This window comes from Eretmochelys imbricata, chromosome 1 (genome assembly GCF_965152235.1).
Source record: "Eretmochelys imbricata isolate rEreImb1 chromosome 1, rEreImb1.hap1, whole genome shotgun sequence".
In the NCBI taxonomy this organism is placed as follows: Eukaryota; Metazoa; Chordata; order Testudines; family Cheloniidae; genus Eretmochelys; species Eretmochelys imbricata.
Genome location: NC_135572.1, coordinates 9152967 through 9224844, shown reverse-complemented (window position 1 = coordinate 9224844; position 71878 = coordinate 9152967). Strand labels below are relative to the sequence as shown.

The 71878-nt window shown below is 46.2% G+C and overlaps 2 protein-coding genes and 3 pseudogenes across 2 annotated transcripts; 3 read left to right on the top strand and 2 right to left on the bottom strand.

Annotated features, from left to right (window-relative positions):
- The first annotated feature begins 6065 nt into the window (after positions 1-6065).
- Positions 6066-7113, top strand: LOC144259708 (olfactory receptor 52R1-like; annotated as a pseudogene).
- A 1210-nt stretch (positions 7114-8323) lies between these two features.
- Positions 8324-9322, top strand: LOC144279803 (olfactory receptor 52H1-like). The gene has a single exon (XM_077841466.1). It carries the CDS (start codon positions 8324-8326, stop codon positions 9320-9322), a length of 999 nt encoding a protein of 332 aa, XP_077697592.1.
- An 18202-nt stretch (positions 9323-27524) lies between these two features.
- LOC144279794 (olfactory receptor 52R1-like) lies at positions 27525-28523 on the top strand (annotated as a pseudogene).
- A 14527-nt stretch (positions 28524-43050) lies between these two features.
- On the bottom strand, positions 43051-44049 carry LOC144279786 (olfactory receptor 52D1-like). The gene has a single exon (XM_077841441.1). The coding sequence runs from the start codon at positions 44047-44049 to the stop codon at positions 43051-43053; it is 999 nt and encodes a 332-aa protein (XP_077697567.1).
- Positions 44050-61049: 17000 nt separating this feature from the next.
- LOC144259707 (olfactory receptor 52P1-like) lies at positions 61050-63050 on the bottom strand (annotated as a pseudogene).
- Between the last annotated feature and the right edge of the window lie 8828 nt (positions 63051-71878).

The window sequence follows — 71878 nt, the reverse complement described above, 5'->3', positions numbered from 1 at the left end:
GTTCTTACAGTGAGGGAGTTTTTCCTGAGATTTAATCTCAATCTGCTCTGCTGTACTTTGAACCCATTGCCTTTTGTCCTGCCCTCTGTCTCAAGAGAGAAACAAATTTTCCTCATCTTTTTATGGCAGCCTTTCAAATATTTGAAGATTGCTATCATGTCCATCCTTAATCTCCTTTTTTCCAAACTAAACATACCCAGTTCCTTCAGCCTTTGCTTGCACAGTTTGCATTCCATCCCTTGGATCATCTTTCTCGCTCACCTCTGGATCCTTTCCAGTTTCTTTACATCCTTTCTAGACTGGACCAAAATTACACACAGCACACCAACTGAGACCTAACCAGTGCTGAGTAGGGCGGTACTATCACCTACCATGACTTGCATGCTATGCCTCTGTTAATGCAACCCAAAATTGCATTTTACAGCAAAAGAATCCCCACCCCCGAGATCTATTGCTATATCAACCTAACCCCGATGTAGAGAGAATGAGGTCGGGAGAATTCTTCCATCGACTTAGCTACCATCTCTCGGGGAGGTGAATTACCTACCCTGATGGGAGAACCCCTGTCATCCATGTAAGTAGTGTCTACACTTCGGTGCTTTGCAGTGTTGCTGTAGTGTTTTAAGTGTAGACAAACCCTCACGCAGAGCTTCCAGAAAAGCATCCAGTCTGGATCTGCAGACATGGGGCGTTGGAGAATCCACCACTTACTTCCCTTTGCAGTGCAAATCATTTGGCCCATATTTCCGATTGGAATTTATCTGGTTTCAGCTTCCAGCCATTAGGTCTTTCTCTGCCTTTCTAAACTAGATTACAGAGCCCATTAGCACCCACTGTTTTCTCCCCAGGGAAGTCTCTGCTTGATTGTCTTTTTGATGAGATAAATAGATGAAGCTCTTTCAATCTTTCTCTGTCAGGCATCTTCTCCAGTCTCCAATCATTAATATATTTTTTTTCTGCACCCTCTCCAATTTTACAACATCCTTTTTGAAATGGGGACCCCAGAACTTGATGCAGTCAGTTTCATCAATGCCATGTACAGAGGTAAATCCTTCCCCTGCTCCAACTCACCACTCCCCTGATTATGCATCCAAGGATTGCATCAGTCATTTTGACCAGAGCATCACACCGGGAGCTCACGATGAGTTGGTTGTCCACAATCAACCCTAAATCCTTTTCAGGATCCCTGCGTTCCATAATACAGTGCCCTAGTCTGGGGGTCGGGCTGGTATTCCCTGTTTCGAGAGGATCACTTTGCATTTCACTGTATTAAAACATTTTATTTACATGGGCCCAGCTCAACAAATGCTCCAGATCAATCGGTATGCCTGCCCTGGCTTCCTCATTGTAACCACTCTGCCAATCTTTGGGTAGTCCGCAAATTTTACTTGCAACAATAATCTATTTGCTTCCAGATCATTGATGAAAATATTGAATAGCATCTAGCCTGGAACTGATCCCTGCAGAACCCCACTACAAACCCCCCCATTTGCGGACAATGGCCCATTGACAACTGCTTTCTCAGATCTCTCAGATAGCCAGCTTTTAGTCCATTTAACATTTCATAAAATCTACTGGTATTGTACAGTGTTCATTTTTTAAACTGAATGTTTTCCCCTACTAAATCCAATGCCTCAGAGAAGTCGAAGTCTGTTGCATCTCTTGGTTCCCTTGATCAACCAAACGTGTACTTTCACGCAAGGATGAAATCGGATTTATTTGACAAGACCTGTTTCCATAAACCATGTTGTTGACAGGAATTAATTAGACTCCTAGACTTCTTTTTAAACTTATCCCATATCAGCTTTTCCATTGTTTCCTGACTGCCTACTTCTGGTTCCGATTGAGATGTGTGGTTGATCGGTCAGTTTATAACTCTGGTGTTTCTATCTCTGAGGTTCTACTGTAGATGCTGTTTAACATCCTCTGTGACTGCTAATGGACTGGAAAGTGTTTCATCACCGTGTGTGATCTGAGTACCTGATACTGCTCCTTTCCAAACGCAGAACAAAAACATTTCTTGAACACATCTCCCTTTTCTCCAACATTAACAAGTTTCCTTTCTCCCTCTCGGAATTGGCCTTTACCTTCTCTAGGATTTCTTTTGTTCTTAACAACCTCCTTTTTGTTATCCTTAGCCCTGCAAAGCATGGATTTCCCCCTGATCTCTGTAATGTCCCGTATCAATTTTCATAACTTCCAATTTGTATTGCTTGCTATCTATTTTCCCTTTTTACAATTTGTTATATACTGCTTCCCACCCCGCCCCGCCCCCCTTGCTGCCTTCACTTTCCTACTGAACTGGGTTTTTAACCAAAGTTCTCCACTTTCTTGACTGTGGAATCAACGCTTTTTAGCTCTCTCATAAATTCTTGTTAAAGAACTTCCATTTTTCATTCCCATTTTTCTTTTTAAATTTTTCCTCCCACTCAGTTTTGCTGATCATTTGTCTCCTCTTTGGGGAATTGGCCCTTTTGAAGAGTATCTGTAGATAGCTATTACTGGCTGGGAGCTGTTCTCTGTTTGTCCATTCATTGTAATCCGTTCCATTCTTTTATTTTATTCTCCTCTATCCTATGCCTCATTATTTGTCTTCTTTAAACTAACCAGTCCCAGACTTTTCAGTCTCTCCACATATGGCAGCCTCCCCCTTTCTCACAGCCTGCCTGGGAAATCCCCTTTCTATCTGCTACATCCTTTATAGAGACTGGGTGACCAAAACTGAGTGCATCTCCAGACAGGATATTCTCCCTCCCATTCCTTAGGCATCTGAACATTGTCTTTGTTGTGGCCACTGCCGCAAATGAGCAGGTGTTTCTGTGGAGCTGCTATCAATGATGCCCCAGTCTTTTCCCTGAGGTGGGTTCTAGTTGGGATGTTTCCCCCGGCACATGTCTTGGCAAAGGTGTTTTTTTCCCCACTCTGAGATTTTCAGTAACTAGGTGAATGAGAAGCTTCCTACAGCTTGGCTCTGTAGCCTGGGTTTTATTGCATTAAGGCTATGTGAAAATTGGCAGACTTTTTTCACTGGAAGTTTGGTCAATGACTAAAAAGCCATTAAAGAAAATCGTTGTTGCATGTTCACACTGCCTCTCTCTTTCGGCATAGCATGTCCACACGTGGGGCGGTCGCAACGACAGTGAGAGCAATGCACTGTGGGTAGCTATCCCACAGTTCAGCTCTCCATCTTGTGCACATAGGTGTTGTGGGAAGGCAGAGCAGATCACAGCATATCATGGCTCCAGGCTCAATGTCCCATGATGCATTTATTTCCGTCCCAGCATTTTCCAACGTCCTGTGTGTCATTTTCCAATGTCCCGTGTTTTCTGCTCAGTCTGCCCCCTCTGTCTGTGGGAATGGATCCCGCACAGCTCTCCTAGTTGTCAGTAGCACATCGCGAATGGCAGTGGAGTCAATCTCGAAGCTGCGAAAGCAACAGGAGTCACAGTTGCCCGACACAATGTCTGACACGGATAAGAGCAGCATTAGATTGCTTTTGGCATTCACAGAACAGCTGTGCATGGTGGAACGACATTTTTGGGCTCGGGAAACTAGCAGTGAGTGGTGGAATTGCATCGTTCTGCAGGTCTGGTATGACGCGCAGTGGCTGCAGAACTTCTGGATGTGGAAAGCCACCTTCCTGGTATTGTGTACTGAACTCACCCCAGCCCTCCCGCGCAAGGACACCCAAATGAGAGCTGTGCTCTCGGTGGGAAAGCGCATGGCGATTGCATTGTGGAAGCGCAACTCCAGGCTGCTACTGATCGGTCTGAAAATGGTTTGGAGTTGGGAAGTCGACCGTTGGGGCTGCGTTAACGCAAGTGTGCAGGGCCATTAAGCACATCCCGCTGCATAAGACCGTAACTCTTGTGGACGTGCGTGACATTGTGGATGGCTTTGTAGAAATGCGTTTCCCCAACTGCAGAGGGGCAATAGATAGCACACATATTCCAATTTTGGCACTGGATGCCTTGTGATAGAATATATTAATTGGAAGGGGTACTTCTCCATGGTGTTATGGGTACTCGAGGATCACTGTGGGCATTTCATTGACACCAATGCAGGGTGGTCCTGAAAAGTGCATGACGCATGAATCTTTAGGAACACCGGCCTTTACAGAAAGCTGAAAGTGGGGACTTTCTTTCCAGACCAGAAGATCCCCACAGGGGATGTTGAAATGCCCATAATGCTCCCAGGAGACCTGCCATACCCTTCAACGCCAGGGCTCATGAAGTCGTACCTGGGAAACCTGGATAACAGTAAGGAGCATTTCAAGAATAGGCTGAGTAGGAGTAGAATGATGGTGGAATATGCATTTGGCTGATTAAAAGTGCGCCGGTGATGCCTTTTTGACAGGGTAGACCTCAATGAGGAAAATATTCTCCTGGTTCTAGCCATGTGTTGCATCTTGTATAATACTTGTATAGGTAAGGGCATAAAGTTTTCTCAGGGGTCCACTGCTGAAACAGAACACATGGCTGCTGATTTTAAGCAGTCCAATATCAAGGCTAGCAGATAGCACAATAGGGGGCAATTCAAATCAGGGAGGCTTTACGGCAACACTTTGAAAATGAGAACAAGTAATGTTTATTGCTATGCATGGGATTGTAATGCATAATGAAGTCCAGTTTTGGTAGGGTAGGAAGCAGTTGTGATTGTTCTGGTCCAGGTTTCAATGTAAGGAAATGACGAAACTGCTTGCTAGTTTGCTGCTGCCATCTGTTATCATAACTTCAACAGAAACAAACAAAGAGTACTTATTAGTCAAATAACTTTGCTTTTATTGCCAAAAAACCCACAACACCATACGCACACACACACTACTGAGCGTAAGTCCAGCTTTCATTTGAAAAGGAGTCTGCGGAGGTGGAATGAACAGTAAAGTGAGACTTCTCAGAAATCGGAAAGGAATGAGTGGGCGGAGTTTGGGGAAGACATGGGAAAGAGTTCTGAATGTGCTGAAGGGGAGGGCGGGCACCCATCTGCTCAGTCTGGAGCATCAGGAGGGACTCCAGCATGTTGGTTTGCTGCTCCAAAACTTTTATCAGTCTCTCCATTTCATCCCTAGTGTATGCTTCATTTTCTTTCCTTTCCTGCTTCTCGCTTTCCCTCCACTGCCTGCATTCCGTCTTGTCTGCATCAGAGTATTGCTGCACCTCCCGGAACATATCTTCCTTGCTCCATCTTTGGTGCTTTCTTATCCGGTGAAGACACTCGGCTGGAGTGGAGGGGGTGCCTCCTTTCAAGAACATATCCGGTGAAGCACACGTAACAATAAACAGAAGCATTATTGTTAACTATATGTACAGCATTGAAATGCTACATTAAAGTACACTGCTGGTAACACACCAGTCTCTTTCCCCATTACTCTTGACAAGCAAACATGCCAGTGAACAGTGCAAGCACGGTGAGTGTTCCCATTGGTGGGGACACTGGGCGTGGGAGAAAAGCAATGGGCCAATTACAGTGATAAAATTAAGCAGGGTGTCTACACTGGCACTTTGGTGACAAAAAGTTTGAGTAAAAACCTTGCAACTCTCGTCCAGGTGGCTTTATTATGTCACTGAAACTGAGGAGTTCCGTCACGGATAATGTCTTTGCGGTGTTAACACCTCCACTATTTCGTCACCAAACGCTGCCTTTTGGCGAAAAAGCTTGGCAGTGTAGACAAGGCCTCGGGACCAATAAGGGAAAACCAGTAACCACTCGTGCTTCCTGCTGGTGCCTATTAAGGTTTCCCACACCAGGATGTGTAGGAATTATTGACAAAAGGAGCACCATAAAATATGCAATTGGCATTATTAGGGTCAGTTGTTCATAATTAATTTATCTAAATAATGAAAATATCATTTTTCAGTGTGTGTGGAGCGACCAACCTGCTTCATCCATGAGAACAGCCTCCAGCAGTGCATGAAGTGTCTCATATTAGCACTGTCTCGCCATCCAGGTATTTGTCCTGTGACTATTGCCCTAGACCCTGGGTACATACAGGAAGTCAGGGGAATGTACGGTACATGCAGGAAACACCATTCTGCCTCAGTGTTGGACACCTTCTCCCCTAGACCATGTCTGATTTCAACTCAACTGACTTTACAAACCCATCCACCTTCATCCTGCTGGGCATTCCTGGCCTGGAGGCAGCCCATTTCTGGATCTCCATCTCCTTCTGCGCCATGTATGCCATAGCCATCTTGGGGAATTTCAGCATCCTGTTCATCGTGAAGAGGGAGCCGAGCCTCCATGGGCCTTTGTACTATTACCTCTGCATGCTGGTAGTCACCGACCTGGTCCCATCTACGGCCATCGTGCCCAAAATGCTGAGCATCTTCTGGTTCAATTCCAGGGAGATCAATTTCAGTGCCTGCCTCACCCAGATGTACTTCATTCTCAGCTGCTCTGCGATAGAATCTGGGATCTTTGTGGCCATGGCTTTTGATCGCTATGTGGCCATCTGCGATCCCCTGAGACATTCCACCACCCTGACAAACCCTGTGGTGGCCAAAATTGGCCTGGCTGTGGTGGTGCATGGCGTCTATGCTCATACTGCCCTATCCCTTCCTGGCAAGTAGGTGGCCATGTTGCAGAGCCAACATCATTCCAAACTCCTACTGTGAGCACTTCGCTGTGGTGAAGTTGGCCTGTGCCGTCATCCGCCTCAGTAGTTACTACAGCCTCTCTGTGGCATTCCAGGCAATCGGTCTGGATGTGCTTTTTATCACCATGTCCTATACCCAGATCCTCAGGGCCATCTTCAGCCTCCCAACAAAGGACGCCCCGCTCAAGACTTTTGGGACATGCAGCTCCCACCTTTATGTCATCTTAGCCTTTTACATCCCACATCTATTCGCCATCATCGCACAATGGTTTGGGCACAATGTGGCCCTTCATTTCCATGTTCTCATGTCCAACGTGTACCTCCTGGTGCCCCCAATGCTAAACCCCATCATCGAAGGGAAAGAAATGAGTGGGCAGAGTTTGGGGAGGACATGGGAAAGAGTTCTGAATATGCTGCAGGGGAAGGTCCCATCTGCTCAGTCTGAAGCATCAGGAGGAACTGCAGCATGTTGGTGTGCCGCTCCAAAACTTTTATCTCCCGTTCCATTGCATCCCTAGGGTATGCCCCGTTTTCTTTTCTTTCATGTTTGTCGCTGTCCCTCCAGTGCCTGCATTCCATCTTGTCTGCATCAGAGTACTACAGCATCTCCCAGGACGTATTTTCCCTGCTCCATCTTGGGTGCTTTCTTATCTGCTGGAGTCACTTAGGTGGAGTGGAAGGGTGCCTCCTTTCAAGGACATAACTGGTGAAGCACAAGTAACCATAAACAGAAGCATTATTGTGAAGTACACATACAACATTGAAACACTACATTAAAATACACTGCTGGTAACACACCAGTCACTTTCCCGCTGACCCTTGACCCTTGTCAAGTTGCAGTGGGGGAGGTTTAGGTTGGATATTAGGAAAAACTTTTTCACTAGGAGGGTGGTGAAACACTGGAATGCGTTACCTAGGGAGATGGTAGAATCTCCTTCCTTAGAAGTTTTTAAGGTCAAGCTTGACAAAGCCCTGGCTGGGATGATTTAATTGGGGATTGGTCCTTCTTTGAGCAGGGGGTTGGACTAGATGACCTCCTGAGGTCCCTTCCAACCCTGATATTCTATGGTTCTATGATTCTATGATTCTAAGCACATATGCCAGCAAACACTGCAAGCATGGTGAGTGTTCCCAGGGGTGGGAGACGTTGGGCATGGGAGAAAACCAATGGGGCAATTACAGTGATAAAATCAAGCAGGGTGTTTACACTGGTACTTTGGCAATAAAAATTTTGGGTAAAGACCTTGCAACTCTCGTCAAGGCGGCTTTATTATGTCACTGAAACTGAGGAGTTCTGTTGTCAAAAGCAGCTTTGTCGTACTTACACCTCCACTACTTTGTCACCAAATGCTGCCTTTTGTCAAAAAAATTTGGCAGTATAAACAAGGCCGAGGGCCAATGAGGGAAAACCAGTATCCACTCGTGTTTCCTGCTGGTGCCTATTAAGGTTTCCCACACCAGGATGTGTAGGAATTACTGACACAGGGAGCACAATCAAATATGGAATTAGCAGTAGTAGGATCAGTTGTTCATAATTCATTTATCTGAAAAATGAAAATATCATTTTTCAGTGTGTGAAGAGAGACCAACCTGCTTTATTCATGAGAACAGCCTCCAGTAGTGCATGAAGTGTCTCATATTAACATTGTCTCTAAATCCAGGTATTTGTCTTGCGATCATCACCCTAGATCCTGGGCACATACAGGAAGTCAGAGGAATGTACAGTAGATGCAGGAAACACTGTTCTGCCTCAGTGTTGGACAACTTCATTGCTACACCATGTCAGATTCCAACTCAACCGACTTCACCAACCCCTCCACCTTCATCCTGCTGGGCATTCCTGGCCTGGAGGCAGCCCATGTCTGGATCTCCATCCCCTTCTGCATGATCTATGCCATAGCCATCTTGGGGAACTTCATCATCATGTTCATCGTCAAGATGGAGCCGAGCCTCCATGCACCCATGTACTATTTCCTCTGCATGCTAGCCATCACAGACCTGGTACTGTCTACATCAGTGCTGCCCAAAATGCTGAGCATCTTCTGGTTCAATTCCAGGGAGATCAATTTCAGTGCATGCCTCACCCAGATGTACTTCCTTCTCAGCTTCTCTGTGACACAGTCTGGGATCCTCGTGGCCATGGCTTTTGATCGCTATGTGGCCATCTGCGATCCCCTGAGACATTCCACCACCCTGACAAACCCTGTGGTGGCCAAAATTTCCCTGGCCATGGTGCTGCGCGGCATCATGCTCATACTGCCCCATCCCTTCCTGGCGAGGAGATGGCCATATTGCAGAACCAACATCATTCCAAATACCTACTGTGAGCACATAGCTGTGGTGAAGCTGGCCTGCACCGACATCAGCGTCAGTAGTTACTACAGCCTCTCTGTGGCATTCTTGGTGATCGGTCTGGATGTGTTTTGTATCGCTGTGTCCTATATCCAGATCCTCAGGGCCATCTTCAGCCTCCCAACAAAGGACGCCCGACTCAAGACTTTTGGGACATGCGGCTCTCACCTCTGTGTCATCTTAGCCTTTTACATCCCACATCTCTTTGCCGCCCTCACGCAACGGTTTGGGCACAATGTGGCCCTGCATTTCCATGTTCTCATGTCCAACATGTACCTCCTGGTGCCCCCCATGCTAAACCCCATCATCTATGGGGCGAAGACTCAGGAGATCCGGGATAGGCTGCTCCAGCTCTTTCTTCAGAAAGGGACCTAAAATTTTCTGTTGGTGCTCTGGTTCTCAGACCGCGCTCCATGCAGAGCTGGCTGGTGACATGGTGCTGGGCCCTCTTCCCTGAATCACTGACTGGCCAGTCAAAGAGACATTAAATCCGTTCCTGACCTTACTGTGCTGTGTCAGCGTGACAAACTGGGGAGTCCATCTATGTAGAACTCATAGGGTTGCCACCCTTCTAATTGCTGGGAACTGGAACACTGAGGCCCCACCCCTCTGCCCTGCCTCTTCTCCCAGGTTCCACCCCTGCTCTGCCTCTTCCCTCAAGGCCCTTCCTGCAACTCTCTCCTCTCCTCCCCCTGTCACTCTCTGGATCATCCCTGTGACACTCTGCACTCTAAAGCACCCTATATTTACCATGGTGATGTAATTATGGTATGTTTTGTACAAAGCATGTCCTGTGAGGTATCATTCTAAAAATCTTAATCTGCAAGTTTGTTTAATTTCCTAAGTAACCTGCTTTGGTCTGTTTGCTATTACTTATAATTGCGTAACATCTACCGTTCTGTAGTTAATAAACCTGATTTATGTTTTGTCTGATCCAGTGTGGTTTTGAGTGAAGTGTTTGGGACTCTTAGCTCTGCTAACAAAGGTTGGTGAATATCTTCCCCCACTGAGGGGAGGGCAGACTTATGAGTTCACACTGTAGAGATCTCTGTGTAGTGCAAGATGGTATAATTTTGGGTTTATGGTCCAGTAGGGGTGCAAGGCTGGGGAGCTGGGAAATTCTCTGGTGCCTCCATTATTGGTCCATGAGTGACTTAGGTAAAGCACTCAAGTAACTTAGTTGGATGTGTGGCCACCACCTGCTGTCATTCTGGGTGATAACAGGGCCCAGAGGGGCTGGCTGTATGTCATCAGAAGAGTAAGGGGAGAGGCCAACCCAGCTGAATGGTTTGGGGCACAGAGGTTTCAATAGCTTCCAGGCTGTCCCCCAAAACAACAACCTGGCACCCCTATATTCACCACTGTTATATAATTGCCACAAATATGGCTTTTATATCATTGCCACAAATCTTGTACAAACTGTGTCATGTGAGGTGTCACTGGAAAGACTATGGTTTGCTGAATATGATGATCCTATTTGTATGCACGTCTCATATTTAAAATCTGAACATATGAATATTGATTATGTACCTGTATTTCAAATGTGTTTGCTCCTGTGGTAACTCCCACAAGGTAGTTTACATCCAGTCGAGCCAGCGCTTTGAGAACAATGGGCCATGGGAGAAGCTTCTCCCCACCGGATGGACTTTTCTGTAGATGTTGTAGCCAGAATATGGGTAATGGCCTCTGCTATGACTCACTGAAGCATGCAAGGAAATGTGACCAGCTCATGTGACACCAGACTCCATCTTCTGCCTGTACTTTCCCACTAATTGTGCTGGGGGCTTTGTTTGGGACAATGAAGTTCCCTGCACCTGGCAGAAGCTATAAAAAGGGGAAGTGATATCATCACTTGGCTTTACTCCCCTCCAACCCCCCCCCCCACACACACACACACAAATGCAACATGTCAAAGGATAAGATTTAGAGGGAAAAGATTTTGACTGGGGAGCTGGAAAAGAGAAATCCCGGCCAGTGTATGGAAGGCTGATGAACTGTTTGTACCATCAGGATGAGATACTGCTTGATTCAAACCCTGTCTAGTTTAGGGAACTCAGATGGTGATTTTGCTGTATCTCTTAGGTCATCTACTTTGGTCTCTACACCTTGTTATAATCACTAAAAATCTATCCTTCTGTAGTGAATAAATCGCTTTTATGTTTTTTACCTAAAACAGTGTGTTGTTTGAAATGCAAAATGGAAATCTGCTCAAGGAGAGGGGCTGGTGCATTGTTCCCTCCACATTGAGGGAGGGGCAGACTTGTGAATAAACCAGGCTTCTGACCAGGGCAAGATGGTACAGCTCTGGGGTTCTAAGCTGGTGAGCTGGGGGGAATTGACTGGAGCCTCACTATTGTTGGTTCATGAATGGCTGGCGAAAGCATTCATGTAACTCAGCCGGGTGTGTCCCTGCCTGTGAATGTTTGTGTGAATGCAGGACCTGGAGGGGTCTGCAGCTTGTCACATGATCACAGTGTGAGAGGGGACTCAGACTGGTGTGCCATAGGGCTCAGCGGTACCCCAATTCCAGGTTGCACCCCGGGGAAGTCCTTCACAGTGGCACAGCAAACAGGGTAAAATGCACATCTTGCTCTGAGTGAGATTTGCACTTCATACACTGGTGTAGAAATTTTAAGGAAGATTTTAAGTGTGGTGGCTGGAGATCAGTCAAAGAGGTTACCAGTATGTTGTTTTCTGTTTGCTTATTTCAGGAAAGGGAAGTAGGGACAGAAAAGTAACAAGATGAGTGCAAAGAGCTAAACAATTGTGAAATCGGAGCTATTCAAATTGTAGGCAGTAGAAAAATAAAAAGAGCAGAGGAGAATATTGCAGCTAAAGCTGGCAGAAGCTGCCAGAGATGAGGCTGAACACAGAAGGGCTATGGAACTAAAACAAAAAGAAAGTGAGGAGAAAGAGAGAGAGCGCGGAATCACCAGTTGGACTTCCTGGAAAAGCAGAACCACTCCACTGATTCCCACCTCTCCAAAAATCCTCAAATGGGAACAGCTGTGTCCTGCATACAACGAGGCAGGAGATATTGCTGAATACTTCACTACCTTTGAGAGACTGTGTGTGATTCATAAGATTCCTGATGACAAGATGACAAGAAGATTCCCACTTTAGTTGCTAATTTAACTGGTAAAGCTGTGGATATATTCAATAAAATGCCATCTGATGATGCTTTAGATTATTGTAAATTCAAAGAAATGGTTTTGAAACCATTTCAGATTACTCCTGAAATGTATAGAGTGACATTTAGGAATCTTAAGTGGGGTGCTGGTACGTAACGTGAAATACGTTAACAAAATGGAAGATTTGATGGGAAAGTGGGTAAGGGACCCAGGTGTTACAAGCTTTGAAGGAATGTTTGACCTAGTTGGTCAGGAGCACATCTGTCATAAATATAAAGGGAAGGGTAAACCCGTTTAAAATCCCTCCTGGCCAGAGGAAAACTCCTCTCACCTGTAAAGGGTTAAAAAGCTAAAGGTAACCTCGCTGGCACCTGACCAAAATGACCAATGAGGAGAAAAGATACTTTCAAAAGCTGGGAGGAGGGAGAGAAACAAAGGGTCTGTGTGTCGGTCTATATGCTGTTTTTGCCGGGGATAGACCAGGAATGGAGTCTTAAAACTTTTAGTAAGTAATCTAGCTAGGTATGTGTTAGATTATGATTTCTTTAAATGGCTGAGAAAAGAATTGTGCTGAATAGAATAACTATTTCTGTCTTTGTATCTTTTTTGTAACTTAAGGTTTTGCCTAGAGGGATTCTCTATGTTTTGAATCTAATTACCTTGTAAGGTATCTACCATCCTGATTTTACAGAGGCGATTTCTTTACTTCTATTTACTCCTATTTCAATTAAAAGTCTTCTTGTAAGAAAACTAAATGCTTTTTCCTTGTTCTCAGATCCAAGGGTTTGGGTCTGTGGTCACCTATGGAAATTGGTGAGGCTTTTTATCCAACATTTCCCAGGAAAGTGGGGGTGCAAGTGTTGGGAGGATTGTTCATTGTTCTTAAGATCCAAGGGTCTGGGTCTGTAGTCACCTGGGCAAATTGGTGAGGCTTTTTACCAAACCTTGTCCAGGAAGTGGGGTGCAAGGTTTTGGGAAGTATTTGGGGGGAAAGATGTTTCCAAACAGCTCTTCCCCAGTAACCAGTATTTGTTTGGTGGTGGTAGCAGCCAATCGAAGGAAAAAGGGTGGAATATTTTGTACCTTGGGGAAGTTTTGACCTAAGCTGGTAAAGATAAGCTTAGGAGGTTTTCATGCAGGTCCCCACATCTGTACCCTAGCGTTCAGAGTGGGGGAGGAACCTTGACAACATCTTAAAAACATGTAAAGATGATGTGAAACAGCGTCTATAGGATAAAAAGCTGAAAACCACAGACGGAGGGATTACACTTAGTGGGAAGTATGGTCCCATTTTACCCCTTTCTTCTAATCCCCAACCCTAATCTCCTGTAAAAACAGAAGAGTCCAGAATTATCATTGTAATTCCACTGATCACCTAAAAAATAAATGCTCTGTGCTCAGAGGAAGCAGGCAGCAGGTAGCTCATGCAAATGCTGCAATTATGAGCACAGAAACCCCTCAGGCACCTGTCACTTATCCTACTAGGTTTGTAAAATTAGCCTCTGCAGAACTAGGCATGAAGCACGTAGTTAGGATGAGTATACTGCAACAAGGTGAGAAAATTCTTGTGCCTTTGGCTAAAGTGCACATAGAAACCCAAGGTTTGGAAGCTGTATTATCAGTGAGGGTGGTAGACGATACCCCTATTGATATGCTAATTGGCAATGATTTCTTCCATGTAGCTCAGGCTGTTAAATTGTCTGCCTGCAGCAAGAAGGAGCATTCTGCTGGGACCTCAGAGGGAAAGGGGAAAGTCTCAGGAACTGGTGAAGGGAAGAGAGAGAGTCTCCTTGATTCCTCTACAGCAGTGGGAAACTGCATGCTTCCGGGGTAGGGGTGGTTCAGACCAGCTCTTGCCCTTCAGCTGAAGGCAGCTCTGACTCAAGGAGAAAAATGTCTATGTTGCAGCTAAACAAGGGACAAGTCCAGTGCTAGGCAGCATAGGGAGATGTGTTCCAGAGGGGAGCCTAGAGAAGGGTGATAGAATCACAGAAATCACTGAGGAGGTGCGTGTGAGTTCCTTTAACACTGCAGCAGGAGGCAACACCACCCCAGGAAGGGAGGGGCGTGTAGAGCCTGCCACAGAGACAACTGTCCAGGTTGTTAGCTGTGACTCCTTCATGGCTGACTGGGGGATAGATTCCACTCTAGAGAGCATAGGAGTAGGTGTCCTAGGTGAGGCCCAGAGGAGGAAACTGGGGGACGAATAGTGGGAGTACAGGAATGTCTCCTAACTGATTACATGGGGGAGGATGCCCAGGACAGAATGGACGATTCAGCATTTGTGCTCCCAGGCACCCAACCTGTTGCTCAGCCTTTCAGAAAGAACTGACCTCCGGAAGAGGAGCCGTCACACAACTGACCTCTCGGGGATAGAGAGGGGTGACGCAGGGTATTCCAATCCAGCTCCCGATTATTCAGGACTTTGTTCCTGATATGCTTGTGAAAAGTAACTCTGTCCCTCTCAGACAGGATGCAGGTCCAACTGAATCAATGGTTTTCTGTGGAAATGCTGATGACCCAACTGACAGAGGGGAGGAGGAAATTCCCTGGGTTGGGAAGACTTTGTATTTTAAAGAATCCTTATTGAGGTTACAGGGACAAACCATCCCGATGTGTAGAAAGAAGAGTAAATATGGCAGGCGACCAGCTTGGCTTAACAGTGAAATCCTTGCTGACCTTGAACACAAAAAAGAAGCTTACAAGAAGTGGAAGATGTTAAGAGTAACAAGAAGTTAGGTATGTTAGCAACAAGAAGAAAGTCAAGGAAAGAGTGGGCCCCTTACTGAATGAGGGAGGCAACCTAGTGACAGAGGATGTGGAAAAAGCTAATGTACTCAATGCTTTTTTTGCCTCTGTCTTCACGAACAAGGTCAGCTCCCAGACTACTGCACTGGACAGCACAGCATGGGAAGGAGGTGACCAGCCCTCTGTGAAGGAAGAAGTCGTTCAGGACTATTTAGAAAAGCTGGACGAGCACAAGTCCATGGGGCAGCATCCGAGAGTGCTAAAGGAGTTGGCGGATGTGATTGCAGAGCCTTTGGCCATTATCTTTGAAAACTCATAGTGATTGGGGGAAGCCCCGGAGGATAGGAAAAAGGCCAATGTAGTGCCCATCTTTAAAAACGGGAAGAAGGAGGATCCTGGGAACTACAGGCCAGTCAGCCTCACCTCAGTCCCTGGAAAAATCCTGGAGCAGGTCCTCAAGGAATCAATTCTGAAGCACTTCGAGGAGAGGAAAGTGATCAGGAACAGTCAGCATGGATTCACCAAGGGCAAGTCATGCCTGACTAACCTAATTGCCTTCTATGAGGAGATCACTGGCTCTGTGGATGAGGGGAAAGCAGTGCACGTGTTCTTCCTTGACTTTAGCAAAGCTTTTGAGACCATCTCCCACAGTATTCTTGCCAGCAAGTTAAAGAAGTATGGGTTGGATGAATGGACTATAAGGTGGATAGAAAGTTGGCTAGATTGTCGGGCTCAACGGGAATTGATCAATGGCTCCATGTCTAGTTGGCAGCCGGTATGAAGTGGAGTGCCCCAAGGGTCGGTCCTGGGGCCGGTTTTGTTCAATATCTTCATAAATGATCTGGAGGATGGTGTGGATTGCACCCTCAGAAAGTTTGCAGATGACACTAAACTGGGAGGAGAGGTAGATACGCTGGAGGGTAGAGATAGGATACAGAGGGACCTAGACAAATTGGAGGATTGGGCCAAAAGAAATCTGATGAGGTTCAACAAGGACAAGTGCAGAATCCTGCACTTAGGATGGAAGAATTGCATGCACCGCTACAGACTAGGGACTGAATGGCTCGGCGGCAGTTCTGCAGAAAAGGACCTAGGGGTTACAGTGGATGAGAAGCTGGATATGAGTCAACAGTGTGCCCTTGTTGCCAAGAAGGCTAATGGCATTTTGGGATGTATACGTAGGGGCATTGCCAGCAGATCGAGAGACGTGATCGTTCCCCTCTATTCGACACTGGTGAGGCCTCATCTGGAGTACAGTGTCCAGTTTTGGGCCCCACACTACAAGAAGGATGTGGAAAAATTGGAAAACGTCCAGCGGAGGGCAACAAAAATGATTAGGGGACTGGAACATATGACTTATGAGGAGAGACTGAGGGAACTGGGATTGTTTAGTCTGCGGAAGAGAAGAATGAGGGGGGATTTGATAGCTGCTTTCAAGTACCTGAAAGGGGGTTCCAAAGAGGATGGATCTAGACTGTTCTCAGTGGTAGCTGATGACAGAACAAGGAGTAATGGTCTCAAGTTGCAGTGGGGGAGGTTTAGGTTGGATATTAGGAAAAACTTTTTCACTAGGAGGGTGGTGAAACACTGGAATGCATTACCTAGGGAGGTGGTGGAATCTCCTTCCTTAGATATTTTTAAGGTCAGGCGTGACAAAGCCCTGGCTGGGATGATTTAGTTGGGGATTGGTCCTGCTTTGAGCAGGGGGTTGGACTAGATGACCTCCTGAGGTCCCTTCCAACCCTGATAGTCTACGATTCTGTGACACAGGAAGCAGGTGTGAAAAGACACAGCTTTTAGCCCAGACAGCACAGACCACAGCCCTCTTGGAAAGGGGAGGGGAAGGTCTCAGTGCTGGCAGTGGGGATCACAAGGAGAGTCCAAGAGGGAGGTGGATTATTTCCATGGCCATAACTCTAGGGTTGGGAAGCAGCTCTGCAGGGGGCTAGCCAACATGTAAAGCCCACTTACTTCCTTATCTCATCAGACCCTGGCATACCAAGACCCCAAAGATCGCCTTAGACTGAGATCGCTACTAAAGGGGTGTGATGTTATTGACATGAACTGTGACCATATAGATCATTGTTGCAAGCAAGGTCCTATAGCGGCACCAAATCTTGTACAAAGAAGGTCAAGTAAGGTGTCTATGAAAAGCTTGTAATTTGCTGGTTATGATTATGCTGTATGTATGTGTGTATCATGTTTATATTTGAAGTTATGGATATTAGCTATGTACTTGTATCTCAATATGTTTGATTCTAAGTAGCATCAGTGAAGCATTTGGTTAGCTTCTTGAGAAAGGACTATTCTAAGTGCCCAGTGAAGAAACACTTAACTGAGAAGGGACCTTCGGAGACTCCCATCCGCATCTGAGGAGCTTTCCTGGGAACGATCAAGATAGCACGTGAGCAATGGCTGCTGTCTGCAAACCGAGTCATGCATGGACATGTGACTTACCCATGTGACTCCCAACTCTATCTTGCTGCTGTGATTTTCCACAGTAAGAACAAAGAGGTGTCCTTCCACATGGCAGAGGATATAAAAGACCCTGGAATCCCCTCCATTTTGTCTTCAATCGTGACAGGGTTCCCTCCCCACTCTGAACTCTAGGGTACAGATGTGGGGACCCACATGAAAGACCCCCTAAGCTTATTTCTACAAGGTTAGGTTAAAAACTTCCCCAAGGCACAAATACTTCCTTGTCCTTGGATGGGTACTGCTACCACTACCAAGTGAGTTAGACAAAGATTCAAGAAAAGGACCACTTGGAGTTTCTGTTTCCCTAAAATATCCCCCCACACCCCTTCACCCCCTCTCCTGGGGAGGCTTGAGAATAATCTACCAACGAAATAGGTAAACCAGGTGAGCACAGACCAGACCCTTGGGTTTTAGGACACTTAAAACCCCAATCAGATTCTTAAAAACAGAACTTTATTATAAAGAAAAGAAGTAAAAGAAGCACCTCTGTAAAATCAGGATGGAAGGTAACTTTACAGGGTAATCAGATTCAAAACACAGAGGATTCCCCTTTAGGTAAAACTTTAAAGTTACAAAAAATAGGGATAAATCTCCCTCTAAGCACAGGGAAAATTCACAAGCTAAAACAAAAGAGAACCTAATGCGCCTTGCCTTGTTTACTTACACTTTTTGTAGTATCAGAGACTCATTTCAGGATTGTTTGGAGGAGATGGATTTCCCTGACCTGGTGCCCCTCTGCCTCCCAAGAAAACACAAAGAAAACACAAAACAAAAACCTTCCCCAAAGATGTGAAGGTATCTTCTCCCCTTATTGGTCCTTTTGGTCAGGTGCCAGCCAGGTTATCTGAGCTTCTTGACCCTTTACAGGTAAAGGAGGGATTTTATGCTATCTTTAGCTGTATGTTTATGATCCTGCTTCTGACTTCTGGAGGAACTGTGCTTGAAACTGAAGCTCTGAACAAAAGACTGAACAACCCATCCAGGAAGGGATGTTTGTACTCCAGAGACTTGATTGCTTTAAATCAGCAGTAATCCCATCAAGCCTGACACAAGCTTGAATGAAGAACTTTACAATTGTTGTATGTATTTGATTCCATTTAACCAATTTTAACACTCCTCTATATTTCTTTCATTTTATAAATAAACCTGTAGATTTGAGATTCTAAAGGATTGACAACAGCATGATTTGTGGGTAAGATCTAACTTGTATATTGACCTGGGTCTGGGGCTTGGTCCTTTGGGATCGGGAGAACCTTTTTCCTTGAACTGAGGAATTGGTTTTCATAACCATTCAGCCCCATAAGGAGTGGCACTGGTGGTGATACAAGGGAACTGGAGTATCTGAGGGCATTGCTTGTATGACTTCTGGTTAGCCAGTGGGGTAAAACCAAAGTCCTCTCTGTTTGGCTGGTTTGGCGTGCCTTAAAGGTAAAGGACCCCAGCCTTGGGCTATGACTGCCCTGCTCTAAGCAATTTGTCCAGAATTGATACTCTCATTAGTGTCCTGCCAAAGGCCATCTCTTTTCAAGGGGATATTGAGGGGAAAGGAAAACCAGTAACTAAACAACTGTTAAGGTTCAGGAAGGAGTTGAAAGACACAATGGGTATTGAACAAATCAAACTGTCCAAGCAGAAGGCATGGTATAATAAAAATATTTGAAAACACCTATCTCTGATAAAAGATTTGGTGGTGGTGTTAAATCTCATGATGCAATATTTGTTGCTAATGGTAAATTTTATAATAAAGAATTTGGTACTGATGGTAAATTGTATGAAAAGGTGCAACATGCATGATTTTGGAGAAAAGCTTTCGGACATGCTACAAATAGTAAACAAGAAGCCCTATGGGGATACTGCTTCTCAGCTAACACCTGTAAACAGGCTCAAACCTCCTTACAGCAGGGAAACCATAAAAAATCTGGTTGTCTTTGTGGAAGGGGAAACTGAGACACACCCCTGCATGACATTGATGAATATCTCTATTGAGTTATCACCAGCTGGAAAAGCACAATGGTGGACAATGCTGCACAGATACAAAGAGAGGTTTTCTAATGACCCAGAGAAGGCACACAGAACTTTGCAAAAACACATGTGGAGAACACTACAATGTTTGCAACACTTGGGAGTTGTATGTTCCAACACTTAAGAAGGCCTTGTGCACACTCCCTCCAAATAAGTCAGTGACTAAAACTCCTGCAGTAAACTATGGGGGGAGGTGTGACATTCTGTGCCCCAAAGCATCTCCCTGGCACTCCCATATTGACCACGGTGATATGACTGTGATATATTTTATATAAAGTATGTCATGTAAGGTATCAATGAAAAAGTTACGCTTTGCTGAATATGATTACCTTCTTTGTATGCATGTATCATTTTTTATTCTAAAGCTCTGAAAGCGTGCGAGGGCATGTGACCAGCTGATGTGACACTGGATTCCATTTGTGCCTGGACTTTTCCACTAACTGTACTGGGGGCTTTTGCTTGGAAAAATGAGGTTCCCTCCACAAGACAGAAGCCATAAAAGGTGGAAGTAACAAATCACTTGGCCTCGCTCCCCGCATAACTCAACACCTGGAAAAACCTTAGGAAGAAGGACCAAACTGGGGATTTGGTCCCAAGCTGAAGGCATTTCTAGCCTGTGTATGGAAGACAGGTGGACGGTTTGTACCATCAGGGTGACACACTGCGTGATTCAAATCCTGTCTAGTTTATAGAACTCAGATTGTCATTTTGCTTTATTTCTTAGGTCATCTCCTTTGATCTGTACACTTATTACCTGTCATCACTTATAATCTATCCTTCTGTAGTTAATAAAGAGGTTTTATATATTTTTACCGAATACAGTGTATTGTTTGAAATGTAAAAGGGAAATATGCTCAGGAACAGGGGCTGGTGCATTGTCCTCTCCACCCTGAGGGAGGGGCAGACTGAGTAATAAACTTACACTCGCCGGGCTTCTGACCAAGGTAAGACAGTACATCTCTGGGGTCCTAGGCTGGGGGGCAGGGTGGGGGGAATTGGCTGGACCCTCTCTGTTGGTGGTTCATGAGCGCCTAGTGAAAGCATTCATGTAACTGCAGCTGGGTGCGTCTCTGGCAGTGGAAGTGCAAAACCTGGAGCAGATTGCAGCTTGTCACAGCCTCACAGTGTGAGAGGGAGCCAGGCTGGTATGCCAGAGGGCTCAGTGGTACCGCAATTCCAGGTTGCATCCTGGGCAAGTCTCTCACAGCCATGGAACGAACAAGCAATGCTATACCATGAATCCATTTCCTTCTTGTCATGCGCTCAGTTACTAATGGAGAGACCGTGGTGACAGCAGGGAAGTCAGGACTCCTGGGTTCTGTCTGTCATTCTCTGTGTGACCTTCACCAAGTCACGTCTCCCTTTGCCTCAGTTTACCTATTAGTATAACGGGGATATGTTCCTAGTGACCTTCCTTTGCTAGGTGTTTTGAAGATCCTTCAATGACACTTTCTGCACAATATGATGATGGTTAATGATGAGAATTACTGATCTCTGACCCCTTAGCGATAGCTCCATGTGCCTGCAGAAAGTGTTTGTATCTCCCCTCAGTCACCTTTCTCCAGATCTCATTGGCGAGAGTGTCTCCAGTCTCCAGCCTGTTTCCGTTCACATGCTGCTTCTCCCCCGGAGGCTGATCAAACCCCCCTGGGATTGCGCACAGCTAGATTATAAATGTTGCAGACCCCTGTGTTGCTGCTGCAGATGCTGGGGTGAGAGAGGTGTGGGAAATGGCTGCCTGCGGGGGATTCCCTGGGAAGACACGTCTGGCTCAGAATGCACAGGTACCCATCTCTTGCTGAGGAGCTCACCTGCTCGACAAACCCAGTGCAACGTGGGCGAGATGGGCTAGAGAATAGGTCTGTGGTCCTTTCCACACTGCGCAGCCATTAAACATGCTGGGGCCCTTGCCACAGGGGAGGTGTTTGTGCCAATTTCACTGGCCAAAATGTCCCTCTTTCCTCTACCCCTGGCTGATGGCCTCCAGCAAGTGAGAAGGGACCTGCAAGGGTCAGCTAGTCTAACCCAAAACCAAAATGTAGGATTTGTTGTGTCGAAACCATCCAGGACAGATGCTATCCGGCCTCCTTTGGAAAACCTCCAGTGAAGGAGCTTCCACCACCTGCCTAGGTGACTGTTCCATTGTCCTGCTGTTCTTACAGTGAGGGAGTTTGTTGGAGACCCCAGGGCATGGCCACTAGTTAAGTTGAGGGGATGGAAGGCCATAAGGGTCGAGGAAGTCTCCCTGCTGAAGGCCTAAGGGCTTCTTCTTAACCCCCCTTAATAGAATGCAGGCCTGGCTGGTTTGAGTAAGCTCTTTGTTTTAAGAGCAAATGTTGCAGCAGCAGATAATGCCTTATAGTGTAAGGTTTGCTGACGCCAAGTTAAAGATAATAGGAGAGACAGTTACAAGGCCAGACAGAATGTGCTGGTTGTTTAAGTTGCTAGGAATGCTTGTTAGAGGTTGCAGGAAATAAACATTGTTGTAACCCATATAAGGAAGGCAGAGTATTTGTGTAAAGTTTTGATTGGCTGATGTGTAGTGCAGTAGCATTAAGGAATATAAAAGTGTGTGTAATGACCTGCTCTGGGGTGCAGGATTTGAGATTCTATTCTCCCTGTACCTTGTTTGCAGCTGCAAATAAACTTTTCTGCTTCTCCACCCCGTTGTGATTATTGAGTGAAACACACCGGGTAACGAACCCCTGCTGTTGTTTTGCCTCTCGGCACTGGGTGCCAGCAACAAGTTTCTTCTGACATTTAATCTCAATCTGCTCTGCTGTACTTTGAACCCATTGCCTTTTGTCCTGCCCTCTGTCTCAGGAGAGAAACAAACTTTCCTCATCTCTTTATGGCAGCCTTTCAAATATTTGAAGATCGCTATCATGTCCATCCTTAATCTCCTTTTTTCCAAACTAAACATACCCAGTTCCTTCAGCCTTTGCTCACACAGTTTGCATTCCATCCCTTGGATCATCTTTCTTGCTCACCTCTGTATCCTTTCCAGTTTCTTTATATCCTTTCTAGACAGCAGTGACCAAAATTGCACACAGCACTCCAATTGAGACCTAACCAGTGCTGAGTAGGATGGTACTATCACCTACCATGACTTGCGTGCTATGCCTCTGTTAATGCAACCCAAAATTGAATTTGGCTTTTTTTCCAACAGCAAAAGAATCCCCACTCCTGAGAGCTGTCGCTATATCTACCTAACCCCGATGTAGAGAGAATGAAGTCGGGAGAATTCTTCCATCGACTTAGCTACCATCTCTCGGGGAGGTGAATTACCTACCCTGATGGGAGAACCCCATCATCCATGTAAGTAGTGTCTACACTTCGGTGCTTTGCAGTGTTGCTGTAGTGTTTTAAGTGTAGACAAACCCTCACGCAGAGCTTCCAGAAAAGCATCCAGTCTGGATCTGCAGACATGGGGCGTTGGAGAATCCACCACTTATTTCCCTTTGCAGTGCAAATCATTTGGCCCATATTTCCGATTGGAATTTATCTGGTTTCAGCTTCTAGCCATTAGGTCTTTCTCTGCCTTTCTAAACTAGATTACAGAGCCCACTAGCACCCACTGTTTTCTCCCCAGGGAAGTCTCTGCTTGATTGTCTTTTTGATGAGATAAATAGATGAAGCTCTTTCAATCTTTCTCTGTCAGGCATCTTCTCCAGTCTCCAATCATTAATATATTTTTTTTCTGCACCCTCTCCAATTTTACAACATCCTTTTTGAAATGGGGACCCCAGAACTTGATGCAGTCAGTTTCATCAATGCCATGTACAGAGGTAAATCCTTCCCCTGCTCCAACTCACCACTCCCCTGATTATGCATCCAAGGATCGCATCAGTCATTTTGACCAGAGCATCACACCGGGAGCTCACGATGAGTTGGTTGTCCACAATCAACCCTAAATCCTTTTCAGGATCCCTGTGTTCCATAATACAGTGCCCTAGTCTGGGGGTCGGGCTGGTATTCCCTGTTTCGAGAGGATCACTTTGCATTTCACTGTATTAAAACATTTTATTTACATGGGCCCAGCTCAACAAATGCTCCAGATCAATCGATATGCCTGCCCTGGCTTCCTCATTGTAACCACTCTGCCAATATTTGGGTAGTCCGCAAATTTTACTTGCAACAATAATCTATTTGCTTCCAGATCATTGATGAAAATATGGAATAGCATCTAGCCTGGAACTGATCCCTGCAGAACCCCACTACAAACCCCCCCATTTGCGGACAATGGCCCATTGACAACTGCTTTCTCAGATCTCTCAGATAGCCAGCTTTTAGTCCATTTAACATTTCACAAAATCTACTGGTATTGTACAGTGTTCATTTTTTAAACTGAATGTTTTCCCCTACTAAATCCAATGCCTCAGAGAAGTCGAAGTCTGTTGCATCTCTTGGTTCCCTTGATCAACCAAACGTGTACTTTCACGAAAGGATGAAATCGGATTTATTTGACAAGACCTGTTTCCATAAACCATGTTGTTGACTGGAATTAATTAGACTCCTAGACTTCTTTTTAAACTTATCCCATATCAGCTTTTCCATTGTTTCCTGACTGCCTACTTCTGGTTCCGATTGAGATGTGTGGTTGATCGGTCAGTTTATAACTCTGGTGTTTCTATCTCTGAGGTTCTACTGTAGATGCTGTTTAACATCCTCTGTGACTGCTAATGGACTGGAAAGTGTTTCATCACCATGTGTGATCTGAGTACCTGATACTGCTCCTTTCCAAACGCAGAACAAAAACATTTCTTGAACACATCTCCCTTTTCTCCAACATTAACAAGTTTCCTTTCTCCCTCTCGGAATTGGCCTTTACCTTTTCTAGGATTTCTTTTGTTCTTAACAACCTCCTTTTTGTTATCCTTAGCCCTGCAAAGCATGTATTTCCCCCTGATCTCTGTAATGTCCCGTATCAATTTTCATAACTTCTAATTTGTATTGCTTGCTATCTATTTTCCCTTTTTACCATTAGTTATATATTGCTTCCCGCCCCGCCCCCGCCCTCCTTGCTGCCTTCACTTTGCTACTGAACTGGGTTTTTAACCAAAGTTCTCCACTTTCTTGACTGTGGAATCAACACTTATTAGCTCTCTCATAAATTCTTGTTAAAGAACTTCCATTTTTCATTCCCATTTTTCTGTCTAAATTTTTCCTCCCACTCAGTTTTGCTGATCATTTGTTTCCTCTTTGGGGAATTGGCCCTTTTGAAGGGTATCTGTAGATAGCTATTACTGGCTGGGAGCTGTTCTCTGTTTGTCCATTCAATGTAATCAGTTCCATTCTTTTATTTTATTCTCCTCTATCCTATGCCTCATTATTTGTCTCTTCTTTAAACTAACCAGTCCTAGACTTTTCAGTCTCTCCACATATGGAAGCCTCCCCCTTTCTCACAGCCTGCCTGGGAAATCCCCTTTCTATCTGCTACATCCTTTATAGAGACTGGGTGACCAAAACTGAGTGCATCTCCAGAGCAGGATATTCTCCCTCCCATTCCTTAGGCATCTGAACATTGTCTTTGTTGTGGCCACTGCCGCAAATGAGCAGGTGTTTCCGTGGAGCTGCTATCAATGATGCCCCAGTCTTTTCCCTGAGGTGGGTTCTAGTTGGGATGTTTCCCCCGGCGCATGTCTTGGCAAAGGTGGATTTTTTCCCCACTCTGAGATTTTCAGTAACTAGGTGAATGAGAAGCTTCCTACAGCTTGGCTCTGTATCCTGGGTTTCATTGCATTAAGGCTATGTGAAAATTGGCAGACTTTTTTCACTGGAAGTTTGGTCAATGACTAAAAAGCCATTAAAGAAAATTGTTGTTGCATATTCACACTGCCTCTCTCTTTCGGCATAGCACGTCCACACGTGGGGCGGTCGCAACGACAGTGAGAGCAATGCACTGTGGGTAGCTATCCCACAGTTCAGCTCTCCATCTTGTGCACATAGGTGTTGTGGGAAGGCAGAGCAGATCACAGCATATCATGGCTCCAGGCTCAATGTCCCATGATGCATTTATTTCCATCCCAGCATTTTCCAACGTCCTGTGTGTCATTTTCCAACGTCCAGTGTTTTCTGCTCAGTCTGCCCCCTCTGTCTGCGGGAATGGATCCCGCACAGCTCTCCTAGCTGTCAGTAGCACATCGTGAATGGCAGTTGAGTCAATCTCGAAGCTGCGAAAGCAACAGGAGTCACAGTTGCCTGACACAATGTCTGACATGGATAAGAGCAGCATTAGATTGCTTTTGGCATTCACAGAACAGCTGAGCATGGTGGAACGACATTTTTGGGCTCGGGAAACTAGCAGTGAGTGGTGGAATCGCATCGTTCTGCAGGTCTGGTATGACGTGCAGTGGCTGCAGAACTTCTGGATGTGGAAAGCCACCTTCCTGGAATTGTGTACTGAACTCACCTTAGCCCTCCTGCGCAAGGACACCCAAATGAGAGCTGTGAAGTCGTACCTGGGAAACCTGGATAACAGTAAGGAGCATTTCAAGAATAGGCTGAGTAGGAGTAGAATGATGGTGGAATGTGCATTCGGCCGATTAAAAGTGCACCGGTGATGCCTTTTTGACAGGGTAGACCTCAATGAGGAAAATATTCTCCTGGTTCTAGCCATGTGTTGCATCTTGTATAATACTTATATAGGTAAGGGCATAAAGTTTTCTCAGGGGTCCACTGCTGAAACAGAACACATGGCTGCTGATTTTAAGCAGTCCAATATCAAGGCTAGCAGATAGCACAATGGGGGGCAATTCAAATCAGGGAGGCTTTACGGCAACACTTTGAAAATGAGAACAAGTAATATTTATTGCTATGCATGGGATTGTAATGCATAATGAAGTCCAGTTTTGGTAGGGTAGGAAGCAGTTGTGATTGTTCTGGTCCAGGTTTCAATATAAGGAAAAGACAAAACTGCTTGCTAGTTTGCTGCTGCCATCTGTTATCATAACTTCAACAGAAACAAATAAAGAGGGCTTATTCTTCAAATAACTTTGCTTTTATTGCCAAAAAACCCACAGCACCATACGCACACTTACACTGCTGAGCATAAGTCCAGCTTTCATTTGAAAAGGAGTCTGCGGAGGTGGAATGAACAGTAAAGTGAGACGTCTCAGAAATCGGAAAGGAATGAGTGGGCGGAGTTTGGGGAAGACATGGGAAAGAGTTCTGAATGTGCTGAAGGGGAGGGCGGGCACCCATCTGCTCAGTCTGGAGCATCAGGAGGGACTGCAGCATGTTGGTTTGCTGCTCCAAAACTTTCATCAGTCTCTCCATTTCATCCCTAGAGTATGCTTCATTTTCTTTCCTTTCCTGCTTCTCGCTTTCCCTCCACTGCCTGCATTCCGTCTTGTCTGCATCAGAGTATTGCTGCACCTCCCGGAACATATCTTCCTTGCTCCATCTTTGGTGCTTTCTTATCCGGTGGAGACACTCGGCTGGAGTGGAGGGGGTGCCTCCTTTCAAGAACATATCCGGTGAAGCACACGTAACAATAAACAGAAGCATTATTGTTAACTATATGTACAGCATTGAAATGCTAGTTTAAAATACAGCCGTGGTAACACACCAGTCTCTTTCCCCATAGCCCCTGACAAGCACACATGCCAGTGAACAATGCAAGCATGGCGAGTGAGAAATGGGCCAATTACAGTGATAAAATCAAGCAGGGTGTCTACACTGGCACTTTGGAGACAAAAAGTTTGAGTAAAAACCTTGCAGCTCTCATCCAGGTGGCTTTATTACATCACTGAAACTGAGGAGTTCCATCATGGAAAGTGTTTGAGGTGTTAACACCTCCACTATTTCATCACCAAATGCTGCCTTTTGGCAAAAAAAGCTTGGCAGTGTAGACACGGCCGAGGGACCAATAAGGGAAAACAAGTATCCACTCATGCTTCCTGCTGGTGCCTATTAAGGTTTCCCACACCAGGATGTGTAGGAATTATTGACAAAGGGAGCACTATAAAATATAGAATTGGCATTATTAGGGTCTTTTGTTCATAATTCATTTATCTGAATAATGAAAATATCTTTTTTCAGTGTGTGTGGAATGACCAACCTGCTTCATCAATGAGAACAGCCTCCAGGAGTGCATGAAGTGTCTCATATTAACACTGTCTCTCCACAGGTATTTGTCCTGCGACTATCGCCCTACAGCCTGGGTTCATACAGGAAGTCAGGGGATCGTACGGTACATGCAGGAAACACCATTCTGCCTCAGCGTTGGAAACCTTCTCTCCTACTCCATGTCAGATTCCAACTCAACTGACTTCACCAACCCCTCCACCTTCATCCTGCTGGGCATTCCTGGCCTGGAGGCAGCCCATGTCTGGATCTCCATCCCCTTCTGTGCCATGTACGCCATAGCCATCTTGGGGAACTTCACCATCCTGTTCATCGCGAAGAGGGAGCCAAGCCTCCATGGGCCCATGTACTATTTCCTCTGCATGCTGGCCATCACCGACCTGGTCCTGTCTACATCCATCCTACCCAAAATGCTGAGCATCTTCTGGTTCATTTCCAGGGAGATCAATTTCAGTGCCTGCCTCACCCAGATGTACTTCATTCTCAGATTCTCTGTGATACAGTCTGGGATCCTCGTGGCCATGGCTTTTGATCGCTCTGTGACCATCTGCGATCCCTGAGACATTCCACCACCCTGACAAACCCTGTGGTGGTCCAAAATTGGCCTGGTTGTGGTGCTGCGTGGTGTCATGCTCATACTGCCCTATCCCTTCCTGGTGAGGAGGTTGCCATATTGCAGAGCCAACACCATTCCAAACACCTATTGTGAGCACATCGCTGTGGTGAAGTTGGCCTGTGCCGACATCTGCCTCAGAAGTTACTACAGCCTCTCTGTGGCATTCTTGGCGATCGGTCTAGATGTGCTTTTTATCACCATGTCCTATACCCAGATCCTCAGGGCCATCTTCAGCCTCCCAACAAAGGATGCCCACCTCAAGACTTTTGGGACATGTGGCTCCCACCTCTGTGTCATCTTAGCCTTTTACATCCCACATCTCTTTGCCGCCCTCACGGAACAGTTTGGGCACAATGTGGCCCTGCATTTGCATGTTCTCATGGCCAACATGTACCTCCTGGTGCCCCCCATGCTAAACCCCATCATCTATGGGGTGAAGACTCAGGAGATCCAGAGTAGGCTGCTCCAGCTCTTTACTCAGAAAGGGACCTAAAGTTTTCTCCTGGTCTCTGGCTCTCAGACAAAACTGCATGCAGAGCTCGCTGGTAATATGGTGGTGGGCCCCTTCCCTGAATCACTGACTGGCCAGTCAAAGAGACATTAAATCCTTTCCTGACCTTACTGTGCTGTGTCAGCGTGACAAACAGGGGAATCCATCTTTGTGTAACTCATAGGGTTGCCACTCTTCTAATTGCTGGTAACTGGAAACCTGAAGCCCCACCCCTCTGCCCTGCCTCTTCCCCCAGGTTCCACCCCTGCTCTGCCTCTTCCCCTTAAGACCCCACCCCTCACTCACTGCTCTCCTCCCCACCCCCTGTCACTCTCTGGATCATCCCTGTGACGCTCTGCACTACTGTGCTTCGTTTGGGACAATGAATTTCCCTGCACCTGGCAGAAGCGCTGAAAAGGGGAAGTGACATCATCACTTGACCTCACTCCCCTCACAATTCAACACCTCAGAACACAGCTAGAGGGAAAAGATTTTGAATGAGGAGCTGTTCTCAAGCTGGAAAGGAGAAATCTCAGCCCGTGTATGGAAGACTCAGGGTGAGAAAGCACTTGAGTCAAACCCTTTTAAGTTTATAGAACTTAGATTGCAATTTTGCTTCATTTCTTAGGTAATCTACTTTGATCTGTTAACTTATTAGTTATAATCACTTAAAATCTATCTTTCTGTAGTTAAGAAATCGGTTTTATGTTTTTTTACCTAAAACAGTGTGTTGTTTGAAATGCAAAAGGGAAATCTGCTCCAGAAGAGAGGCTGGTGCATTGTCCTCTCCACATTGAGGGAGATGCAGACTGGATAATAAATTTACACTGGTCAGGCTTCTGACCAGGGCAAGACAGTACAGCTCTGGGGTCCTAAACTGGGGAGCTGGGGGGAATTGGCTGGAGCCTCTCTATTGTTGGTTCATGAGCGGCTGGCGAAAGTCATGTAACTCAGCTCGGTGTGTCACTTCCTGTGAATGTTTGTGTGACTGCAGGACCTGGAGGGGTCTGCAATTTGTTACATAATCACAGTGTGAGAGGGGACTCAGATTATAGTGTGCCAGAGGGCTCAGGGGTACCCGAGTTTGAGGTTGCGCTCTGGGGAAGTCCAGCACAATGAGCAGGGTGAAATGCACCACTTCTTGTTCTGAGATTTGTACTTCATACACTGGTATAGAAATTTTAAGTGAGATTTGAAGTGTGGTGGCTGGAGATCAGTCAAAGAGGTGGCCAGTTTGCTATTTTCTGTTTGCTTATTTTGGGAAAAGGAAGTAGGGACAGAAAAGCAGCAAGATGAGTGCAAACAGCAAAAGGATTGTGAAATCGGAGATATTCAGTTTGCAGGCAGTAGAAAAAGAAAAAGAACACAAGAGAATTTCGCAGCTAATGCAGGCAGAGTCTGCCAGATAGGGGGCTAAACACAGAAGGGGTACGGAACTAAAACACAAGAAAGTGAGAAGAAAGAGAGAGAGCGGAATCACCAATTAGACTTGCTGGAAAAGCAGAACCAGAACTCTTCCACTCCACTCATTCCCACCTCTCCAACAATCCTCAGATGAGAACAGCTGTGTCCTGCATACAATGAGGCAGGGGATATTGCTGAATCCTTCACTACCTTTGAGAGGCTGTGTGTGATTCATAAGATTCCTGATGACCAGAAGATGCCCACTTTAGTTACTAATTTAACTGGTAAAGCTCTGGATATATTCAATAAAATGACAATTGATGGTGCTTTAGGTTATTGTAAATTCAAAGAAATGGTTTTGAAAGAAAAAGAAAAGGAGTACTAGTGGCACCTTAGAGACTAATCAATTTATCTGAGCATAATCTTTTGTGTAGGGAATGATGTTGGTTCTGCAATATGGCCACCTCCTCGTTAGGAAGGGATGGGGCAGTATGAGCATGACGCCACGCAGCACCACGGCCAGTCCAATTTTGGCCACCACAGGGTTTGTCAGAGTGGTGGATCACAGATGGCCACGGAGCAATCAAAAGCCATGGTACGAGGATCCCAGAATGCATCACAGAGCAGCTGAGACTGAAGTACGTCTGGGTGAGGCAGGCACTGAAATTGATCTCCCTGGAATTGAACCAGAAGATGCTCAGCATTTTGGGTAGGATGGCCGTAGACGGGACCAGGTCGGTGACGACCAGCATGCAGAGGAAATAGTACATGGGCCTATGGAGGCTCGGCTACCTCTTCACGATGAAAAGGATGGTGAAGTTCCCCAAGATGGCTATGGCATACATGGTGCAGAAGGGAATAGAGATCCAGACATGGGCTGCCTCCAGGCCAGGAATGCCCAGCAGGATGAAGGTGGAGGGGTTGTTGAAGTCGGTTGAGTTGGAATCTGACATGGAGTAGGAAAGAAGGTGTCCAACGCTGAGGCAGAACGGTGTTTCCTGCATGTACCGTATGTTCCCCTGACTTCCTGAATGTGCCCAGGATCTAGGGTGATGGTCGCAGGACAAATGCCTGGATGGAGAGACAGTGTTAATATGAGACACTTCATGCACAGCTGGAGGCTAGTCTCATGGATGAAGCAGATTGGTCGCTCTTCACAAACTGAAAAATGACATTTTTATGATTAAGATAAATGAATTATGAACAATTGCCCCTACTGATGTCAATTCCATATTTTATGGTGCTCCTTTCATCAATAATTCCTACACATCGTGGTGCGGGAAACCTTAATAGGTGCCAGCAGGAAACACGAGTGGATACTGATTTTCCCTGATTGTTCCTTAGGCCTTATATGTACTGCCAAGTTTTTTTGCCAAAATGCAGCAGTTGGTGAAGAAATAGTGGAGGTGTAAACACTACAAAGCCGCTTTTGATGATGGAACTCCTTAGTTTCAGGGACAGAATAAAGGCACCTGAATGAGAGTTGTAAGGCCGTTTGCTCAAAAGTTTTGTCGCCGAGGTGCCAGTGTAGACACGATGCTTGATTTCATTGCTGTAATTGGCCTCCTGAAGGCATCCCACAATGCCCATCCTAACCACGCCGGTCAGGAGTTTCAACTCTGCTGCCCTGCATCCAAGTAAATACTTTCCACTCCTCCCCCTTTAAAGACCCAGGAATTTTGAAATTCCCCTTCCTGTTTACTGGGTGTGGAGTGTTCACATCACATCTTCCCAGGTAGCCATGGTGGATCCATGCCGCAAATGATCTTCCACTTGGACCAGTGTGGATCTGCTGGATCTGCTCAGTATTTGGAGAGAGGATGCTGTGCAGTCCCAGCTGTGCTCCAGCTGTAGGAATTTTGATACCTAGGGGAAGATTTCTTGCAGCTTGCAGGAAAAGGGCTTTGATCGGGAGAAGTGGAAGTGCAGAGCAAAGGTGAAGGAGCTGAGGCACACGTACCAGCAGGCAAGGGAGGCAAACAGTTGCTCCTGTGCTGCGCCCCAGAGTTGCCATTTTTATAAGGAGTTGGATGCTATCCTTGGTAGTGACCCCACTTCCACCACCAAGAGCCCTGTGGATACTTCAGTGGGGCCGGAGCCAATGGAAATTCGACCTAACCCAGAGGAGGAGGTCATCAATAATGATGTGGAGGCATTAAAAGATGTGGAGCCCATGCCAGGGTTGCCCAGTGCTGTGTCCAGTCAGGAGCTGTTCTCCACTCTGCAGGTGTCTTATCAGTCACTATCAGGTGAGCCAGAAGCAGGAGAGAAGGCCCCTAGGAAGTGGTTTTGCTTTGTGAAGTGCAGAGGTGGGTTGAGGGAAGAGAAATGTACAAGGCTGGCTGTGTTTGTGTGTGCTGGGCATTTCCACAAGCAGCTAGGGTGTTGATGCACACCAAGAACAGGGTGTTGATGCACACCAAGATTTTACTGGAATCCTCCAGAGAGATCTCTAGGAAACTTTCCTGCAGGTACTTGCCAATCCTCTGCTGGAGGTTCCTTGACAGAACTGCTTTGTTCCTTCCCCCATTGAGGGACACTTTCTCACGCCATTCAGCCATTACTTGGGCAAGGACCAAAGGAGCACACAGGCAAGTATCATAGGGACCAGGGCGGAAACCGCAAGCCTTTAGTAGATGCATGCCTGCTTTCTTGCTTACTCTCAGGAGAGAGGTATCTGCCACAATGACCCCCACCTGTAGAAAACTTTAGAGTATTGTCCCCTGAGAAGTGCCCCGCGACCCGTTTCACATTGCTTTTTTCCCACCCCCAATATCCACCACCCCTGGAAACACTCACCATCCTTGTAGTGTTCGCCGGCAGGTGTGCTTGTCAAGGGTCAGTGGGAAAGTGACGGGTGTGTTACCAACAGTGTATTTTAACGTTGTGTTTCAATGCTGTATGTGTACTTAATGATCATGCTTCTTTTTATTGTTTCTTGTGCTTCACCAGATATGTCTTTGAAAGAAGGCACCCCCTCCACTCCAGCTGAGTGTTTCCTCCCAGTGAGAAAGCACCCAAGCCAGAGCAAGGAAGATATATTCTGGGAGGTGCTGCAGTATTCTGATGCGGACAAGACGGAATGCAGGCAGTGGAGGGAAAGCGAGAAGCAGGAAAGTAAAGAAAAAGAGGCATACACTAGGGATGCAATGGAGAGGCTGTTAAAAGTTTTGGGGCGTCAAACCACCATTCTGCAGTCCCTCCTGATGCTCCAGACTGAGCAGATGGGTGCCCGCCCTCCCCTTCGGCACATTCAGAACTCTTTCCCATGTCCTCCCCAAACTCCAGCCGCACATTCCTTTCCGATTTCTGGGACGTCTCACTTTACCGTTTACTCCACCTCCGCAGACACCTTTTCAAATGAAAACTGGACTTATGGTCAGCTGTGCTTGTGTGCATCATGTTGCGGTTTTTTTGGCAATAAAAGCAAAGTTATTTAAATGATAAGCTCTGTTTATTTGTTTCTGTGGAAGTTATGATAGCAGATGGCAGCAGGAAACAAGCAGGCAGATTTATCATTTCCTTATATTGAACCCTAGACCAGAACAATCAAAACTGCTTCCTACCCTACCAAAACTGGACTTCATTATGCATTACAAACCCAAGGATAGCAACAAATATTACTCATTCTCCTTTTCAAAGTGCTACTGCAAAGCCTCCCTGATTCGAATTGCCCCCCATTATGCCCCTCTAATAGCCTTGGTGTCTGGCTGCTCAAAATCAACAGCCAAGTGCTCTGTCTCAGCAGTGCACCCCTGAGCAAACTTTTTACCCTTCCCTTTACAAATATTATACAACAAGCAACACATGGCTATGGGAATATTTTCCTCATTGAGGTCTAACTTGTTGTCATAAAAATAAAGGGAAGGGTAAACCCCTTTAAAATCCCTCCTGGCCAGAGGAAAAATTCTCTCACCTGTAAAGGATTAAGAAGCTAAAGGTAACCTCCCTGGCACCTGGTGATTCATAGTCATCAATGTAGTATGGTCCGGAAAAGTGCATGATGCATGAAACTATAGGAACACCAGCCTTTACAAAATCCTAAAAGCGGGGACTTTCTTTCCAGACCAGAAGATCCCTGTAGGGGATGTTGAAAGACCCATAGTGATCCTGGGAGACCTGGCATACCCCTCAATGCCAGGACTCATGAAGCCGTACACAGGGAAACTGGAGACAAGTAAGGAGCATTTCAACAATAGGCTGAGTAGGAGCAGGATGACCGTGGAGTGGGCATTTGGCACGCTGGTGATGCCTTTTTGACAAGTGTCAGGGTTCCTTCCCCACTCTGAACTCTAGGGTACAGATGTGGGGACCTGCATGAAAACCTCCTAAGCTTACTTTTACCAGCTTAGGTTAAAACTTCCCCAAGGTATAAATTATTTTACCCTTTGCCCTTGGATTCCACTGCCACCACCAAACTTTATCTGGGTTCCTGAAAAAATGTAGTTTGGACACATGTTTCCCTCCACAATCCTCCCACCCCTTGCACCCCACTTCCTGGGGAAGGTTTGGTAAAAATCCTCACCAATTTGCATAGGTGACCACAGACCCAAACCCTTGGATCTTAGAACAATGAAAAAGCATTCAGTTTCTTACAGGAAGACTTTTAATAGAAGTAAAAAAGGAATCACCTCTGTAAAATCAGAATGGTAGATACCATACAGGATAATTAGATTCAAACATAGAGAATCCCTCTAGGCAAAACCAATGTCATGCATGTTGCCAAGAGTCAAGGTCTTGTGCAGCAGGATGTGATTAATGCCCTGCCCTGTCGGGTTGACACAGCCCCAGCGAATGACTTCCCAACTCCAAACTGATTTGTGACCGAAGAGTAGCAGCCTGGAGTCACCAGCTTCCACACTGCAATCGCCACATGCTTCTCCACCGAGAAAGCAGGTCTTATTTGGGTGTCCTTCCACAGCAGGGCTGGGATAAGCACAGTACACAATTCCAGGAAGGTGGCTTTTCACATCCAAAAGTTCTGCAGCCACTACTTGTCATCTCAGACCTGCATAACAATGCGATTCCACCACTGCGTTCTAGTTTCCCAAGCCCAAATGCGACGTTCCCTCATGTTAACTGTTCCGTGAATGCCAAAATTAATCTAAAGCTGCTGCTATCCACATCAGACACCACATCGGCCAACTGTGACTCCTGTTGCCTTTGCAACTTCAAGATTGTTACCAGCAAATACACTGCTGGTAACACACCAGTCACTTTCCTACTGACTCTTGACAAGCACACATGCCTGTGAATACTACAAGCATGGTGAGTGTTCCCAGGGGTGGTGGACATTGTGCTTAGGAGAAAAGCAATGTGAAAAGGGTCGTGGGGCACTTCTCAGGGGACAACATTGCCATTCGTGATGTGCTACTGACAGCTAGCAGAGCTGTGAGGCATCCATTCCTGTAGAAAGAGGTATCAGGCTGAGTAGAAATCAAGGGACGTTGAAAAATGCTAGAAACTGGAGAGAGAAGCACATGGAATGTTGGGATGGAAAGCAATGCATCATGGGACATTGATTCCGGAGCTATGATGTGATGCAATCTGCTTTGCCTTCCCACAACACCAATCGGCACAAGATAGAGAACTGAACTGTGGGATAGCTACCCATAGTGCACTGCTCTCACTGTCATTGCGACTGCCCCACATGTGGACGCTCTATGCTGAAAGAGAAAGACAGCATGAACATACAACAATGATTTCCTTTTAAGGCTTTTTGGCCATTGACCAAACTTTCAGTGAAAAAAATCTGCCAATTTACACATAGGCTCAATACAATGAAACCCAGGCTAGCAAGCCCATGCTGCAGGGAGTTTCCATTCATGAAGTGACTGAAAATCTGAGAGTGGGGAAAAAACACCTTTGCCAAGACATGCGCCGGGGGAAACATCCCAACTAGAACCCACCTCAGGGAAAAGACTTGGGCATCATTGATAGCAGCTCCACGGAAACACCTGCTCATTTGCAGTAGTGGCCACAACAAAGACAATGTTCAGATGCCTAAGGAATGGGAGGGAAAATATCCTGCTCTGGAGATGCACTCCCTTTTGGTCACCCAGTCTCTATAAAGGATGTAGCAGATAGAAAGGGGATTTCCCAAGCAGGCTGTGAGAATGGGGGAGGCTGGAGTATGGGGACAGACTGAAAAGTCTGGGACTGGTTAGTTTAGAGAAGAGACAATTAAGGGGGCATACAATAGAGGAGAACAAAATAAAGAATGGAACTGATTACATTGAAATGGACAAACAGAGAACAGCTCCCAGCCAGTAATAGCTATCTACAGATACCCTTCAAAAGGGCCAATTCCCCAAAGAGGAGGCAAATGATCAGCAAAACTGATTGTGAGGAAAAATTTAGACAGAAAAATGGGAATGAAAAATGGAAGTTCTTTAAGAAGAGTTTATGAGAGAACCAAAAAGCATTGATTCCACAATCAAGAAAGTGGAGAACTTTGATTAAAAACCCAGTTCAGTAGCAAAGTGAAGGCCGCAATTGAGGGGGGGAAAGCAATATATAACAAATGGGGGAAAGGGAAAAGAGATAGCAAGCAATAGAAATTGGAAGTTATGAAAATTGATACAGGATGTTACAGACATCGGGGGAAATCCATGCTTTACAGGGCTAAGGATAACAAAAAGGAGGTTATTAATTATCATAAGAACAAAAGAAACCCAAGAAAATGTATAGGCCAATTCCTAGAGGGAGAAAGGAAACTTGTTAATGTTGGAGAAAAGGGAGACGTGTTCAAGAAATAGTTTTGTTCTGCATTTGGAAAGGAGCAGTATCAGGTACTCAGCTCACACACAGTCATGAAATACTTTTCCAGTCCATTAGCTGTCAAAGAGGATGTTAAACAGCATCTACAGTAGAACCTCAGAGTTACAAAAACCAGAGTTACGAGCTGACCGATCACCAAACATCTCATTCCGAATCAGAAGTAGGCAGTCGGGCAGCAACAGAGCTTCCCCACATCAGACCCCCAAAGGAAATAAAGGACAGTTCTTCATTAAAGTGCTGCTCCGATTAATCTCTGGGAAGGTGTTTAAGGGGATCAGGTTGTATATTCACGCAGTGGCAGGTCTGTTGTGTCACCTAAACTTTTGGCACCCAGGTGATCACTGGCCACATTGTGATATTCCTTGGTATGCCCACTTCAGAATATGCTGGTCTTTCACTCTAGCTATGTGTCCCCAGCAAGAAGGCTGCCAAGACTGGCACAACACTGATGGGAGTGGTTGTGGGTTCAAGAATTCCTCACGCCTGTTCTTGTGCTGCTGATCTTGATACGGAGCAGCTGCTGGAGACTGTGAGCAATGAAAACATCAGCCTGGAGTTCCTCAGCCCCCCACATTTTCCTTTCATCCACTGGAGCTGGGGTACCCATTGTTCTATAGATCTCTAGCTTTGTAGCAAGCCTGCGGCCATGACATCCCCACAAATGCTGCACTGTAAGAACGCAGCCCCCACATCTTTCTAGCAGCATCCAGCCCTATCTAAGAAGCCACCTTCTGCCCAACAGTGCCTCTAGACAGGTTAATACTGAGCTGGTTGCAGTTTGCAATTGCAGGCTGCTTGATGGTAATGATGAGGGACTTAGCGTTATGTGGATTATTAACCAGACTAATGCGCACTGCTTCATGCCCAGCCAGATCAGTGCTCAACCGCAGCAGTTCACAGTGCTACACCTGCTATTTCCACTGAAGTGGATGGACTTACAGAGCCTTGAGTGTTTGTAACTGGCACCTAGGGTGGGATGCGCATTAGAAGTGGCAGAGAGAGGGAGGCATGTGTGTGTGTGAGGAGTTAGAAAGGAAAGGGAGAGAAAAGGCACCAAAATTCATGGAGAGAGAGAGTGAGATGGGACAAAATCCACGAGAACAGGGACTCCCTGCCTCTTCCATTCTGCGGAGCACTTTCCAAGGGAGAGACTGTCAGGGTTCCCCCTCCCCACACACTCTCAACTTGGGGTACAGATGTGGGGACCCACATGAAAGACCCCGTAAGCTTATATTCTACCAGTTTAGGTTAAAACTTCCCCAAGGCACAAATTCCTGTCCTTGTCCTTGGACGGTATTGCTGCCACCATCGAGTGATTTTATCAAAAACTCAGGGAAGGATCACTTGGAATCCCTATTCCCCCAAAATATCCCCCCAAGCCCCTTCACCCCCTTTCCTGGGGAGGCTTGAGAAGAATAGACCAACTAATTGCCTTAGCAATGTGTGCACAGACTAGACCCTTTGTCTTCAGGACACTGAAATTTATCAGGTTTTTAAAAGAAGAACTTTATGATAAAGAAAAAAGTAAAAGAATTACATCTGCAAAATCCAGATGGAAGGTAACTTTACAGGTTAATAAAAAGATTTCAAAGAAAGAGGATTCCCCTCTAGCTTCATCTTCACAGTTACAAAAACAGGAATCAAACCTCCTCGGTAGCATAAAAGATTTCTCAGTTGAAATCCCGGACGATTCACCACTTGTAACACCAACAGACGCTGGTCGTCAGTGGGCGGGATCGAACCTTGGACCTTTGGAGCTTAGTACATGAGCCTCTACCACATGAGGTAAAAGCCAACTGCCTATTAGTTAAGGCTGTCAAGCAGACTCATTTTATCTCTCTCTTTAAGTGGTCTCGGTGCCACTAGATGGGACAGAACACCACACCCAGGAGGCGTGTGGGTTATACAGAGAGCTGCATGCCAAGCACCAGGGCCCAGAGACTAGATTTGGCTTGGCTCCCCCAGACTCTCCAATTCCTTCAACACACCTTCCCAGAGCCCCCCCCCGCCGCCTTGGGCAAACTCTGTTTTCAGTTTCCTTCTTTCAGGGCACAGGATCGTTAAAGCAAACAGATCCAGGCTTTCCAAAAGGGGTTGCTAAACCAATTCCTCTACTTTACACAGCACAAGAGATACCCGGATCCAGTTAAACACAGTACCACACTTGTACACTATTCCCACCTCAGTGTCCTCACTGCCCTGGAGCATTCTTTGGGATTTCGTCAGAGCCCTCTAAGGTGTCCAGAGGCCACCTCCTGGCTTCTCCTCCATCTGGAGTCTGCCTCTCTGCTGCAGCCATAGCTCTGAAACCAAAGAGTCCCCTCTGCCTCCATTGTGCCTCTCTCCTGCCCCAGCTTCTTCTGACTCATCCAATCTCTGTGTTTGTAAAGGGCTGGACCAAGACTGCCTCTCTCTGGTCCCTCTTCTGGGGAGGTTCCATTCCTTCCAAGCCCACCCCTCAGCAGAGAAGCTGGAGAAAACGGATTTTATCTAAAATGCAGTTACTCCTTTCTTCTATCCACTCAAGCCTCCTGCCTCTGAGCACAAGGAGCATGAGCGAAGAGTACAGTAAAAGCCCCAAGACGTAAGGATAGAGATCATAGAATCATAGAATATCAGGGTTGGAAGGGACCTCAGGAGGTCATCTAGTCCAACCCCCTGCTCAAAGCAGGACCAATCCCCAATTAAATCATCCCAGCCAGGGCTTTGTCAAGCCTGACCTTAACAACTTCTAAGGAAGGAGATTCTACCACCTCCCTAAGTATCGCATTCCAGTGTTTCACCACCCTCCTAGTGAAAAAGTTTTTCCTAATATCCAACCTAAACCTCCCCCACTGCAACTTGAGACCATTACTCCTTGTCCTGTCCTCTTCTACCACTGAGAATAGTCTAGAACCATCCTCTCTGGAACCACCTCTCAGGTAGTTGAAAGCAGCTATCAAATCCCCCCTCATTCTTCTCTTCTGCAGACTAAACAATCCCAGTTCCCTCAGCCTCTCCTCATAAGTCATGTGTTCCAGACCCCTAATCATTTTTGTTGCCCTTCGCTGGACTCTCTCCAATTTATCCACGTCCTTCTTGTAGTGTGGGGCCCAAAACTGGACACAGTACTCCAGATGAGGCCTCACCAATGTCGAGGTGGTTCCTACAATCAAATGTGAGTAAATAGGTGTAACATGGTCAGAAAGGGTTATGCAACTAGCATGCTAATTGACCAAAATTCAACCTTTAAAGACATATTAGAGAAGTATATAAATGATCAATAGGACCATTTCTCATAAATAGCAACATAGCCATGGGAAATGGACTTGAGCTTTAAAATGCAAACCTGTACTGTTAGAGAATTAGAGGTGTCAGGGTTCCCTCCCCACTCTGAACTCTGGGTACAGATGTGGGGATCTGCATGAAAGACCCCCTAAGCTTATTTCAGCTTAGGTTAAAAACTTCCCCAAGGCACAATTTCTTCCTTGCCCTTGGTATCGCTGCCACCACCAAGTGATTTAAACAAACGTTCAGGGAGGGCCACTTGGAGCCCTATCTCCTCCAAAATATCCCCCCAAACTCCTACACCCCCTTTCCTGGGGAGGCTTGAGAATAATATCCTAACCAATTGGTTACAAAGTAAGCACAGACCTAAACCCCTGGGTCTTTAGGACACTGAAAATCAATCAGGTTCTTAAAAGAAGAATTTTATTTTTTTAAAAAGGTAAAAGAATCACCTTGGTAAAATCAGGATGGAAGGTAACTTTACAGGGTAACAAAAGATTTAAAACACAGAGGAATTCCCTCTAGGCAACTTTAAAGTTACAAAAACAGGAATAAACCTCCCTCTAGCACAGGGAATAGTCACAAGCTCAAACAAATGATAACCTAATGCACCTCACCTTGCTTACTTTCACTTTTTGTAGTATGAGAGACTCGTTTCAGGATGGTCTGCAGGAGAAGGAGTTTTCTGCCTGGCCCTTCTCAGTCCCAGGAGAGAGCACACAAACAAAGAGCCCAAACAAAGCCTCCCACCCCCACCCCCCCAGATTTGAAAGTATCTTCTTTCCCATATTGGTCCTTTTGGTCAGGTGTCAACCAGGTTACCTGAGCTTCTTAACTCCTTACAGGTAAAGGAGGAATTCTAGGCTACCCTTAGCTGTATGGTTATGACAAGAGGTAATCCTACTTGTATGTGTTTATTTATATCTTGTTAGATGTTAACCATGTAAACAGATGGTTCCTGTCTGTTGGTATATCTGTTGATTCAAAGATCAAAAGAAAATAGTAACATTGAAATTAAACGTGGGTGTAATAATTTCATTGTCTAGACTTCTATTTGATGTTTGTAGTTAACTACCAATGCATGCTTAATGGATAATTACCTTATGCTGATGAATGGAAGAGTTACCAGTGTATTCACAGGAAATAGGTAATTCTATTTCAAAGCAACAATTCTTCATTATCATAGCCTGCAAATGGTCCTTAAAAGAATACTTGGGTCCTGATCCTGTCATCTCAAATCCGCTTCAGCTTCGTCAGGAGAAGCTCAAGTCACAAGGCTGAGGTCTGCAGCTCCATTCTGGATCACCTTGATCCTGAACATTGGGCTGCAAGCGAAGGGTTAATTCTGAAAGATCTCTTGGCAACTCTAAAGCTCACCATCTCGACCATGAAACTGACTTAAGAATTCTACTCATATCTCTATGTATAACGATGTCCAGTTACTGCAGGGCAGAGGGATGCACTGGGTCATTAACTGGGGCCGCCTCCTACCCGCACGCAGGCTCCTTGTCAGGCTGCAGCATCTCCCGTCCCATCCCCAGAGCAGAGGGAGCCCAACTGGGGGGGCTGGGTGGGAGGAGGAGATTGTGATGGGATGTACCTCTGGGAGAAGCCTGGAAGCTGTTGGAACTGCTGTGCCCCCAAACCATTCAGCTGGGTTGGCCTTTCCCCCTGCTCTGCTGGTGACACACAGCCAGCCCCTCCGGGCCCTGTTCTCACCGAACATGACAGCAGGTGTTACCACACACTCAACTAAGTTACCTGAGTGCTTTACCTAAGCTACTCATGGACCATCAGCCAATATCCCAGCTCCCCAGCCTTGCACCCCTCCAGGAGCATAGAGTCAGAATTACACCGTCTTGCACAACACAGAGATGTGTATGGTGCAAGCTCATTAATTAGCCTCTCCCCCCTCGATGGGGGAAGATATGCACCTTTCTTTGCTTATGGAGCTAAGAGTCCCAAACACTTCACTCAAAAACACACTAGTTAAGATGAAACATAAATCAGGTTTATTAACTACAGAAGGATAGATGCTAAGTGATTATAAGTGATAAAAGAACAGATCAAAACAGGTTGCTCAGGAAGTGAAACAAACCTGCAGCTTAAGACTTATACATGCTTGATAGGATTTGAATCAGCAATATCTCACCCTGACTGATGATACAAGCAGGCTTACAGATTCCTGAGGAAAAGGCTGTACCTGCTTTGAAGCCTGGGTTCCCCTGCCCCATTCAAACTCCTTTGTCTTCCTCTGAGCTTCTTGCAGATGTTGAGTTGTGGGGCATTCAAGACAAGAGATGATTTCACTCCCCACCTTTTATAGTTTCTTCCAGTTTTCTGAAAAGTCTGTGTATGTGACGTGCAGGGTCTGCCCCCATTGGCCAAACATTCTCCGTTGTCTCCGTACTCCCTCTGCGGAGGCTTTCTTATACAGAGTTCCTGTACTAGTGGATTCTTCCCTCGATGAGTGTTTATGACAGCGATTAACACTGTCTAGCTAATCCTTTGACACACCTGAAAGGCTGGTTTTGGGTGTTTCCAGCCTCGTATCACAAGTTAGGAACTCACACAAAGCATGATTTCATTACTTCATATACAACCCAAGGAGGTATCAATGTTAAGCAGATTAAGCCCTTTAGAATAATACCTCACAGGACATACTTTGTACAAAACGTACCATAATTGCATCACCATGGTAAATATGGAGTGCTTTGGAGTGCAGAGTGTCACAAGGACGATCCAGAGAGTGACAGGAGGTGGGGAGGAGAGGAGAGAGTGAGGGCCAGGGCCTTGCGGGGAAGACACATAGCAGGGGCGTAACCTGGGGGAAGATGCATGGCACATGGGTGGGGCCTCATGCTTCCAGTTACCAGGAATTAGAAAGGCGGCAACCCTCGGAGTTGCACATCGTCAGATTCCCCAGTTTGTCACACTGACACAGCACAGTAAAGTCAGGAAAGGGTTTCAGATCTCTTTGACTGGCCAGTCAGTGATTCAGGGAAGAGGGCCCAGCACCATGTCACCAGCCAGCTCTGCATGGAGCTCAGTCTGAGAGCCAGATAACCAGGAGAAAGCTTTAGGACCCTTTCTGAGTAAAGAGCTGGAGCAGACTATCCCGAATCTGTTGGCTCCTCACCCCATAGGTGATGGGGTTTAACATGGGGGGCACCATGAGATACATGTTGTTCATGAGAACATGGAAATGCAGGGCCATATTGTGCCCAAACCGTTCCGTGAGGGCGGAGAAGAGATGTAGGATGTAAGAGGCTAAGATGACACAGAAGTGGGAGCCGCAGGTCCCAAAAGTCTTGAGGCGGGCGTCCTTTGTTGGGAGGCTGAAGATGGCCCTGAGGATCTGGGTATAGGACATGGCGATACAAAACACATCCACGCCGGTCACCAAGAATGCCACAGCCAGGCTGTAGTAACTACTGAGGCGGATGTTGGCGCAGGCCAGCTTCACTACAGCTATGTGCTTGCAGTATGTGTAGGGAATGATGTTGGTTCTGCAATATGGCCACCTCCTCGCCAGGAAGAGATAGGGCAATACGAGCATGACGCCACGCAGCACCAGGGCCAGGCCAATTTTGGCCACCACAGGGTTTGTCAGAGTGGTGGAATATCTCAGGGGATCACAGATGGCCATGTAGCGATCAAAAGCCATGGCCACGAGGATCCCAGAATGCACCACAGAGCAGCTGAGAAGGCAGAACATCTGGGTGAGGCAGGCGCTGAAATTGATCTCCCTGGAATTGAACCAGAAGATGCTCAGCATTTTGGGCACGATGGCCGTAGATGGGACCATGTCGGCGACGACCAGCATGCAGAGGAAATAGTACATGGGCCCATGGAGGCTTGGCTCCCTCTTCACGATGAACAGGATGGTGAAGTTCCCCAGGATGACTATGGCATACATGGCACAGAAGGGGATAGAGAGCCAGACTTGGGCTCCCTCCAGGCCAGGAATGCCCAGCAGGATGAAGGTGGAGGGGTTGGTGAAGTCAGTTGAGTTGGAATCTGACATGGAGTAGGAGAGAAGGTTTCCAACGCTGAGGCAGAATGGTGTTTCCTGCATGTACCGTGCATTCCCCTGACTTCCTGATTGTGCCCAGGGTCTAGGGTGGTGGTCGCAGGACAAATGTCTGGATGGAAAGAAAATGTTAATAAGAAACACTACATGCACAGCTGGAGGCCTGTCTCATGGAGGAAGCAGGTTGGTCGCTCTTCACACACTGAAAAATGACATTTTAATGATTAAGATAAATAAATTATGAACTGTCATCAATATAAAGGGAAGGGTAAACCCCTTTAAAATCCCTCCTGGCCAGAGGAAAAATTCTCTCACCTGTAGAGGGTTAAGAAGCTAAAGGTAACCCCACTGGCACCTGACCAAAATGACCAATGACGAGACAAGATAGTTTCAAAAGCTGGGAGGAGGAAGAGAAACAAAAGGGTCTGTGTCTGTCTATATGTTGCTTTTGCCCGGGATAGAACAGGAATGGAGTCTTAGAACTTTTAGAGTAACAGCCGTGTTAGTCTGTATTCGCAAAAAGAAAAGGAGTACTTGTGGCACCTTAGAGACTAACCAATTTATTTGAGCATGAGCTTTCGTGAGCTACAGCTCACTTCATCAGATGCATACCGTGGAAACTGCAGCAGACTTTATATATACACAGAGAATATGAAACAATACCTCCTCCCACCCCACTGTCCTGCTGGTAATAGCTTATCTAAAGTAATCATCAGGTTAGGCCATTTCCAGCACAAATCCAGGTTTTCTCACCCTCCACCCCCCCACACAAATTCACTCTCCTGCTGGTGATAGCCCATCCAAAGTGACAACTCTTTACACAATGTGCATGATAATCAAGTTAGGCCATTTCCTGCACAAATCCAGATTCTCTCACTCCCTCACCCCCCTCCAAAAACCCACCCCCAGACACACACAAACTCACTCTCCTGCTGGTAATAGCTCATCCAAACTGACCACTCTCCAAGTTTAAATCCAAGTTAAACCAGAACATCTGCGGGGGGGGGTAGGAAAAAACAAGAGGAAATAGGCTACCTTGCGTAATGACTTAGCCACTCCCAGTCTCTATTTAAGCCTAAATTAATAGTATCCAATTTGCAAATGAATTCCAATTCAGCAGTTTCTCGCTGGAGTCTGGATTTGAAGTTTTTTTGTTTTAAGATAGCGACCTTCATGTCTGTGATTGCGTGACCAGAGAGATTGAAGTGTTCTCCGACTGGTTTATGAATGTTATAATTCTTAACATCTGATTTGTGTCCATTTATTCTTTTACGTAGAGACTGTCCAGTTTGACCAATGTACATGGCAGAGGGGCATTGTGCAGGAAATGGCCTATCATGCACATTGTGTAAAGAGTTGTCACTTTGGATGGGCTATCACCAGCAGGAGAGTGAATTTGTGTGGGGGGGTGGAGGGTGAGAAAACCTGGATTTGTGCTGGAAATGGCCTTTTTTCTAAAAGTAAATAGGGGGGGTGTTCTACCTATTTGCCTGGAGACAAAAGTGGCAGGGGCTTTTTTTTTTAGGATTTTGATTTTTTTTACAAGGAGCACAAGTTTGAAAAGGAATTTTTTTTTCTTTTGGGCTGCTGGTAAGCAGGTTTCCAAGTAGTTGGAGGTTTTTTACTTTGATTTGGGGCCAGAGCAGAGACAAGGGAATTGTCTTTTTCTGTATGCTGACAATCATTATCAGAGAATAGGTATTCTATTCCAGCACAGCGAAATTTTACAGCCAAGTTTTGTTTCTTTATTTCTAAACCTCAGGTGTAAAGTTAGTTAAAAACAGAGGTTAGGATGACAAAATCCATGGCTCCACAAAAGCTGGAATTAGCCAGATTTCAGGCTGAGGACAAACAAAGGGAACATGAAAGACAGATAGAACTCATGCGGCTGAAGGAGGAGGAGAGGGAAAAAGAGAGGAAGCATGCAATGGAGATGGAGAAGGTAAAGGCTCAGCAGAATATACCAACAAACCCTAGCAATCCTTCTCCAGGTACCACTCCCCATCCCAGAAAGTTCCCCACCTACAAGGCAGGCGATGATATGGAGGCCTTCTTAGAAAACTTCGAAAGGGCCTGCCTTGGGTACAACATCTCTACTGACCAATACATGATAGAGCTGAGGCCGCAGCTCAGTGGACCCTTAGCGGAGGTGGCAGCTGAAATGCCTAAAGAACACATGAACAAGTATGAACTGTTTAAATCCAGGGCGAGAGTCAGAATGGGGATAACACCCGAGCAGTCTCGTCGGAGGTTCAGAGCCCTAAGGTGGAAACCAGACGTGTCATTTACCCGACATGCCTACCACATTGTGAAACATTGGGATGCCTGGATATCAGGAGCAAGTGTTGAATCTCCAGTAAATTTGCCCTTCCTAAAGCAAATGGAACAATTCTTAGAGGGTGTTCCTGAGGAAATAGAAAGATACATCCTAGATGGGAAGCCCAAAACTGTAATTGAGGCAGGAGAGATTGGAGCCAGATGGGTGGAGGTGGCAGAGAAGAAGAAAACTGGTCGCTGTTGGAGCGGAGACCAGAAGGGACCACCCCAGACCACACCCTATTACCGGGGGCCGCCCAAAGCTCCACCTACCTCCCAAAGAACCCTCCAGACCCCTTATCATCCCACCACCCCATTCTCCAGCAACCCACCTCGCCCCAGTGACCCGTCAGCTGGACGATGTTTTAAATGTACCAAGCTGGGGCATGTAAAGGCCAACTGTCCCAAGAACCCCAACAGATTACAGTTCATTGCACCGGAATCACACCAGAGGTCCGCAGGCCCAGATACCTCCCAGATACCCTTGGAGCAGAGGGAAACTATGAGTGTGGGCGGGAAGAAGGTCACCGCATGGAGGGACACCAGAGCACAAGTGTCAGCTATCCATGCTTACTTAGTGGACCCCAATTTAATCAACCCAGAGATCCAAGTGACAATTCAACCCTTCAAGTCCAACTCTTTCAATTTGCCTACAGCCAAGTTGCCTTCCAGTACCAGGGCTGGTCAGGAATGTGGACTTTTGCAGTCCATGATGATTATCCCATCCCCATGCTGTTTGGGGGAAGACTTGGCCAATCATGTGAAGCGGGCCAAGAGGGTGGGAATGGTCACCCGTAGCCAGGCTAAACAAGCCATGAGGCCTAGCTCTGTTCCGGAAACTTCTATCAGGACCCGGTCAGAGGTGATGGACCCGGACCCCTGGCCAATGTCTGCAACAGCAGTAGTGGATCCAGTCCCAGAGACTCAGACGGATCCAGTCCCAGAAACGGAACCAGCGGAACAACCAGCACCAGACCATTTGCCAGCACATATGCCTAGGCACATATGCCTAGCTCTGTTCCGGAAACTTCTATCAGGACCCGGTCAGAGGTGATGGACCCGGACCCCTGGCCAATGTCTGCAACAGCAGTAGTGGATCCAGTCCCAGAGACTCAGACGGATCCAGTCCCAGAAACGGAACCAGCGGAACAACCAGCACCAGACCATTTGCCATTACTTGCAACCTCAACACCAGACACCACCGAACTGGCAGCAGCCCATAACCCTACACAAGAGGCTCAGCCAGAGCCTGAACCCCAACATAGGGTCCCAGCGGAAAGCGGGTCACAGTCAATGGAAACAGCCCCATCCCCTACATCGCTTCCAGAGGGTCCAAGCATAGGTCCACAATCCAATGAGGAACTGATGTCTCCAGCATCAAGGGAACAGTTCCAGACTGAACAGGAAGCCGATGAAAGCCTCCAGAGAGCTTGGACGGCGGCATGGAGCAACCCAACGCCTCTCAGCTCTACTAATCGATCCAGGTTTGTTGTAGAAAGAGGACTTTTATACAAGGAAACTCTTTCTGGTGGACACCAGGAAGACTGGCATCTTCAGAGACAGTTGGTAGTTCCAACTAAATACCGGGCCAAGCTCTTGAGCTTAGCCCATGATCACCCTAGTGGCCATGCTGGGGTGAACAGGACCAAAGACCGTTTGGGGGGGTCATTCCACTTGGAGGGAATGGGCAAGGATGTTTCTACCTATGTCCGGTCTTGTGAAGTATGCCAAAGAGTAGGAAAACCCCAAGACCAGGTCAAAGCCCCTCTCCAGCCACTCCCCATCATTGAAGTTCCATTTCAGCGAGTAGCTGTGGATATTCTGGGTCCTTTTCCAAAAAAGACACCCAGAGGAAAGCAGTACATACTGACTTTCATGGATTTTGCCACCCGAAGGCTGGAAGCAGTAGCTCTCAGCAACACCAGGGCTAAAAGTGTGTGCCAGGCACTAGCAGACATTTTTGCCAGGGTAGGTTGGCCCTCCGACATCCTCACAGCTGCAGGGACTAATTTCCTGGCAGGAACTATGGAAAACCTTTGGGAAGCTCATGGTGTAAATCACTTGGTTGCCACTCCTTACCACCATCAAACAAATGGCATGGTGGAGAAGTTTAATGGAACTTTGGGGGCCATGATACGTAAATTCGTAAATGAGCACTCCAATGATTGGGACCTAGTGTTGCAGCAGTTGCTCTTTGCCTACAGAGCTGTACCACACCCCAGTTTAGGGTTTTCCCCATTTGAACTTGTATATGGCCATGAGGTTAAGGGGCCATTACAGTTGGTGAAGCAGCAATGGGAGGGATTTACACCTTCTCCAGGAACTAACATTCTGGACTTTGTAACCAACCTACAAAACACCCTCCGAACCTCTTTAGCCCTTGCTAAAGAAAACTTACAGGATGCTCAAAAAGAGCAAAAAGCCTGGTATGATAAACATGCCAGAGAGCGTTCCTTCAAAGTAGGGGACCAGGTCAGGGTCTTAAAGGCACTCCAGGCCCATAAAATGGAAGCATCGTGGGAAGGGCCATTCACGGTCCAGGAGCCCCTGGGAGCTGTTAATTATCTCATAGCATTCCCCACCTCCAACCCAAAGCCTAAGGTGTACCATAGTAATTCTCTAAAGCCCTTTTATTCCCGAGAATTAAAGGTTTGTCAGTTTACAGCCCAGGGAGGAGACGATGCTGGGTGGCCTGAAGGGAAAAGTGCTGGTGGTGTGGAAGAGGTGAACCTCTCCATGACCCTTGGGTGTATGCAGCGACAGCAGATCCAGGAGCTGTGCACTAGCTACGTGCCAACGTTCTCAGCCACCCCAGGACTGACTGAACGGGCATACCACTCCATTGACACAGGTAATGCTCGCCCAATTAAAGTTCAACCTTACCGGGTGTCTCCTCAAGCTAAAATTGCTATAGAACGAGAGATCCAGGTTATGTTACAGGTGGGTGTAATCTGCCCCTCTGGAAGTGCATGGGCATCTCCAGTGGTTCTAGTTCCCAAACCAGATGGGGAAATACGTTTTTGCGTGGACTACCGTAAGCTAAATGCTGTAACTCGCCCAGACAACTATCCAATGCCATGCTCAGATGAACTATTAGAGAAACTGGGACGGGCCCAGTTCATCTCTACCTTGGACTTAACCAAGGGGTACTGGCAGGTACCGCTAGATGAATCTGCCAAGGAAAGGTCAGCCTTCACCACACATGTCGGGCTGTATGAATTTAATGTACTCCCTTTCGGGCTGCGAAATGCACCCACCACCTTCCAAAGACTTGTAGATGGTCTCCTAGAGGGATTAGGATAATATGCAGTCACCTACCTTGATGATGTGGCCATATTTTCGGATTCCTGGGCAGACCACCTGGAACATCTATAAAAAGTCCTTGAGCACACAAGGGAGGCAGGACTAACTGCTAAGGCTAAAACGTGTCAAATAGGCCTAAACAGAGTGACTTACCTTGGACACCAGGTGGGTCAAGGAACTATCAGCCCCCTACAGACCAAAGTGAATGCTATCCAAAAGTGGTTGTTAGGATATAGATATTCAGGCCTGCCTGTAAAGGCCTGTACTTTAAGAATTTAGGTGTATTCTTATCACTTGGCTAGTTAGAGGTATAAAAGAAAGAATCAAAATCACTGTCTGCCAATGTAAGGTCCTTCTCTTACTGTGACAGTCTGGGGCCCTGTTCTTAGGCTAAGGCCTTTGGCTAAGCAGCAGAGGCAGCCATAAGCTGGGAAGCGAACAGTCACATCCTCACATTCCAACCTAGTCACATTGAAAAAAGGTGCTATTGGGCTGTTAAGCACTATCAGGACAGGATTGTATGCCTATCAGCTCCAGAGAAAGGGAAGTGCCTAGAAAATGTAAAAGAAAACTTAGTTTGATAGCATCCTATCTGGCAAGAACTCACTTATCAATACTGGGATGTGAAATCCTCACTTCTGTATTGTCTTGCCATTATAGTTCCCACTTTGCTATTGTTTGTCTGTATAATCTCTGTCTGGTTCTGTGATTGTTCCTGTCTGCTGTATAATTAATTTTGCTGGGCGTAAACTAATTAAGGTGGTGGGATATAATTGGTTACATAATCATGTTACAATATGTTAGGATTGGTTAGTTAAATTTTAGTAGAATGATTGGTTAAGGTATAGCTAAGAATATTACCATATAAATTAGGGGCAAACAGGAAGTAAGTTGGGATTCGGAAATAAGGAAAAGGAACTTGTATTTAAGCTTGCTGGAAGTTCACCCCAATAAACATCGAATTGTTTGCACCTTCGGACTTCGGGTATTGTTGCTCTCTGTTCATGTGAGAAGGACCAGGGAAGTGGGAGAGTGAAGGAATAAGCTCTCTAACAGTGGTCTGTCCCAAAGACAAAGAAACAATACTTCTTCCAAGGATATTCCAAGGACAAAGGATAAAATTAATTTGTACCTTGGGGAAGTTTTAACCTAAACTGGTAAAAGTAAGCTTAGGAGATTTTCATGCAGGTCCCCATATCTGAACCCTAGAGTTCACAGTGGGGGAGGAACATTGACATGAACAATTGACCCTACTTATGTCAGTTCCATATTTTATGGTGCTCCTTTCGTCAATAATTCCTACACATCGTGGTGTGGGAAACCTTAATAGGCACCAGCAGGAAACACGAGTGGATGCTGGTTTTCCCTCATTGTTCCTTAGGCCTTATCTGCACTGCCAAGTTTTTTCGCCAAGAGGCAGCATTTGCTGAAGAAATAGTGGAGGTGTAAACACTACAAAGCCACTTTTGAAGACAGAACTCTTCAGTTTCAGTGACGTAATAAAGGCACCTTAACGAGAGGTGTAAGGGTTTGCAACAATGATTTCTTTTCAAGGCTCTTTGGTCATTGACCAAACTTTCAGTGAAAAAAGTCTGCCATTTACACATAGGCTTAATGAAATGAAACCCAGACTAGAGAGTCCATGCTGTAGGCAGTTTCCCATTCACCTAATTACTGAAAATCTGAGAGTGGGGAAAAAACACCTTTGCTAAGACATGTGCCGGGGAAAACATCCCAACTAGAACCCACCTCAGGGAAAAGACTTGGGCATCATTGATAGCAGCTCCACAGAAACACCTGCTCATTTACAGTACTGGCCACAACAAAGACAATGTTCAGATGTGTAAGGAATGGGATGGAGAATATCCTGCTTTGGAGATGCACTCACTTTTGGTCACCCAGTCGCTATAAAGGATCTAGTAGATAGAAAGGGGATTTCCCAGGCAGGCTGTGAGAATGGAGGAGGCTGGCGTATGCGGATAGACTGAAAAGTCTGGGACTGGTTAGTTTAGAGAAGAGACAATTAAGGGGGCATACGATAGAGGAGAACAAAATAAAGAATGGAACTGATTACATTGATATGGACAAACAGAGAACAGCTTCCAGCCAGTAATAGCTATCTACAGATACCCTTCAAAAGGGCCAATTCCCCAAAGATAAGGCAAATGATCAGCAAAACTGATTGTGAGGAAAAATTTAGACAGAAAAATGGGAATGAAAAATGGGGGAAGTTCTTTAAGAAGAGTTTATGAGAGAGCTAAAAAGCCATGATTCCACAATCAAGAAAGTGGAGAACTTTGCTTAAAAACCCAGTTCAGTAGCAAAGTGAAGGCAGCAATTGAGGGGGGTGGGGGGAAAGCAATATATAACAAATGGGGAAAAGGGAAAAGAGATAGCAAGCAATACAAATTGGAAGTTATGAAAATTAATACAGGATGTTACAGACATCAGGGGGAAATCCATGTTTTGCAGGGCTAAGGATAACAAAAAGGAGGTTATTAATTATATTAAGAAGAAAAGAAACCCTAGAAAAAGTGTAGGCCAATTCCTAGAGGGAGAAAGGAAACTTGTAAATGTTGAAGAAAAGGGAGATGTGTTCAAGAATTCGTTTTGTTCTGCATTTGGAAAGGAGCAGTATCAGGTACTCAGATCACATACGGTCATGAAAAACTTTCCAGTCCATTAGCAGTCAAGGAGGATGTTAAACAGCATCTACAGTAGAACCTCAGAGTTACAAAAACCAGAGTTATGAGCTGACCGATCACCAAACATCTCATTCCGAATCAGAAGTAGGCAGTCGGGCAGCAACAGACTCCCCCAACCCCACCCCCACCCCACCCCAAAGGAAATAAAAGACAGTTCTGCATTAAACCTAAACTGTTAAAAAATAAAAGGAAAGTTTTAAAAAGAAGATTTGACAAGATTAAGAAACAATGGAAAATCTGATTTTGGATAATTTAAAAAAAATCTAGCATGATCTAATTGTCCCTTCTGATCTTAAACCTATGAATCTATCGATAAAGAAAGTAGGTCAAGCATTTATATTTACTCTGTCTCATAACACAGGAACAAGGGAACATTCAAGTACATTGAAAGTCTGAATATATAACACTGAGAAAGGAAAATTGTTTACCTAAGCCATATTTGGCCAGTGGAACTCGTTGCCACAGACATTGTTGGAGCAAAGAGCACAGGTGAATGGGATTCACAAATGGATTGGCCATTGTAGGTGGTGCTGGTGACACCATGGTTAGTTAACGCTGTCTGACACATTCAATTAGGAGACCTCATTTTCAGTTGGTTATAAGTTTGCCAAATTTTAACCGTTTGGACTGAAATATCTCACACTGGGTTTCTGCTTCTAGCTGAATTGTTTTTGAAAGTTTCAGGCATAACAGTTCAGCCAGCTTCTCAACTGAAGCCAGGAGAAAAGAGGTCTTGCCCATGTTGAAAAATTCAAATAATTCTTCCAGTGAGGAGCCCTAGCCCCTCCATGATTTCCATCACAAAGTCAGGTGAGAGCCACCCCTTTTAACAGCCAGAGGCCTGAAATGCAAGAGGAGGAGGTGAGAGTCCCTGTGCATTAACTCACACACAGCTGGCTCCTGAGGTCTTTACTCAATTCTTACTCCAAGGGGAGTTTTGATTCTGTGGGGCCTGAGAACGTATGGGCCACAGCCTCATAATTTGGCCTTGTATTCTACATCTGCTAAAACCTTTCATTCTGAAGCATCCTGTGTGCCACTGAAATGCAGCCACCTCGGGGCTGGAGCCCATCAGCCAGGGGCAGAGAAAAGGGGACACTTTGGCCAGTGATATTGGAGCAAACTCATCCCCTGTGGCAAGGGCCCCAGCATGGTTAATGGTTTTGCAGAACGGAAAGGACCACAGACCTATTCTCTATCCCATCATACCCACGTTGCACTCGGTCTGTCGAGCAGGTGAGCTCCTCAGCAAGAGATGGGTACCTGTGAATTCTGAGCCAGACGTGTCTTCCCTGGGAATCCTCTGCAGACAGCCGTGTTCCACACCTCTCTCACCCCAGCATCTGCAGCAGCATCCCACGCCGAGAGCCGACCATAGGTGTGCACCATTTATAATCTAGCTGTGCACACTCCAAGGTGGGTTCACTCAGCCTCTAGGGGAGAAGCGGCATCTGGATGCAAATAGGCTGGAAACCATAGACACTCTAGCCAATGTATCTCTTTCAGTGTCTGTGCTTCTGTGTTCTTTATCCAGGTTTAGAAGTAAACAATAATTAAGGGACGTTCCCCAAGGGAGATGAGAACTCTTGGGCTCTCCACTGAGACAGAGAGGAATTGGCTGCTCTGTGTATTTGTGTATATTTAAAAAGTAGAGTTGATTCGGAAGGAAACTAGGGATAATGGGCAGCTCTCCAGAGGGTTTGATACCCTGTAAATGCCCAGTATTAATGGGTAGATAGTAGACAGAGAGATCTGGAGAAAGGTGACTATATGACGATAACAGGGTTTAAAAGAGAGCTGGATAAATTCATGGAGGTTAAGTCTATTTATGGCTATTAGCCAGGATGGGTAAGGAATGGTGTCCTTAGCCTCTGTTCGTCAGAGGGGGGTGATGGATGGCAGGAGAGAAGTCACTTGATCATTACCTGTTAGGGCACCTGGCATTGGCCACTGTCGATAGACAGGATACTGGGCTGGATGGACCTTTGGTCTGACCCAGTACAGCCATTCTTATGTTCTTATGTTCTTAAGGTAAGTGAGGAGAGATACGAACACTTTCTGCAGGCACACAGGGCTATCGCTAAGGCATCAGAAATCAGTAATTCTCATCAGTAACTATCATCATACTGTGTAACACCTTTCATTGAAGGATCTTCAAAACACCAAGTAAAGGAAAGTCACTATCAACATATCGTCATTATACTGAAAGGTAAACTGAGGCAAAGGGAGACTGACTTGGTGAAGGTCACACGGAGAATGACAGACAGAACCCAGGACTCATGACTTCCCTGCTCTAACCATGATCTCTCCATTAGTAACTGAGTGCATGAGAAGAAGGAAATGGACTCATGGTCTAGCAGGGCTTGTTCTTTAGGTTGGTGTGACGGACTTGCCCAGGATGCAACCTGGAAAGGGGGTATCGCTGAGCCCTCTGGCATACCAACCTGGGCTCTCTTTCACACTTTGAGGATGTGACAAACTGCAATCCTCTCCAGGTTTGGACTCTCACAGCCAGACACAACTGCACCCAGCTGCAGTTACATGAATGTTTTCACGAGGCACTCATGAACCAACAATAGAGAGGCTAAAGCCAATTCCCTGCCTGCCCGCCCCCACCCCCAGAGTTCCCCAGGCTAAGAACCCAGAGCTGTACTGTCTTACCCTGGTCAGAAGCCCAGAGACTGTAAGTTTATTACCCAGTCCACCCCTCCCTCAATGTGGAGAGGACAATACATTAGCCCCTGTTCCTGAGCACATTTCCCTTTTGCATTTCACACAACACACTGTTTTAGATTAAAAAAAAATATATAAAACCGAGTTATTAACTGCAGAAGGATAGATTTTAAGTGATTATAAGTAATAAGTGTACAGATCAAAGGAGATGACCTAAGAAATAAAGGAAAACGACTATCTGAGTTCTATAAACTTGACAGGATTTGAATCACGCAGTGTGTCACCCTGATGATACAAACAGTCCACCGTTCCTCCATGCACAGGCTAGAAATGCCTTCAGCCTCGGAGAAAATCCTCAGTTCTGTCCTTGTTCCTAAGATTTTTCCAGGTGTTGAGTTATGCAGGGGAGTGACGCCAAGCGATTTTCTTACTTCCACCTTTTATGGCTTCTGTCATTCAGAGGGACCTTCATTTTTCCAAGCAGAAGGCCCCAGCACAATTACCAGAAACACTCAGGCACAAATGGAGTCCAGTGTCACATGAGCTGCTCATATGCCCTCACATGCTTTCAGAATTTTTGGCACAAAAATGAGACATGCATACAAATAGGGTAATCATATTCAGCAAATCATAACTTTTTCACTGATACCATTGATACCTGTTCCTTTGGGGGCACAGAATGTCACACCTCCCCCCTTAGTTTACTGCAGAAGTGTTAGTCACTGACTAGGTTGGAGGGAGTGTGCCCAAGGCCTTCTTAAGGTTTGGAACATACAATGCCCAAGCGTTGCAAACCTTGGAGTGTGATCCACATGTTTTTTTACAAAGTTCTGTGTGCCTTCTATTTGTCACTAGAAAGCCTGTCTTTGTAACTGTGCAGGATTGTCAACCATTGTGTTTTTCCAACTGGTGATAACTCAATGCAGATAGTCATCAATGCCATGAAGTGGTTTGCCTCACTTTCCCCTTCCACACAGCAGACCAGGTTTATTATGGTTTCCCTGCCGTAACAAGCTTTGAGCCTGTTTAGAGGTGTTAGCTGAGAAGTAGTATTCCCATAGGGCTTCTTTTTTACTACATGTAGCAGGTTACAACTTCTGATAGGATTTACCATCAGTACCAAATTCTTTGTTATAAGATTTACCATTAGCAACAAACATTGGATGAGGCTTTCTTCCAGCAACTCACGGAAGTTACTAGATGGCAGGCCTGGTTCTCATGGGAGACTTCAATCAACCTGATATCTGCTGGAAGAGCAATACAGCGGTGCACAGACAATCCAGGAAGTTTTTGGAAAATGTAGGGGACAATTTCCTGGTGCAGGTGCTGGAGGAACCAAGTAGGGGCAGAGCTCTTCTTGACCTGCTGCTCACAAACCAGGAAGAATTAGTAGGGGAAGAAAAAGTGGATGGGAACCTGGGAGGCAGTGACCATGAGATGGTCGAGTTCAGGATCCTGACACAGGGAAGAAAGGAGAGCCTGCAGAATACGGACCCTGGACTTCAGAAAAGCAGACTTTGACAACCTCAGGGAACTGATGGTCAGGATCCCCTGGGAGAATAACATGCGAGGGAAAGAAGTCCAGGAGAGCTGGCTGTATTTTAAAGAATCCTTACTGAGGTTACAGGGACAAACCATCCCGATGTGTAGAAAGAATAGTAAATATGGCAGGCGACCAGCTTGGCTTAACAGTGAAATCCTTGCTGGCCTTAAACACAAAAAAGAAGCTTACAAGAAGTGGAAGATTGGGCAAATGACCAGGGAAGAGTATAAAAATATTGCTCGGGGATGCAGGAGTGAAATCAGGAAGGCCAAATCACACCTGGAGTTGCAGCTAGCGAGAGATGTTAAGAGTAACAAGAAGGGTTTCTTCAGGTATGTTAGCAACAAGAAGAAAGTCAAGGAAAGTGTGGGCCCCTTACTGAATGAGGGAGGCAACCTAGTGACAGGGGATGTGGAAAAAGCTAACGTACTCAATGCTTTTTTTGCCTCTGTCTTCAGGTACAAGGTCAGCTCCCAGACTACTGCACTGGGCAGCACAGCATGGAGAGGAGGTGACCAGCCCTCTGTGGAGAAAGAGGTGGTTCGGGACTATTTAGAAAAGCTGGACGTGCACAAGTCCATGGGGCCAGATGCGCTGCATCCGAGAGTGCTAAAGGAGTTGGCGGATGTGATTGCAGAGCCACTGGCCATTATCTTTGAAAACTCATGGTGATCGGGGGAAGTCCCAGAGGACTGGAAAAAGGCTAATGTAGTGCCCATCTTTAAAAAAGGGAAGAAGAAGGATCCTGGGAACTACAGGCCGGTCAGCCTCACCTCAGTCCCTGGAAAAATCCTGGAGCAGGTCCTCAAGGAATCAATTCTGAAGCACTTAGAGGAGTGGAACGTGATCAGGAACAGTCAGCATGGATTCACCAAAGGCAAGTCATGCCTGACTAATCTAACTGCCTTCTATGATGAGATCACTGGCTCTGTGGATGAGGGGAAAGCGGTGGACGTGTTGTTCCTTGACTTTAGCAAAGCTTTTGACACTGTCTCCCACAGTATTCTTGCCAGCAAGTTAAAGAAATATGGGCTGGATGAATGGACTATAAGGTGGATAGAAAGTTGGCTAGATTGTCGGGCTCAACGGGTAGTAATCAATGGCTCCATGTCTAGTTGGCAGCCGGTATCAAGTGGAGTGCCCAAGGGTCAGTCCTGGGGCCGGTTTTGTACAATATCTTCATAAATGATCTGCAGAAAAGGACCTAGAGGTTACAGTGGACGAGAAGCTGGATATGAGTCAAAAGTGTGCCCTTGTTGCCAAGAAGGCCAATGGCATTTTGAGATGTATAAGTAGGGGCATTGCCAGCAGATCGAGGGACGTGATTGTTCCCCTCTATTCGGCATTGGTGAGGTCTCATCTGGAGCACTGTGTCCAGTTTTGGGCCCCACACTACAAGAAGGATGTGTAAAAATTGGATAGCATCCAGCGGAGGGCAACAAAAATGGTTAGGGGACTGGAACACATGACTTCTGAGAGGCTGAGGGAACTGGGATTGTTTAGTCTGTGGAAGAGAAGAATGAGGGGGGATTTCAAGTACCTGAAAGGGGGTTCCAAAGAGGATGGCTCTAGACTGTTCTCAGTGCTGGCTGATGACAGAACAAGGAGTAATGGTCTCAAGTTGCAGTGGGGGAAGTTTAGGTTGGATATTAGGAAAAACTTTTTCACTAGGAGGGTGGTGAAACACTGGAATGCGTTCCCTAGGGAGGTGGTGGAATCTCCTTCCTTAGAAGTTTTTAAGGTCAGGCTTGACAAAGCCCTGGCTGGGATGATTTAATTGGAGATTGGTCCTGCTTTGAGCAGAGGGTTGGACTAGATGACCTCCTGAGGTCCCTTCCAACCCTGATATTCTATGATTCTATGATTGCATCATGAGATGTAACAATAACTCTGGATTTGGGTACCCGCCGTCCCCCTTTTCTCTATCCATGAGAGGTCAGTTGTGTGACTGCTCGTCTCCGGTAAGTCACTTACACAGTTCCCTCTCAATGCTGGAGCCACAGGTTGGGTACCTGGGAGCACAGATGCTGAATCAGCCATTCTGTCCTGGACATCGTCCCCCATGTGATCAGTGAGGAGACATTCCTGTACTCCCACTGTTCCTCCCCCATTTTCCTCCTCTGCGGCCCCCTCTAGGACACATACCCCTGTGCTCTCCAGAGTGGGAGCTATCCCCTGTTCGTGCGTGAAGGACTCACAGCTAACAGCCTGGACAGATGTCTCAGTGGCAGGCTCCAAACCCCTCTCCCTTTCTCAGGTGGCCTTGCTTCCTGCTGCTTTGTTAAAGGAACCCATAACCACCTCTTCAGTAGTTTCTATGATTCTATCAGTCTTCTCTGGGCTCCTGTAGTGGGGTGAGCACCCCACTCCGGCCCTGAAGGGGTTAAAACAGCCCTGGGAGAGGGCTGCTCTTGGGAGCCAATAGTAAAAGCAGCCCTGCAGAGGGCTGTGGCTGGAGAAAAGGAGTGAAAGCAGCAAACTCAGTTGATTGGGGAAGCAGCCACAGCTATGGCCAGCTCAATCAGGGCCCAGCTGGCCCTTTGAAGAGGGCTGTGGGCCAGGAGCTGGGAGGAGACCCTCTCTTTCCAGCCTGGAGGGAGAAGGACCTGGCTACCTGAGAGAAAGGGTACCTGAGGCAGAGTAGAGCTGGGGAAAGGCAAAAGGAGCTGGAGAGCTCCAGCCTGGCAACTCCCCAGGCTGCAGGCCTTGAGCAAAGCCTATGGAGGTATTGGGGCTGCAGAGGGGCCGCCCAGGCAGAGGCAGAGGCAGCTGGTCCCAACCTCCTTGCCAGTGATGAGTGGCCTTTACAGACTGCAGTTTGCACCAGTGAGAGGGGGCTAGATGATGACTGGCAGTAGCCACTGAGGCAAAGTGGGGATAGAGGGTTGGGGGGTTCCCCTGGGAGGGGAAACCCAGAGTAAGGGAGTACTGCTGGAGGCAGAACCCTGACATTAAAGGGCACCGTGGTTCAGGAGGTACATGGGGCCTGAGGCAGGTGAGACACTGGCCAGAAAGAGGAGCTCCGAAGCTGCAAAGGGCTAATTCCCAGGACGACCAGCACAATGTGCCGCACCAGTGAATCTTTCCTTCACTACAGCTCCCCTCTGGAACACATCTCCCTGTGCTCCCTAGCATTGGGTTTTCCCCTTGTTTAGCTTCAACATTGACATTTTTTCCCTAAGGCAACGCTGGCCTTAGCTATAGGGCAGGAGCTGGTCTCAACCACCCCTACCCCTGGAAACATGCAGCTTCCCTCTCTTAGAATCATAGAATCATAGAATCATAGAATATCAGGGTTGGAAGGGACCCCTGAAGGTCATCTAGTCCAACCCCCTGCTCGAAGCAGGACCAATTCCCAGTTAAATCATCCCAGCCAGGGCTTTGTCAAGCCTGACCTTAAAAACTTCCAAGGAAGGAGATTCCACCACCTCCCTAGGGAACGCATTCCAGTGTTTCACCACCCTCATGATTCTTGTAGAGGAATCAAGGAGACCTCTCATTCTTTGAGCAGTTCCTGGGACTTTCCCCTTTCCCTCTGAGGTCCCAACAGAAAGCACCTTCTTGCTGAAGGTGGACACTCTAACAGCCTGAGCTACATGAAAGAAATCATTGCCAATTAGCTTATCAATAGGATTATCGTCTCCTACCCCCACTGATAAAACAGCTTCCAAACCTTTGGTTTCTATGTGCACTTTAGCCAAAGGCAAAAGGATTTTGTAACAGCAAAATAATAAAAGTTCTGCCATCTGTCCTGTCAGTATGTCTCCTTGTTGCAGTATACCTCTCCTAACCACCGAAATTTCTGCCCCTGTATCTTCCCACCCAAGGTGTTCCCTACTATTAATGCTGACAGCCTTTAAGTGCTTCATGCCTAGTTCAGCAGAGGCTAATTTTAGAAACCTTATGATAAATGACAGGTGCCCAAAGGGCTTCTGTGCTCAGAATCGCAGCATTCACATGGGCTATCCTGCTTTCTTTGAGCACAGGGCATTTATTCCTCAGGTGATCAGTGAAATTACAATGATAGCACCTCCTGGACTCTTCCGTTTTCACAGGAGATTAGGGTTGGGAATTAGAAGAATGGGGTAAAATGGGACCATACTTCCCATCAAGTGTAAACCCCTCTGTCTGTGGTTTATTCACAATAATTGCTTGTCTTCTCAAAATCATCAGCTACAGAAGCCGTCTCATCCACAGTTTTCACCTTTTTGTCCCATAGACACTGTTTCACATCATCTTTACCTGTGTTTAAAAAGTGTCCTGAGAAACAAGTTCAAACATTCCTTCAAAGCTTGTAACACCTGTGCCCCTTACCCACTTTCCCATCTAGCCCGGGTCAGTAGCCTGACCAGTGTAAGTTTATTTTCCACTACAATCCTCCCTCAATGTGGAGAGGACAATGCACCAGCCCCTGTTCCTTAGCAGATTTCCCTTTACACTTCAAACAACAACTATCTTAGATAAAAATATTAAAATGATTTATTTACTACAGAAAGTGATTATCACTAAGAAGTGTACAGCTCAAAGTAGATGACCTAAAAAATAAAGCAAAATCGCAATCTGAGTACTATAAACTAGACAGGGTTTGAGTCAAGCAGTATCTCACCCTGATGGCACAAACACCCTGTTTGGACAATCTTCCATACACAGGCCAGGATTTCTCCTTTCCAGTCTGGGACCACCTCCCCAGTCAAAATCTTTTCCCTCCAGATGTGTCTTCTGGTGTTTTATTGTGGGGGGAGTGTGGCTAAGTGTTGATGTCACTTCCCTGTTTTATAGCTTCTGCCATGTTCAGGGAACTTCATTTTTCCAAACAAAGCCCCCAGCACTGTCAGTGGGAAAGTATAGGCACAAGATGGAGTCCAATGTCACATGACCTGGTCACATGTCCTTGTATCCTTCAATGAGTCATCACAAGGACCATTACCCACATTCTGGCCAGACATCTACAGGAAAGTCCACCAGGTGGGGAGAAGCTTCTTCCATGGCCCATTATGTGCTCACTGATGGGCCATCAACTTGAATAGTCCTCTCATAATGTGCTGGCTCAACTAGATGTAAGCTACCATGTGGGAGTTACCATAGGAACAAACACATTTGAAATACAGGTCATTGTAAATATTCTTATCTTCAGATACAAAAATGAGACATGCATACAAATAGGATAATCATATTCAGCAAACCATAGCTTTTCCACTAACACCCCACATGACATAGTTTGTACAAGATTTGTGGCAACTATATAACAGTGGTGAATATGGGGGTTCCAGGGTGTTGCTTTGGGGTACAGTGAGTTACAGCAACATATCTATCAAACTAGAGCTCTCTAAGGTCTAATTTTGTGTTTTAATATAAGCCATACATCCATGTCCCAAGCCATGGTTCAGAGCAAAGGAAATTGAATGAGTGATTTTCCAGCTACCCATCACATGTGCAATATGTGACCCCCTGAAAATGTCTATCTCACTTTCATTGTTCAGCGAGTGTCTCCTGCACTTTCTGTTTGTCAGACCTCAGCCTCACACACATTGCTGGATAAACAGACAAGGAAGGAATTTGTGCCTTGGGGAAGTTTTTAACCTAAACTAGTAGAAATAAGCTTAGGGGGTCTTTCATGCAGGTCCCCACATCTGTACCCCAGAGTTCAGAGTGGGAAGGGAACCCTGACAAGGGCCCAGCACCATGTCACTAGCCAGCTCTGCATGGAGCTTGGTCTGAGAGCCAGAGCACCAGGAGAAAACTTGAGGTCCCTTTATGAGTAAAGGGCTGGAGCAGCCTATCCCAGATCTCTTGGGTCCTCACCCAGTAGATGTTGGGGTTTAGCATAGTGGGCAGCAGGAGGTACCTGTTGGCCATGAGAATGTGGAAATGCAGGGCCACATTGTGCCCAAACCAGTGCATGGGGAAGGAGAAGAGAGCTGGGATGTAAGAGTTTAAGATGACACAGAGGTGGGAGCCACAGGTCCCAAAACTCTTGAGCCAGGTGTCCTTTGTGGGGAGGCTTAAGATGGCCCTGAGGATCTGGGTATAGGACACAGCAATAAAAAACACATCCAGACAGATCACCAAGAATGCCACAGAGAGGCTGTAGTAACTACTAGTGTGGATGTCAGCACAGGCCAGCTTCACCACAGAGATGTGCTCACAGTGTGTGTGGGCAATGATGATGGTTCTGCAATATGGCACCTCCTCACCAGGAAGGGAGTGGGCAGTAGGAGCATGGAGCCACGAAGCACCATGGCCAGGCCAATTTTGGCCACCATGGGGTTTGTCAGGGTAGTACAATGTCTCAGGGGATCGCAGATGTCCACATAGCGATCAAAAACCATGGCCATGAGGATCCGAGACTCCATCGTAGAGAAGCTGAGAATGAAGTACAGCTGCAAGAGGCATGCACTGAATTTGATCTCCCTGGAATTGAACCAGAATATGCTCAAAATTTGGCATAGGATAGACATAGAAAGGACTAGGTCGGTGATGACCAGCATGCAGAGGAAATAATACATGGGCCCATGGAGGCTCGGCTCCCTCTTCACAATGAACAGGATGGCGAAGTTCCCCAAGATGGCTATGGCGTATATGGTGCAGAAGGGGATAGAGATCCAGATATGGGCTGAGTCCAGGCCAGGAATGCCCAGCAGGATGGAGGTGGAGGGCTTCGTGAAATTGGTTCAGTTGCTCTTCTCCTAGGACCCTCTTGTTGTAAATGACTTTCTGTGTTTTTTTAAGGGTTTTTGTCTCTATTTGCCACTGATTTTTGTTTCTTACAATAGAGGGTTGCTGCACCTCTATCTTTTTTGAGGGGTTCTCTCGCAGACCCGTGCAATAGTTCAGGACTAGATCTTTCAAACTGTCAAAGTTGATCTTTTCACAGTTTGCTACGTTCAGGGTAATACCTTTGACCTTCATACAAGCCTTTCCTCCCGACAGTTTATACCCGTATGTTTTTGGGCCTGCCGACACAAACTCGGTGATGTGTTGATCTGGTGGGATCTCGCTCGTGAGGTCCCCTAAATAATCCCCCAGAGGGGGATTCCAGGCCCCCTCCCTTTTCACAAATATCACAGAGTCAGTGTCGTGGTACAGGCACCGCTCTTGCAATCCGTCTAGGAGGTTGTATAGTTCTAAGCGGGCATAAGCGGTGGTGAAACAGGCTATGAAAACATTGGTATTGCCAGAGACAGAATAACGGTCTTTTGCGTGCTTCTTTTGCGTGCTGTTTCATCATCGATAAACTCACAGGATGAAACCTCGTAGTTGGGGGAAAATAGGTACTGAAAGAGTTCGTCGGGGTCTCTCACGATGCTGGTATTGGGTAGGTTGGTTCTTTGGCCGAATTTACCCCACAGAGAATTTAACAACAGTTTAGCAATTTGGCGTTTAGCGGGGTTTAGCCTGATCTCATGTCGGCGTAAAAGCACGCCTTCTTTCTGGTAGAAATCGTTAACATACTTATTTTGTTTGTCTTCGTCTGTGCACCAGCTGGGATACCCTGAAGCCTCTTGTTTCTGGCGGAGGTGTAATTTTATGTACTCCGAAAAGAGTTCATCAGATTTTTCATTAAAATGCCAGATTTCATAGATTTTAGCCACCATGTACCCCTTCGCTATGGCTGCGTTCAATTCCACAGGGCACCAAGTCCCCAGGATGGCCCTCTCCTCGTCAGTGTGGGTGCACATCTCCCGCTGCATGGTTTCCGCGCAGGTTCGGCATAGCGGGAACATAAGCTTGCCGCCCACTCTGACAGGTAACAATGGGAAAAAGAGGCCTCGTGGGGAGTACACTTTAACTTTTGCAATTCCAAAATAATTTGCAAGGGGTCATAGAATCATAGAATCATAAAATATCAGGGTTGGAAGGGACCTCAGGAGGTCATCTAGTCCAATCCCCTGCTCAAAAGCAGGACCAATCCCCAATTAAATCATCCCAGCCAGGGCTTTGTCAAGCCTGACCTTAAAAACTTCTAAGGAAGGAGATTCCACCACCTCCCTAGGCAACGCATTCCAGTGTTTCACTACCCTCCTAGTGAAAAAGTTTTTCCTAATATCCAATCTAAACCTCCCCCACTGCAACTTGAGACCATTACTCCTTGTCCTGTCCTCTTCTACCACTGAGAATAGTCTAGAACCATCCTTTCTGGAACCACCTCTCAGGTAGTTGAAAGCAGCTATCAAATCCCCCCTCATTCTTCTCTTCTGCAGACTAAACAATCCCAGTTCCCTCAGCCTCTCCTCATAAGTCATGTGTTCTAGACCCCTAATCATTTTTGTTGCCCTTCGCTGGACTCTCTCCAATTTATCCACATCCTTCTTGTAGTTTGGGGCCCAAAACTGGACACAGTACTCCAGATGAGGCCTCACCAATGTCGAATAGAGGGGGACGATCACGTCCCTCCATCTGCTCGCTATGCCCCTACTTATACATCCCAAAATGCCATTGGCCTTCTTGGCAACAAGGGCACACTGCTGACTCATATCCAGCTTCTCATCCACTGTCACCCATAGGTCCTTTTCTGCAGAACTGCTGCCTAGCCATTCGGTCCCTAGTCTGTAGCTGTGCATTGGGTTCTTCCGTCCTAAGTGCAGGACCCTGCACTTATCCTTATTGAACCTCATCAGATTTCTTTTGGCCCAATCCTCCAATTTGTCTAGGTTCCTCTGTATCCTATCCCTGCCCTCCAGCGTTTCTACCACTCCTCCCAGTTTAGTATCATCTGCAAATTTGCTGAGAGTGCAATCCACACCATCCTCTAGATCATTTATGAAGATATTGAACAAAACCGGCCCCAGGACCGACCCCTGGGGTACTCCACTTGACACCGGCTGCCAACAAGACATGGATCCAAATTTGTCATAAACTATATCGGGGTGCCCGATAGGGTAGTCTTTGGTTTTGTTTACAAAAGGGTACAAGCTGGTAAAATCATAATAGTGGATTTCTTTGCCGGGCTTAGGTTTATAATATAGACGGATGGCATTCGTCCTCCCCCCAAAAAGAGCATCCCTAGGCATGAGAGACTGGGGTAACTGGGCTCGGTTTAAAAAGCTCGCAAGCTCCCTGTCTGTTTCTTTCATCACCACCCACTCGTGCTCCCAAAGAGTCCTCACTACAAAACCAAGCCGTTTTAGATAGTCAGTCTTGAGCTGCGTCTTGTAATTAAGAAATCCAAAAGTTGTACGCATCATAGGGTTTTGTGCTTTTTCACAATGACAGGCGACACAGCCATGAAAAAAACACCCATTAAACTCAAAGGCTGTGTGTACCCCGTCAATATTGGCATAACCATCTAAAAAGTAGGGGCCTACCTGTAGTTCCCCACCCTGTAAAGCGTGCCATATTTGTATATTTTCTTTCTGAGAGATATACAACAGCCACTGGATAGGTGGGGTTGAATATCTCTTTTTCTGTCTGTGATAGTTGTCTGGAGGGAGAAGAGCTACTGTGTTAGGCTCCAAAAGCATAAACCTGTACATAGCCATGCAGATGGATGCCAGCGTTATGTACCGGAACGGATCTATACACAGTTTTATCTCGGTGAATTTACCGGGTTCTCTTTCTACTAGATCGACCTTCTCCGTCATATTCATAATTTCTTTTCTGTATAGGATACAAGCCTGTCTCAAAATTTTTACATCCTGCTGGCAGTAATACGCAAGCTCTTTCTGCAGGTCAAAAGTCTCAGAGCTGTGGTCTTGATACCAGTCGAGAAACTCTGCTTTTTCCCTGGGCATCATGCTTTCTACACCGTAGTGCTCCACACCGGGCATAGACCCCACATAATTTTGATTTTCTAAAATGTTAAAAAAATGTGGAAAATACCCTTTGCAACCTTCAAACCCCATCGCCTGTGGGAGTTTGCTAAGCTTCATGGGCAAGAAGTTTAAAGAGTCTATAAAACGAATGCCAAGGGCCTTAACTTCCACACACATTAGTTTACTGCCCTGAGTGATCAGTTCTATGCACATCTTTTCCTTCAGTAACTGTCTAACGCAGAAATACGCATCATAACCTTTGGAATTGTGTGCTAGGAACGTGTAGTCCCGGAACTCTTTGCCAATAAAGGTCTTAACAAACATAGAAAGACATTCGTCACCCTTAAATTCCCAGGATTTTTCCGGCTTTAGGGACATCGCAAAAATATAATTGGGAGTGTGCAACCCAGTCTCCTGCATGCATTCAAAATCATAAAAAATATACTTTTCTGATGATTCGGGCTTTCTAAGGCTGTCCATAAAACAGAGGTGAACGTCTACATCTCCAACGATCAAACCCTGACACAGCTTACAACGCCTCCCTTTACACCTGTGCCGCTTGTCCACGTACGCCTGACACTTATCGCACAAAGTTTTAGACAGGCATTCAACTTGGGTTTTTGACGCACAGTTGACATGTCTGTCTAAACACTCTTTGGACCGACAATACAGTTTACAGCTAGGACACCTCAGCTGCACACCCATGTTGTCAGAGCATGTTGCGCTCAAGCAGAGATTGCAACGATACCTGCAAGAGTGGTCGTGACTGTACACCATGTGGCAAAACTCACAGTAATTTTTTGCTCCGAACAACTTTTTCACATCCAGAACCCCATAGTAATGTTCATTGTGCAACAGGATGAAATAAGTCTTAGGGTACACGGGGTCCCCCGTTTTAAAAAAACCCCAGCCACCTTTCACCGCATACAGCACCACCTGTATGTTAACTCCTAAATGCTGTTCAAACTTTGCTACATCACTGAGCAGAACCTTTTTTTGATCTGACCACCCCAGTTTCTCGTGCAACTTTCTCGCCTCTGCTAACAATTCTGCATCCGTAGGTTTATGACCGGCCATGACAGCCAAGAGCCCTCCCGCAAAACATAGATTGGTACCGGTGTAAGTCAGGTCTACTAAACATTGTCTCTTTTTATGACTAATCTGACTACTAAGGATAGAATTTAAAACTCTTTGAGCGCCCCCACCCCTATTTTTTACAACTGTCACAACGAGGCGCAACGTCCCATCGAGATGCAATTCTCTATTGCTCTGAAGCAGCTTTGAGGCCTGGTTTAAGAAATCCTCAGCGGACAGCTCATCCCTAGTTCTTCTGACTGAAAACAAAGGGTTAGTTAAACAACGGCTCTCTAAACGTAACTGTACGTAATCATCAGGGCCTACCCTACCATTAACGTCATCAAGAACTAGCTGTATCCCTCTGTGTATGGCTTCAACAGCCTGTTGAGCTGAATTTATTTGCTCAAGATGGACAAAACGAAACTCCTCACAATACACCGACCCCCCAAATCTGGGTAATTCACGTTGCCAACTTCTCACTCTCTCCATATACACCTCTGCATTTTCAGGGTTACTTGGGGGTTCCTCTACGGAACCATCAGTGGCATCTTCTACATCCGATACTAATTGAGAGTCAGACTCTGAGACGCCTCCGTGAGGGTCATTGGGAGTAGATGGGACTCCGTCTAGAGAGCACTCTGGGGAATTTTCTAAACCAGAGTCTGATTTCGCCTCCCCATTTTCAGACATACCAGTTTGAGAGCCTCTGGTAGGGGGCATCTCTTTTTGGTTTTTTTTCCTCATTACCTCTTTAGCCCTTTTTAAATTTTTTACAGCGACCCTGGCCTGGAATTTTTTGGCAGCCATCTGTTTATCCCCCAAGCACCGTCCGCCCTTTTGTTTACACACGAGCTGATGTGTATAGTTTACACATCAGGTGATGTAGTTTACATCCAGGTAGTTTACATCCAGTCCCATTTACTTTGTGAATGGATTATTCAAGTTGATGGCCCATCAGTGAGCACAATGGGCCATGGGAGAAGCTTATCCCCACCAGATGGACTTTCCTGTAGACGCTGTAGCCAGAATATGGGTAATGGCCCCTGCTATAGCTCACTTAAGCATGCAAGGGCATGTGACCAGCTCACCGGACTCCATCTTGTGCTTGTACTTTCCCACTAACTGTGCATCTGGCAGAAGTTCCCTGCACCTGGCAGAAGCTATAAAAGGGGAAAGTGATGTCATCACTTGGCCTCACTCCCCCCACAACTCAACACCTCAAAACACAGCTAGAGGGAAAATATTTTAACTGGGGAGTTGGTCCCAAGCTGGAAAGGAGAAATCCTGGCATGTGTATAGAAGATTGGTGAACTGTTTGTACCATCAGGGTGAGATACTGCTTGATTCAAACCCTGTCTAGTTTCTAGAACTCAGATTGGGATTTTCCTTTATTTCTTTGGTAATCTACTTTGATCTGTACACTTATTAGTTAAAATCACTTAAAATCTATATTTCTGTAGTTAATAAATTGGTTTTATGTTTTTTACCTAAAACAGTGTGTTGTTTGAAATGCAAAAGGGAAATCTGCTCAAGAAGAGGGGCTGGTGCATTGTCCTCTCCACATTGAGACTAGGTGGACTGCATAATAAACTTACACTGGTCAGGCTTCTGACCAAGGCAAGACGGTACCGCTCTGAGGTCCTAAGCTGGGGAGCTGGGGGGAACTGGTTGGAGCCTCTCTATTGTTGGTTCATGAATGGCTGGCGAAAGCATTCATGTAATTCAGCTGGGTGTGTCCCTGCCTGTGAATGTTTGTGTGAGTGGAGGAGTTGGAGGGGTCTGTAGCTTGTCACATAATCACAGTGTGAAAGGGGACTCAGATTAGTGTGCAAGAGGGCTCAGTGGTACCCCAATTCTGTGTTGTACTCCAGGGAAGACTGGCACAGTGAGCAGGTTGAAATGCAACCCTTGTTCTGAGTGAGATTTGCACTTCATACACTGGTGTAGAAATTTTAAGTGAGATTTTGAGTGGGGTAGTTGGAGATCAGTCAAAGAGGTGACCAGTTTGTTATTTTCTGTTTGCTTATTTTGGGAAATGGAAGTAGGAACAGAAAAGCAGCAAGATGAGCGAAAACTGAGAAATGATTGTGAAATTGGAGCTATTCAGATTGCAGGCAGTAGAAAAAGAAAAAGAACATAGGAGAATTTTGCAGCTAAAGCCGGCAGAGGCTGCCAGAGAGGAGACTGAACACAGAAAGGCTATGGAACTAAAACAACACGAAAGTGAGAAGAAAGAGAGAGAGAGCAGAATTACCAATTGGACTTGCTGGAAAAGCTGAACTAGAACCTTTCCACTCCACTGATTCCCACCTCTCCAAAAATCCTCAAATGAGAACAACTGTGTCCTGCATACAACGAGGCAGGGGATATTGGTGAATATCTTTGAGAGTCTCTGTGTGATACATAAGATTCCTGATGCCCAGAAGATGCCCACTTTAGTTGCTAATTTATCTGGTAAAGCTCTGGATATAGTCAATAAAATGCCAACTGATGATGCTTTAGATTATTGTAAATTCAAAGAAATGGTTTTGAAACAATTTCAGATTTTCCCCTGAAAGATATAGAGTGAAATTTAGGAATCTTAAGGGGGTGCTGGTATGCAACATGGAATATGTTTAAAAAATTAAAGATATTATGGGAAAGTGGGTAAGGGGCACAGCTGTTACAAGATTTGAAGGAATGTTTGACCTAGCTGGTTGGTTAGGAGCACTTCTTAAACACAGGTAAAGATGATGTGAAACAGTGTCTATGGGACAAAAAGGTGAAAACTGTGGATGAGATGGCTTCTCTAGCTGATGACTTTGAACAGACACAAGCATCTATTGTGAATAAACTACAGATGGAGGGTTTACACTTGGTGGGAAGCATGGTCCCATTTTACCCCATTCTTCTAATCTCCAACCCGAATCTCCTGTGAAAATGGAAGAGTCCAAGAGGTGCTATCATTGTAATTCCACTGATCACCTGAGGAATAAATGCCCTGTACTCAAAGAAAGCAGGCAGCAGGTAGCCCAGGCGAATGCTGCTATTCAGAGCACAGAAGCCCCTCAGGCACCTGTCACTTATCATACTAGGTTTGTAAAATTAGCCTTTGTACAACTAGGCATGAAGCACTGAATGGCAGGGAACATCATGGGTGGGAAGATACAGGGGCAGAAATTTTGGTAGTTAGGAGGAGTATAGTACAACAAGGTGACATACTGACAGGACAGACGGCAGGGCTTTTATTGTTTGATGGTTACAAAATCCTTGTGCCTTTGGCTAAAGTGCACATCGAAACCAAATGTTTGGAAGCTGTATTATCAGTGCGGGTAGTAGACGATATCCCTATTGATATGCTAATTGGCAATGATTTCTTCTATGTAGCTCAGGGTGTTAAAGTGTCCGCATGCAGCAAGAAGGAGCGTTCTGCTGGGACTTCAGAGGAAAAGGGGAAAGTCCCAGGAACTGCTGAAAGAAAGAGACAGAGTCTCCTTGATTCCTCTGCAGGAGGAGGAAGCTGCATGTTTCCAGGGGTGGGGGTGGTTGAGACCAGCTCCTGCCCTTCAGCTGAAGGTAGCGGTGCCTCAGGGAGAAAAAAGTCCATGGTGCTGCCAAACACGGGCCAAACCAAATCTAAGGGAGCATAGGAAGATGTGTTCCAGAGGGGAGCCTAGAGGAGGGAGATAGAATCATAGAAACCACTGAGGAGGTGGGTGTGGGTTCCTTTAACACTGCAGCAGGAGGCAACACCACCTCAGGAAGAAAGGGGTGTGTGGAGCCTGCCACTGAGACAACTGTCCAGGCTGCTAGCTGTGAGCCCTTCACAGCTGACCAGGGGATAGTTCCCACTCTAAAGAGCATAGCGGTAGGTGTCCTAGAGGGGGCCATGAGGAGTAAACTGGGGGAGGAATAGTGGGAGAACAGGAATGTCTGCTCACTGATCACATGGGGGAGGATGCTCAGGACAGAATGGATGATTCAGCATTTGTGCACCCAGGCACCCAACCTGTGGCTCAGGCTTCGAGAGGGAACAGTGTAACTGACCTGCCGGACGGGAGCCATCACACAACTTACCTCTCGGGGATAGAGAGAGGGGTGACGCAGGGTATTCCAATCCAGGTCACAATTTTTCAGGACTTTGTTCCTGACGTGGTTGTGAAAACTAACTCTCTCTCTTGAAGACAGGATGCAGGTCCAACTGAATCGATGATTGTCTGTGGAAATGCTAATGACCCAACTGACAGAGGGGAGGAGGAAATTCCCAGGGTTGGGAAAACACAGAAAGCAGCTGTGAAGAGACACACCTCTTAGCCCAGAGAGCACAGATCACAACCCTCTAGGAAAGGGGGAGGGGAAGGTCGCAGTGCTGGGAGTGGGGATCACAGGCAAAGTGCAAGGTGTGTGTGTGGGGGGGGTGGATTATTTTCATGGGCATAACCCTGGGGTTGGGACCTAGCTCTGCAGAGGGCTGGCCAACATATAAATCCCTCTTACTTCCTTAACTCATCAGACCCTGGCATACC

What these genes read in the sequence shown, in the direction of transcription:
- LOC144279803 (XM_077841466.1), top strand. Translation starts at nt 8,324, where the DNA reads ATGCAGGAAACACTGTTCTGCCTCAGTGTTGGACAACTTCATTGCTAC.
- LOC144279786 (XM_077841441.1), bottom strand. Translation starts at nt 44,049, where the DNA reads ATGCAGGAAACACCATTCTGCCTCAGCGTTGGAAACCTTCTCTCCTAC.